Raw genomic sequence first — 72,089 nt, forward strand, 5'->3', positions numbered from 1 at the left:
TCCTGACAATGGGCGATGGCTTATATTTTGAGTGGGGAGTCTGTATAAACAATTTGCCTTGCTTCTTGCTCTGAAATTTGTACGTCTCCAAACTTTATACATTAATTGTAAGTGACTCTTTACCATCCTTTATTGCTCTCAACTCTAAAGACATAACTGTAACATGCTCGTATCTGAAGCTAGACACAAATACAACAAAATTATTAATGATGTAAGAGAGAGTTCATTTCATGTGAACTCCATCTAATGTTGGCCTCCGAATGCATGATAGAGCAACCCGTCCTCGTTAAAAATAACGTCGCTTTTCGCTGGTACACGCGTTTTAGCCAAAAATGGACGAAATTTGAAATGAAATCAGCTCACGAAAGTGATGTACTGTTTTGCTTTCTGTTTGAGTCCTCTGGCTTACTCGGTAAGAGTAGGAGAGGAAACTCTCAATTAACGGGTTTCATGATGTTTTGAAACTTTAGGAGAAATTTCTGCCCCTCGATGCGTAAATATTTAATTCAAATTGATCTGCTGCCAGAAGTCTTGGCTAAATACCCCCAGTTTGCTAACTGTAGGTAGTAACAAAGTGATTGTAACCTATCCACCGCTGCCCACTGGACGGGGGGCGGTGTGCAGGACAAACATATTAATTGTGACACTAACTCTCCACATATATGTCAGTTGCTTAATTTACAAAATGTACTTGTGGTCGATCTCGAGCTGCAGAACTGCCACTATTGCATTACTGAAATGTGAAGCAACTGAAGCCCTGCGCATCAAACAACATTCAACCAACAAGAGCAACTGCATTAAATGCAAAATCCACAGCGAATACAATGGTTAAAAAAAAAGCAGTTGAAGATTGGGACAAAGTAGTGAACATTATGCATCTATATCCGCCACCACGATGTTATTAAAACAAGACTAAAACTAGTGCAAAAAGAAGGAAACTCTACCTTCATTTAAAACTTTGACCCAAATGTCACAGTAAAAATTTTATCGTGAATAACCAAACTCAATTACAGGCTCACTATAGCTCGTATTACATGGGCATTTTAGTTCAGAGTAACTGAATCTAAAACAATAACACATCCCGTCCTCCAAACAAACGCGTTTGTTGGCGGACGCGGCTGTGTACAGCTATAATACTAATGTGTACATTACACTATAGGACGTGGCTATAGAGTAATGTCCACATTACACTATAAAAGCATAAGTAATCAATCATATAGTTTCTTAACATTCTTAGCCCAACCTATTTTTTAAATTAGCCACCAAAATCGCAGGTAGGTAGCTTAAAAATTTAGGAATGCCGGGCATTCAACAGTAGACCAATCATGCAGAACTGGGGCCCCTCGTCCAACACTCTCACCCATTCGTCCCGCATTCCCACACTCACCCCCTCATCCCCACACTCACCCCTTCGTCCCACACACCCACCTTACCCAGACTCTCTCGTCCCGTACACCCCCCTACTTTCACACCCACACACAATCACCCCCCGCCCCCGCAGATCTGGTAGCTAAGTGGACAGCACGCAGCCCGGGTTCGATTCCCGGAGCAGGCAGAAACAAATGGGCAAAGTTTCTTTCACCCCTGATCACCTAGATGTAAATACGTACCTGGGAGTTAGACAGCTGTTACGCGCTGCTTCCTGGCGATGTGTGGGGAAAAAAAATTAGTTAGTAGTTAGTAACAGTTGATTGATTGACAGTTGAGAGGCGGGTCCAGAGATCCCATCATAATGGTGGTACTCTTCAAATCACTTGTGTTGTCCCGTCTTGAGTACTGCTCAGTACTCACTTCCCCCTTCAGAGCAGGAGAGATGCACGCACAGACGAGATAAAGCACCTAAATTATTGGGATCGTCTCAAAGCTTTCCAAATGTACTCACTAGAAAGGAGACGAGAGAGATACCAAATAATATACACATGGAAAATACTGGAGGGACAGGTCCCAAATCTGCACAGTAAAATAACAACGTACTGGAGTGAACGACATGGAAGAAAATGCAGAATAGAACCAGTGAAGAGCAGAGGTGCCATGGGCACAATCAGAGAACACTGTATGAACATCAGAGGTCCACGGTTGTTCAACGTCCTACCAGCGAGCATCAGAAATATTACAGGAACAACCGTGGACATCTTCAAAAGGAAACTAGATTGTTTCCTTCAAGGAGTGCCGGACCAACTGGGCTGTGGTGGGTATTTGGGCCTACGGGCCGCTCCAAGCAACAGCCTGGTGGACCAAACTCTCACAAGTCAAGTCTGACCTCGGGCCGGGCTTGGGGAGTAGAACTCCCAGAACCCCATCAACCAGGTAACCCTTGCCTCGATCATATCCCCACTCCTTCACCCGTCACCCAGCAGGCTATCACCACCTTCGCTCCCAACATTATAGGATATAAAGACATTTAATCTATTTAAAATGAAATTGCGTAGATAATAAACAACTTAAGATTTCTTGTATGACTGATATAAAGTTCGTAAATGTAATATATTTCACTTTTAAGTTTAATTCATAAATTATACCTGTCTTTTTTTTTTTTAGCTTAAGTACACAGCATTTTGTGCATTGGTGCTGCCTAGATTGTTGTGCGTTCTATAAACTCATCCTATGAACAGTACACATAGGATTGCAGAGGCCACAAATAAGAGGTCTTAGGTCTTTTAATCAGACCTCAACATCTAGACCCCCATTAAAGGTGAATTGTCAGTGCGAGATCATTGTAGCAAAGTTGTATTCGAGCTGCGGCATCTGCCAGTCTGCTATTTTAATACTTGCCCCATACAAGTGTTTTGTTTGACGGTTCATTGTGATAAACAATGGATCTGTTAGTTCATATTTATCCTCTTACTTCAAATTCATTTACGAGTTCTCACCTGATGACACATTTTACAATTCTGTTTGAGAGCCCAAGATTGTGTTTAGCATTGTTTACAAGCCTGTCCAATGTATCAACTTCATGTTCTTGCAACTCGATGTGGAAAGGGATCCACAATTTGACTTGTGACCCCCCTTATTATCTGTACTTGTCTACAGAGACACGTACACACAATTTGATTATAAGCTATTCAAAGCTAGTAACGAGGAAAGGTTTGCAGAGATAATTAAGCTGTCTACTGCAGTGTTTTCGAAATTTCCGAGTGTTGCAAGACTAGCCAACAGTTCAGCTTGTAAGATGAAATGCCCAATTATTGTCTCATTACATTCCACTCAGCTGTGTTACCGTTGAACTGATGAATAGAAAAGTTGCCGTCCTTACAATAGCCCTGTTGAGAGATCCATCAATGTATATGGTGTTATATTGCTTTCAGTTTGTATATGTTCAAGGAAACTTAATTTAGCAGCAAGCAGAGTACAAGGATTGTGTATTTGGCTTTTTGGTGAGGTATGCAAGAAAGTAATTATATAAAAAAAAAAAAAAAGGCACCAAGTCGGGGATACTTTATAGCACGGTGCATATGTAGGCGTCGCATGTCAAAAGGTTTATCTGCCAGGGTGGTAGGAAGTTGTTTACTTTCACCTTTGCACACTTCAAACTAGACATTTTAATGACTGCTTGTCTTCTAATTTTTCATGTCACGTGTTCCACAGCATGTGTATTCTAATAATGTCGCTGCTACAATATTATTTTTACTAACATACAGAAGCTCATTTTACCATGATAGTTTCAAATACTCTATCTCGAAGGCCAGGTATATCTAGTTCTTTTCTGATATCGAGAACTTTGGTAGTTATTAGACAGCAAATATAATTCAGAGGGCTTCATTTTGCTATGATACAGGATTAAGGCTGATGCATGATAAGTCTAATCAAAGATTTAATAGACTAAATAAAAAATTTTTGCTTTTTAAATATTTACATTGTAGTAAGGGCTTTACCTCACCACAATTACAAGAGCCTTAAGTTTGTCCTTATATTACTGATGCCATTTTTTTAATGCAGTTAATGTATAAGGTTAAGATTTGTTTAAGGTTCTTTAACATCTCCAAATTTTACTACAGGTACAAGCTGTCAAGTTTGATGTCGTCTGCATAATATCCAGTGGGGGACTTTTGTTCATTGTTCTGTTCATTGGATATAAAAATAGCTTCTTCAGCTTTCTTGCCTTTGAGGAACAAAGATTAAAAGTAGGAATTGTAAATACCAGTATTGGTTAAAAAGCACAGAATCATGCTGTCATTATGGTCAGCATTACTGATAACATAAGACTGATTGGCATAAAGGATATATGTATCATTTCTGTCAAGTATTTACTAGAGTAGTCTAGTGGGTCCCCTGAAAATAATTATGTACTCAATACCCACTACATTATGAGTGTAAACAGGCATAGAATTCTGATCGAACTTCGTCTGTTGCATCACGATACTCCTGTAGTGCAGAGGTTACAAAGTCTTGCTACTACATGCACTTATCATTCATATGCACATAATAAATCTACACACACTTTGTTAGACTACTATCCTTTGACCTGACAATGGACCACATAAGCCACATTTAAATGTGCTTCAGACAATCCGAGCTACTGCTACCTGATCCCCCCTCCCTCCCCACTTAGTGGAAGCTAGACCACACCTGTATCAGTTCTGTCACTGTACCAGCTATGTTTACTTTTTAGTAATCTAAAGCATAACTTCCTATTACAACTTACTATTATCATATACATAACAAGCAAAATAAAAATATAAATGTTGAGTGAACTAAACATAAAGTTATTTACCTAAGTCATCAAGGCCACTTACACATTTTTATACTGTATTATAACTGCCATACAGTAAAACAAATATAGTTCTATGTATATTTATATTTATAATGTATTATGACAAAAAATATTAAACTGCAACATATGAATATAATATAATAAGGTTGCTAATAAATACCCACCCTGTATAAGTATCTGTCAAAACATCAAATTTCTGGCAAATTTCGTTAATAGGTCTGCAAATTGCAATTTGTTAAGTTCACAAAAATTTCAAGGGTTTAACATTCATGTTCAGTAATTGTAAAACCGAATAAGATGCTAGTCTCCTATTGTTATTTTGATGTTACAAGGCAAGGAAAGACTCGGCCATGTAAAATTACATTAACTAGAACAAAATCAATATATTTTTTTTTTACTTACTGTGTAACAATTATTATTTCTCAAACTAAATACAGTATTTACACAAACATCAAAAAATATTTTATTTCATTGACTATATATACTATGTATTGTGCATTAATAACTTGCACCAGGAGCTCTGGTTCCCTATGTAAACAGGGCTCAGTCCAGAGCTGAGAAAACAAAAAATGCCCATTAATAAATTTGGAAAGGGTTGGGTTAGGGAATCATTGAGTCACTGAAGCCTAATCAGGAAAAGGCAATTTCATTACATTAAATGCTGGTTTTCTGGAGGGTGTCAAATGATGGCTCCTAGTATTTGTACAAGGAAGTACAATGAAAAAAAAAATCCCAGAGAGCGAAGACTAAACCTTCAACAATGACAATTTTATGGATGAGAAACCCAGGAACAGAGACCAGGTAATGAGCTGCCAGAACCCTGTTACACTTCAAAAACAGGACTGAAATCTGTTGACATGGGGAGCCAGAGATCCTGGCAGTGGCTCTCTGTAATTAGCAAGTTCAACCTAACTGCTGGGTTGATAGTTTGCAGCCACTTGTGGCCTCGTTTCTTTCCAGTGAACCTTGCAATTATCTGTTTTGCTTCACTTGTTTTTTGGATGTTTCCATGAAGGTAATCATAACAATCCTCTGCTCTCTGCACATCTGTGAGCGGAGCCATGTTCTGGCTCTGGTCTCCAGTAGGCAATACAGATTCCCAAGGCTGATGTGACTTGTGTGGAGCTACCTCAGCCCGTTACCTATGGGGAGCCACTGTTTGGCCCTTTCAGAAACAATTCTTATTTTGTCATCATTTTATTATAGTAAATTAAATTAAATACAAATTACTTTACACAAAACTATAAACTATCAAATAACACTCAAATTTCTAGAAAAACACCCCTGCAACACTCAAAAGTTTAAGCTAATGAGGGCATCATATATAAAAAAAAAGACAATATGAAGGAATTAATATAGGTACATGCTGAAAAGAACATGTTTAATATCTTCATTATTTACACTTGTTCACTACCAAAGAAGAATCGTAGCAGTAGTGTACAATACTTTTTTCTCAGGGTTTCACCAGACTTGCATAAGAATTTCATCTAAATTCATTCCCAGCACTCTTCTTTCCCTTAGGACTGGACAGAGTAATAAGTGGCACGCGTCGCGGTGTCTTTGACACGCCAGACGACGTCTTAATTGGAGATTCATCCCTTATGGTCTTGGTTGGGCTCTGATTGTCCCCTTCAAACTTCTTCTTCACTTCCTCATCTATAGCCATTACTGCATCCTGAAATACACCGCTTATTATATTCTAGGTTTTACAGATGGTTCTAAACAGTCTTCCAGGCTTGGCAAAATCTTTGATAATTACTGTATGTTATGTTAATTTTATCCATGAAACACAAGAAAGAAAAATTAATCCTTAATTTGGAAACAGTTAGTTTTACCCATAAATCACAAGAAAAGAAAATTAATCATAAATCTGGAATGGGTTAGGTTGTGAAATTTACTATTTTTAAATAATGCAATGCTATGCAAAATAAACAAAATAAATTATAGGTTAGTAAGGACTATGACAAAAAAATTATATTACATGAAGGAAAGATGAGAGAAATCGTTTACTCGGCATCAAACACTATTCTTTTGTTGACTCCAGAGCCTTTAATAACCTATCCATGTTCCACACAGCAATTTGAATGGCCCATTAACTGTATAAATGATAAAGTTTCTAATTTGACACGTGTTTCTACTTATCTTAATATATCCTTCAATATACCAACGCATCCTCCGAAATGACAGTACGGTTTTAATACTAAGTGCTCAGAACACTACCCTGGGGTACACCCTCATACTGCCAAAAAGGGGCAGAGAGAGTGGTACCGAGCCTCACACGAAAGGAAGGACGAGAGGGAGATTCCCATGAAGGCCAAAAGAATGAAGTTGGGACAGAATATGATACCGCCAGGTAGTGTCATAAGCCTTTTCCGGGTCAAAAAGGACGGCAACAACAGAGGTCTTTGCAGCAAAAGCAGTACGAATATAGATCTCCAAGTTCACCAGGACATCCGTTGTGCTGCGGCACTTGCGAAAACCAAATTGAGAAGGGGAGAGGTGGTGATAGTATTCTAACAACCACATCAAACGAACGTTAACCATACGTTCAAAGAGCTTGCAGACACAACTCATGAGGGCAATAGGGCAGAAGTCCTTGGGGGATGACCCGAGAGACCCTGGTTTCCGAACGGGGAGAACAACAGCATCGAGCCAGTCCTCAGGGACTGACAACGACTCCCAGACCTGATTGTACAGACTCAGTAAATACCGAGACGTGCACGGAGGGAGATGAGACTGTAGGAATTGAAATTTGAAAATTGTAACAAATTTAAAATTGTAAACTAGCCAACATAAAACATATATATATATATATATATATATATACAAGCAGGCATCGCTGAGCAAGGATGAAGTGCCTGAAACATTTACAGTTAGGTACACAATGACGGACAGAATGTCAATGTTAATGTATTTTCTCTCATCTTCCTAAATATATTGATACAACTTATGAATAATTTATAGTTACTAAATTGGTTATTTTTGGTTGTATTTAAAACATTTCTATTATATTCAATGGATGTGTTCTGTAATATCAATGAATGCTTGGTACCTCAGTAATAACAGAAGGTTTTGTAGACTCTGAATTATGGCTGGTTGAGTTCTCATCAGTTTTGACAGACGGACCAGAGAGTGTTATCAGTGCAACTCTCTTACCAGGCTTAGAACTGAAAGTATACAAGTAAACCATTAGTACAACACTCTCACTAAACATTATGATAACATATAACTCACCTCTAAAGCCAAAGTGGCTAAGCCTAGAATAAAGCAAGGCTTATACTTTTTGTCTTTGTATACAGCATGTAATGTATATTTTAGCTGAATATTGAAATATGCTCCTCTCCAAGTTTGTCATTTGTTCAATGACGTGAAATGCCGTCATGTGAATATGTTTGAATTTTTCTCTTTTATGCACAATTGTTTAGTATGTGTGTGTGTGTGCCTTTTCAAACCACATTACAACATAATTGTGAAAGGAAATCTAAATATTTTCACACCTCCTTTAGAGCAGAAACAAACCACTCATTATCCCCCCCCTCCCTTTGAACAATAATCAGGGTCACCTAGGCATCCAATTACTGCTGTGCAAACAGAGGTGTTACCTATCACCAGGTGGCAGTTCAAGCTACATAACACTACCAGGGAGCTAGAAACCTCACTTAAAGTTCAGATCACCAAAGCAAACTTGAAAAGAAGGGACGTCACATGCGAATACGAAGGCAATCAAGTAGTTACTCCCACTGTTGCTCAACGAGCTACACACATACACACACAGGTACATGCATACAGGTACGGTTGAGAAGCGGGACCAAAGAGCCAAAGCTCAACCCCTGCAAGCACAATTAGGTGAGTACACTCACACACACACATAAGAGGCAATATAATAATTACAAAATACTACCAGGAATTGACAAAGAGGAATTCCTGAAACCAGCAACATCATCAACAAGGACAAAAATTCAAGCTAAGGAAACAAAGGTGTCGAAAAAACATTAAACAGTTTTCTTTTGCAAATAGTGGCAAATGATTGGAGCAAGCTAAGTGAGAAAGTGGTAGAGGCCAAAACTGTCAATAGTTTCAAAGCATTATACAACAAAGAGTGCTGGGAAGATGGGACACCATAAGCATAGCTCTCACCCTGTAACTACACTTAGCTAATTACACAACAGGCACAAACTGTAAGGCATCAAATGAATGAGGGCTGTTAAGAAACTCTTTTGTCTGGGTGCCAGATGAAAAATATGGCTCACAATGTGCAGCAACATTTACAGAAAGGACAATAAATCATCTCCCACTGACCCTAGTAAAGATGAAGAGCACCCAACGCAATTGTCTTGATCACTAAACAAAACCATATATATTAAGCAGCCAAGAAAGGGAGACCTAATCTGCCTCCTATGCTAACTAAAACAGGAAATCTGTCTGCAAACACATTAAGAGACTATGTGAATGTGAAGTGCATGAAGGACTACCATAGAAGCCAAAAGAAAGGCATTGCCTAAAGCCCAGTATCACAATGAGAGAACTAAGAGTGCAGCCAGACAGCTAAGCCCTAAGGAAGAATCATCATCCATTCTGTTGCCACCTCCCAGGTGTTGATGCAAATATACATCATTCCTTGCATTAAAGTCTTAGATGGGAATGCTGAAAACTGAAGACAACGTTACAACCTAAGCGTGGGTGAAAAGCTCAAGCAGTGGAATCAGAGGACCAAATGCAGAAAAATTTGAACAGGCAACAAGAAAACTGCAAAGTATCAACATTGTAAAATATAATTACAATCTTCTAATTGTTTTTCATTTATAATGTTTATTTCCCTATAAACGTTAAAATGTGCAAATAAGTATTTTATTATTAAATAAAATCAGCCAAGATTATTTGTAAAAGCTCTCATACTTAATCCAACAGGCTATCACATGAATTGATTTGATCAGGGCAAGTTGCAATGCTTGAATTATTTAGTCTGACATATATTGTCACTAAAAAATACATTAACAGTAATACTAATTAACATGCATATATACATACTGTACGATGACAAATGTGCAACACAAACCTTTCTCCAGCTCTTCTGACAACCATGGGTTTCTTTTTAGATTGGCAAGAGGGTGACTTTTCATTTTCAATCTCTACTGTTGTTGTTTCAGTAGATACTGATGCTGGCTTAGTCTCCTCTGAATTAGATGAACTTATGTCTACATTTTCCTTCACATTTTCTTTCATTTTTTCTTTGTATGGAATTCCTAGTTCATCCTTGGAAAACGATACTAGGGAACAATAACCATCTGTTGAGGAAACCACAAGAATGCGACCATCACAGGACCTGAAAGAAATATATGAACATTTGACTCTTGAATAAGTATAAGTATGTTGAACACGCCAGATAACACAAAGCATGAACGGTAATGTGATCAGTCAAGAGGAAAAAGCAACTACTGCATAGTGAGTAGCAAAGCACATGTCAGGTAGATAAGATTTCCTGATATAAATTTCTAAAAGGTCATTAAGTATAAAGGATTGAGCAATATCATTAAATATTAATTTTTTTTTCTTAACAGAGGGGTAGGGAGGGACAGGCAGCCTCTTTATAACATTTCTAATTTATCCATAACACACAACATAGCCCAAAACTAGCACCACTACTTCAAAGTTCTACTACTTTATTTTAAATATTAATTTTCCTTATACCTCCCCTCTATAGCCCTATACTTCTTAATAACACTTTACCATTCCAATGATGCTAAAATGTATGATCCATACTTTGAAAGTAAACGTTCTGATGAAGCTAAAATGAGTCATCCATCTCGCAATTCGTGAAAATATCTTTTGGGGTGGAGGGGGAGCAGTGTGGTCATTGCTTATCACCGGACCCTCCAGTGATCACCTCGGCCAACCACCCATCACTCAAGTCGACAAGTGCTGTGCATGTGAATATTTTTCACTATGCTTTGCAAATTACCTGCCGGAAAAGTATGAAAGTTATGTTTGTTTTCTTTTTACTGTAAAAGTGAAAGATTATGTGCACACACTTCCTCATTTTATCATTTTACTTTGAAAAATAAACGAGGAATGCTGAGAAATATATGAGGAATGTTGATATATTCATTAACATTCATATATTCAGCACTGCACATGGCACACACAGCATATTTTCAAAACACATTTAGTTTTGCATCTATACTCTAACAATCTTTCACAGACATTTTGGCACCAAAACTATAGTTATAACCCAAAATGTGAGAAAATGTAAAAAAAGATATTTGCATTGTTGGGCACGACTTTGACACATCCAGAACATTTACAGTTGGAAACACACTAACAGCGCGGAATGTTGAAGTGTCAATGCTAACTTTCTTAGAATAATATTAAAATAAGAGAACTCCAGTAAATTGGTGGATGGTAAATGGAAATTGGTAAATGGAACTAAAGTACTTGTAAATTTTATTTACCTCTGGTAAATAATGAATTTGTAATTCCTTAATGATGATTTCATTGAAAACAGGACAAGACGACATAAGAGGAAGTTTGAAAGGGAAAATGGATCACAGTAATATTAGGAAATACTGGGATGATGTATGGTATGTGAACAAGAGGAATGCACTAAACCTGTGACAGCTAGGGTACTTCCAAATTTTAAACAACTTGAACATTTAAAAAGCACCAGGTACAAACAGCATTGCCCAAAGAGCTAGCTTTCATTCCCCTTAGACACTGGCATGTAAGCAGTGGAGGATATGAATGGAATCAAAGGATCAACAGATACCAGCTACCCAATGCCCACTTGACCCTAAACAGGATTGGCCAGCCAGTGAGTCAACCGAACCACTCTGAACCTACCATCCTACCCATATCTCCATCAAAAAACCCTGTAGCTCCAGAAGCCACAGTCCATGAGTAGAACCAACTTTCAGATGAAGGGAAAAGGAAAATAAACAATTAATATCGACAAAATACATGCAAGATGTATGAAGCAACAATGAGTAGAAATTACGTCATTTTATAGTCACTGATAATTTGCCAAAATTAAATACCCTTATGCTCTCATTTATATGTTTACATTTTGTTTAGTAGAGGCTGACTTAAAAACAAGTGTGTGTGGGGGGAGGGGAGGGGGGAGGGTGGTTGACAACTCTCACTAAGGATACTACAATGTACTAAAATAGAAAATACTCGTCTCCAAAGACCTTGCTATCTGCAGATTCTGGTTACATCTACCATTTACTTAATTTTAGTTACTAACCACTAAAACATGCAACAAGTACTGTATTATTATTTACTATATTTAGAATTAAATCTCACCAGGTTACATCACTGAGACGAGTGTAGTGAATATTGGAGACCTTTGCAAAGGGAACTGGTTGCTGCGTGTCGTAGAGAAGAACAGCATTTTGAGTAGCAACGGCAAATATCATTCTATATGGCAAATTAAACAAATTTGAGTACTCTTGCCACTGTTCTCGAGGCTCATCCTGCAAGTTAAGGTTGTGTATCATTATTACATGCTCAGTGACATAGACTAACAAAATTCAAATAAATCTTTAGCTAATGTTTATTACCTTAGGAAATGTACAAAGCATAATAAATTTTGTAGAGAAGCATTATGAAGAATAACAAGCATGTATGAAGTAGAAGGAGTCTTGTTAAAAGTTAATTCTTATTTATTCAAGAAGTAAAGCATGTAAACAGCAGTGTAATGAGTGACCCGTTTTATTTAACTGCAGGAAAGCAATGTGGTTGCTTAATATCGCCATTGTTGTCCAATGTCCAGTAGTGACAGGACCACTGTGTCTTTTAACCCCGATGCAAGGATTGCTGATACCATGGTACAGTATAGGGGAAGGACTCTCATGTTTACCTTTCCCCAGATGCAAGGGTTGTTGACACCACAGTGTAGGGGAAAGACTCATGTTTACCTTGTATGTTTTTTTATATTCACTGCTTAGCAGTTTACATCAGTATACACACTAGAGTGCATGTTCAATAACTCAATGTACAGTACACCTAGTTACAATAATAGTTATTGAGTGCTGTATATACAGTAGAACTACAACGTAATATGTACACCTGTTGCACATGACACTAACTGGCACAGCTCAAATGAGTGTCTAGCAACCCACTTCTTTGATGAGATTGGCTAGGAATGTCATCCAGACATTCGGTTCAAACACAAGCAGGAAATACCATATCATCATTTGACACTAGCTGCAAACCCTTAGTATGTGATAACCTCATCACATAATAAGCAATTACAAAACAAAAGCAGAATTTTTTCATGGGGCTTTGGTTAACCATACTGTATTCATATAGAGCTATTATAATAGCTCATATAGCAATATAGCTTTCAGCAATATGATGTGTTAATATCTTACTTCATGTTATCATTGGTATAAAACTGAAAAAATAAATTATTTTTTTAATGAAAAGTTTTTATATGGTATAAAACCATATAAAGAATATAAGGCAATTTTTGTTACACACAAATCTAAAACGATTGCACTATGAATTAAAGCTTACGTTTTGTGCTTCTTCTTCTTGACGTGGTATAGGCTGCAACTCAAATAGAATGGGGCAGAATCTGACAGCTAACGTGTATTTGTCCTTTGTGGGAAGATAAAGCACTGGCCTGCCAAAGAGAACACAAAAATGTGATAAAGAGGATTAATTATAAAATAAAATATGGTATTGTAATGAAATTCACACTCTTGGGTGTGCCACCTTGTTTCATTTCATACTTTATGACCTGTAAGCAATCAACCCTTTTTGACACACAGTGGTCAGCCACTTGTGTGACCTGCATCTCCAGTACTGCTTCCACAAAGCTGTCAAATTTTTCTTGAAGACTTCCACTTTTGCTCTGGCAATTTTTTTCTATACTGTATTTCCTAGGAGGATATTGAACAACCATGAACCTCAGATGGTCATACAGTGTTTGCTGATTGTGCCTATGGCACCGCTATTCTGCATTTCCTTCCATATTGTTCACTCCAGTATGTTGTTATTTTACTTTGGAAATTTGGGACCTGGCCCTTCAGTATTTTCCTTTAATATATTATTCGATACCTCTCTCATTTTCTTTCTACAGAGTACATTTTGAGAGCTTTGGGAGGATCCCAATTTTTTAGGTGCTTATCAAGTCTATGCATACCATGTGTGTTCTCTGTATTCCCTCTATTTCAGCAATCTCTCCTGCTTTGTAGGTGAAGGAAAGTATTGAGCAGTACTCAAGGCGAGACATCACACGTGCTTTGAATAGTATGAGCATTGTGATGCAATCCCTGGATTTGAAGATTTAGGGATGTGGGTGTCACCTCTCATGTGCAAAAGGTGCGAGGGAGTGTTTATTCATTGTGTGAAAGCCACATGTTGGGGCTTAATGGGTGTACACTGACCGAAAAACCCCACCCATTTAGCATCAAAACAATACCTTGATGGATTGCAGTCTCAACACTCCATGTGTGATGTCAGAAACCACATTAAGATGTTTATATGTTTAAGATAGAAAAATACCAAGTTTGAATGGTTATGATAGAAAAAGCTCTTGTCTGTACAAAGTGTTAACTGGAAACCACCAAGAATAGTCAGTGAAGCCCCTAAAAAGAAACAGGGATAGAACTATTAAGTTGAGCTTTCTAAGATAACTTATAGGAATCACAATTAATTTTCCTCAAGTATCTCATTGTGTTAATGCTTAAGAACCACATGTTGATTTCTTATTGTGCAGCGTACACTAAATCGTATAAGACACCTGTCATACATTTGTGTTTTATAATTATGTATTGCACATGTTACTGTCCCCCCTTTTGACTACATGATTAGTAGAATGTTCAGTGCCATGGAAGTGTGCTGTAAGAAAACCTTTACTGGCTCCCTGCTCTATATGCAGGAGCAAGACAAAATTATAAGAAGTTCTAAGCCTTGTTCAGTTGAGGTGGTCACCCAGGATATATGACCTGTGCCCTGACCATGCCAATGAACTAAATAAGGGGCTAGCCCCAAAAAAGATAATTCTGTACAATAATTGTTGAAAATGAGCAAACTTTAGCAAAAGCTGGGTACGATTTCCAATGAATTACTTTGAAGAATCAGAAATACAGTGATTATGATGTAATTGACAAACATTCAAAATATTAATTGAATATCTTTACCTACCCTTGTACAAACATAAGGATATTGTTTCTAACAGAAATTACTAGCATTATCCTCTGGTATCAGGGTATGAATGCAAAAATCTGCGAACAGCAACTGAAATTAGTTTTGGATCATTGCTAAAGATCAATCCCTTCCTCTGATGATTTTTAAAATCTTCTAAAATCTACCAATAGGGTATGTCCTTGCACCACTGCAAGCTACACAAGTCTTAAAAAGTTCTGGGCAATACCAAAAATAATGGAAACGGCAAAGGTTGGGGATATCAAAATGTCACATCTTACTTGGAGAGAGAGTGGCGAGAGAAGACATATGTAACATTGGTTATTTTTCCATTATCATCTTCAACAATGCCACAAGGAGTCAGTAGTAACTCCCCATCTGGAGAAAAACTGAGTCGACGGCAGAAGGATTTCAGTGTGTCATCGTAGAATAATCTGGTAGGCTGTGGATAAAAGTAGTTTATTATTAATATTGAATTGCACCTAATTTAATAAGAAACAATACACTGATGGATAACAACTAAACATACTTCATAACCTGCACAATAAAATTACAACATACTGGAGTGAGAAATATGGTAAGAAGTGTAAAATCCAATAAAAAGTTGGGGTGGCTACTAAGTTGTATTTTCCATGAAAGTGACCAATCAGTTTAACCCCTCAACTGCGCCGGCCAACAAATGTCGTTTTGAGAGTTGACCATTTTTATTTTTAATTAGGCTATATTTTAATGCTTTTAATGTTTTCATTACTTTGTGTTTTGAAATGGAAATAGTTTAGTTTGGAAACATTTTGAATTTAACTTTACCTGAACATTTATGAAAACAATTAAAATATGTCCATAACAATTGCACTTTGAAGTTTTTGCCAAAAACAAGTGCGCAGTGCAGGGGTTAAAATACAATACAGTATATTAGTAGCAATTAAAGCACAGTGATATCAATGTTATTTGAGCATCAGCCTCAAGAGCTTAGCTGGATTTCTTGGGTTCATATACTTCTGGATAGGCAAAACATTTACATTTTTTATGCAGTGGCAAATTGAGAGAATGGGGTAACCAGAGATGCCTAAGGTACACCAGTGTGAGCACCAATGATACACACTGAACATTATTGGCACTTCATCATTGTCATCTGAACCACAACCTTTATCTCAATCATATAAGTCTATCCTAATTTCAAATCATACAGCTACCAACTTCTATTTTTAATGAGACCACTAACCTTACCTTTTCTGTTACATTGTCTTCAGCATCAACCATAGGTAAAGTCGTTTTGTGTATTCTGTGTACTATTTTCTTGGTGTTAACATTATATACTCTACAATACCTGAAAGAAAACAGAAACTGTTAAAATACTTCACACAAAATATGAAAAAAAAAGTCAAGTCAAGTGACCCAATTAGTATGTTCAGCACTATTATGAAATGGTGCTGAAAAACCTGCCAGGTTAGAAAAAGTGCAGTGCTCTCTTAGAACTGGGATTAACAAAATTTGTCCGAATAATGAACCTTAACATTAGGTCCTGTACCATGTAAATACAGTCCCATGGGGCACTGTGCTATTAGGATATAACATAAATTAGGATGACATAACTCGTCTTGCACAAGCAGGGCAACAATAACTATTTCATCCCATATCCAAGTACCATACACCACTGGAGCCTTTATCTAAATAGCTGCATCCTGAAGACCCATATTCAACATATCTTTTGTTACCATTCCATGGTTCCGAGAAACAACGACTCAGACTTGCCTTTGACCAGGTTAGGATTTGTTATTCAGATAATTATTAAACTGTCCCAAAGTGCTGTGCATTTGCTGTATGGTTTACATATTACACATTCACTATACAGAATATGGTAAGACAAGTTACCCCAGTCACACATTCTACTTGTCATTTTAAATTTAGCAAAATTTGTTAATAATTTATAAAATAAAAAACATTATTTACAAATAGTTAAATCAACTTACCTATCTGAACATAGAGTCGCAACGTACTGTCCTTGTGGGTCCCATGCAACACCTTGGACAAAGCCTTTGTGGTCACTTAATATTCCAATATTTTTACCTGAAATACACAAATAAAAATTTTAATTTTACATATAAAATAGTCATGATAAATGTGCATATTCCCAGTTCACTGAAGAAGCAATTGGAAACGAAAGTTTAAAAGAAGTTTTGATGTGTAAGGCTTGTGTAAGACAAAGCTGAAAAAAAGTGAGAATGAAGTCTATATTTTAAGAGAAGGAATAAGAAAATAAAAGGAGAAAAGAAGGAATGTCTGTTAATGAATATAATAGTAGCATGGAGCAATTGAGGCCAAGTGTGAAATTCAAATCTGAAACATCAATTTGACAATTGCTACAGTATATGTAGCAATTGAAAAGTGTAGCAAATGTGTGAAGACAGTACCAAGAATGAAACCTATTTTGATGGCAGTTTAGACAAATAGATTAAAATATTAACAAATTACAGAATAATTGTGATGGGTGATATTAATGGCGGAGGAGAAAGTTCTAAGAATGACACGATTAGTATAAATGGTTTCCAAAATAGTAAATAACAACATCTGTAAATTGAGATTCATGCAGTGAAAGTTATGTACTACTAATACATATACACTCCATGGAGGTTATGAAATGAGAGCAACGTTTCTGAACTCGAGACAGCACTTTGCAGTCTTGTCTGTCTCTGTCTCTATCTATCCCCATCTCTCTCTTTGTCACAAGTGGAGAAGGTAAAACAGTACTGTATATACTAACAAATACTGGCTGTCATTCTGAATACTGTATCTTTAACCCGACTTTTTGCTTTAAATATCGTAAATATTCTTTCTAGGTAAATGTTATCCATTCCTTGAAAGTGGAAAAAAAAAAGAATGGAAATGCCCTAGAAATGATAAATTGACAATAAAAATGTTGATGTTACCTTTTGCAACATGCCAAATAATAGCAGTGTTGTCTACAGATCCAGTAATAAGGAACTGTGAGCATTGTGACCAGCAGATGTCATAAACATCTTCTAAGTGACCTCTAAGCATTTTCACAACTGTCCAGTGTTCTTTATTCTCCTTTTCTACATCATCCACAAATATATCAGCATTGCTTGATGAATCTTGCTTCTTCCACAGGATGACAGCCGATTCTGTAATTGAAAAGAACTATGTTTTGATGTAGTTGTTTAAGGGAGGTATTCCATTACCACTTGCCAGGAATCTTCTCTCAATACAATGCTGTTTACATTCACAAATCTGGATCATGTAGAATCATACAAATATCCAAATTAGCCAAGTCTGTACGTATACTGTACTGTAATAAACTTTTAATCTTAAAAAATAAATAATTTGTAATTATAATAGTAGAAATGTCTACTTACCTTGGTGGAGTTAACAGCAGTCTTGATCACTGAAGAACTTTAATTGTGAACATTAACCTAATACTAATATTACTGAATGAACAAGTACTTGGCAATTATGCCTGCTGCTTCCTTCCACCAAAACCAAGTTACGTAAACAGTCGGCCCATTGCTACACGATACATGCAATTTTGGCTATTTTGCAGCAACACTTGTATTCTAAATATATTACCTTCTCTTCATATCTAAAACTAAAGGAACATGCCCAAAATTTTAAAATGTTTCTGTATACAATACATATAAAGTCTCGGCATGTTTTTTTTTCTAATTTGCAGTCGATTCTACTTAATATGTAAAATATATATGAAAGGTTTAAAAACTCTTGGAAAGCAGGAGTAATACTGATGGTATTTTGTCTCTGTGCAACATCCTTACCATCATCAGCTGAGGCCAAAATCTCTCCATCAGGTGAAAATCTTACAGCATTAACTGCACGATTATGTCTTGTAAGGTCACTCAGTGCGTCTACACTAACTCCCCCATTGTCCAACAGTTGCAATTGCCATATCTAAAATTTAAGCATATGAAATTAGTGCCAATCACTAGTTATCTATAGCAGCCCAACATATAAACAGGCCTACTTGTTGAAAGACAGTACAATGCTACCTTAAACATTCATACTAGTATGGACCCCTTTCTGATTTGTTGTTTTCCTGGATATCACACAAAAACATTTTTAGTGTAAATCATACTAAACATACTTCTACAAATTTAGTCACACATGAAACACTATATACAGTCATTATATAAAGCAAGGTTATTAAAAATAATCTATTTTGTGAGCCACTGAGCATTTCCATCTAATTTCATCACATTTTTTTTTAATTATTTAGTTGATACTGTATTATACATAAAAACAGCAACAATACAGTATTAATTTTAAGCCATATAATAAGTGATAGATTAAGCCCCATAAAGGAAGGTAATTATCAGAGGAAAGCACCAAGCCATTATGCCTATATGGCACTTGGAAGGGATAAAGATTTAGGATAGAACGAAGGAAAGGAATGGTGCATAACCAATTGAATGGTTATGCTTGAATTCAATCAAGTTTGTTAAGAACAGTTGGTGTCAGTGATATGCAATGATAAAACTTTTTATAATTGCTTTCAAAGCAATATCTCCCTATGAACAAGCAACCACAACTAGCAGACAACAAATTTCCACTTACAATCTGATTTCAAGTTATATCCTCAACATAATACTAATCACAAGTAATTCCATAGTGTCACTCATAACTATGTGTGAATCACAAGCACAGTTAACTGAAAATTGGGAGCCTATGCACAGTTTCTGATATGGTGATGACCAGTTGTAGCACTTTATCAATGCTATAATTAATTATAGCTTTATTAATGCTTCTTTCCTGTTGGTAGCTGGATGATGATGATGTTGACACAAAATGGCAGAATGTGTAAAAAGCAAGCATTTTTTTTATGTCATGGGTCACAGGCCTGGAAAGTCTCCCTGACCATGGAAACTGCTAGTTTCATGGCATATTATAATATTTTATGCTACTGAGGAACCAGCTCCTGAGAGCTGTCATCTAGAACATGTGAGGGTACAAGAACTGTTTATGGGAATCTGGCTCCTTTGCTTCACTTTGCTCACCTGACTCCACTACTGCTGTCTCAACATCTGCTACACTGAAACACGCGTGTTTCAGTGTTAGTGTGTGCAGTTCAGTCAGTCCTCATACAGTGTAAACAAACTTTCGACGCCTAAACGAACATGGACGCATTGGGTGCTCAAATTAGGAATGACTGCATTCCTACACAAAAGTTTGTATGTGCACTAGAAATATTGACAATAATTTGCACACAATTTTTGTATGCCAAGTTTAATCATTATGAGATTAACTTGTACATTAATTGCTGTAATAGCAATTAAACCTGATTGTTCAGGTATATATCATCTTGAGGTTATCGAGTTGATTTTTGGGCTTAGCGCCCCCACGGCCCGGTCCTCGACCAGGCCTCCTTTTTGTTACACACCCCCAGGAAGCAGCCCGTAGCAGCTGTCTAACTCCCAGTATAAGGGAGTTGGATCTCCCTAACTATTTACTGCTAGGTGAACAGTTGCATCAGGGTGAAAGAAACTTTGCCCATTTGTTTCCGCTTCCACCGGGGATCGAACCCGGAACCTCAGGACTACGAATCCGAAGCGCTGTCCACTCAGCTGTCATGCTAGGTAGGCGAGACTCGATAAGGTGCTGCAACGACACTTCTGCCACATCATACCTGAATGAATTGTAGCTCAAACCTGTTAAGTACAACATTTAAAGGATACTGTGTACCAATCTTGATATATCCTTTGACATAATCATATTTTTCTGTTATTATTCTTCAGTCTTTTATAGAACAGAAAAGCCACCCTTCCATATTTGCCTTTGTTCCTTTTACAGAAATATAAACACATTTCTACTTTTTAGCTCTAGCTAGTCTCTCCATCTTACTTCATATTACAGTATTTAATTATGCTCCCATTCCATTTTACTCAACATTTCAAGCGTTACTAGCACTGTTTCATAGGAAAGTGTGTGTAATGTAAACTACATAAAATAATGCAATAAATATGGCCAGCCTAAATTATTGTACTATACACTTAACCAGTTTTGTTCAATAATAGAGCATATGACATACTGTACAAGTTTGGGAATATTTTAAATATTAAAGCAGCGAGCATAGTTGTGAAAACACATACCACAACATGTGTATCAGTTCCAGCTGTGGCCAAACGGTAGATTCCATCTTGGGAGTTGGGCTGTATATCTATGGACAATACCGGATCTCTATTATGCCATGATATTTCTGGAATGGTACACTTCATGGCTATTTTCTGGAAAAAAATAAAAAATAAATCAGTAATTGTGTGTACATGTCTTATATCAGAGTACTTGTAGCTTAATATGCTAAGTTTTTATTGAATTAAAAGTTCATTATGATTTTATTTATTTTAAAACCTTTAGATCTTTTCTGTTCTTGGAACCCTTAGTGTCTTTCCCAAGCTAAAGGCATTGATTTCAAAAGGCCAAATAATAATAATTAATAAAAATTAATAATAATAATAATTAATAATAATAATGATGATAATAATTATTATTATTTTTAAGGATTTTAATAGCTTTACTGCTATTAGTATAATTTTTACACTTTAATGATTTAATGACAGCAACATTGTCACCAACACTTTAAATTGGCCTGGCATTGGTTTAGGTTCCCTTCCTTAACCTTAGTTTGTGATTCCCAAATCCACACCCAGAGTGTTTGGGTTCTTCCTCTGAGGAGTTCACTTTTGAGTTCCTCCTGTTCTAGGTAGTGTATGGGAATTAGTCACCTACTGGTAGCGAGACCTGCCGAGTCGAACTGTAGTTACTGTACCGTACAGTATACTAGTTTAATTATTTATGCTTGACTCAACCCATGTTAGCATTAGTGTTTTGTATCTTATCAGGTATGGCTGTAAGTAGCATTACATAATTTTGTATTTTTATGCATGTTTCAATGGCTTATTGCCTATCACTGGTGTGATTAATGTTTTTTTTTAGCTGTGTTAACTTTTGGAATAATCAAACAAATCTTTGACTTTAAAGGAAAATTGCCAATTTATAGCTAAACAAATCCCTGATGCATCCCCAATGTGGACTACTGTATCCATGTACAGAGACCTCAGATAAAAGTTTTTTCACCCATAGGGCAATAAACTCTTAAAATCACCTACTTGCCTAAGCTGTATATACTATGCAGTACTTTAAATTTCAAAATTCAGTTAGAAAAATGATCAAGAATAATGTGGAGACCTTTGACAAGCTGCTGGCTTCATGTCCTAGTCGAGCCCTCTGAAGATAGTGGCTCCTGTAAGTTCCATAAACTTAAGTATGACAAATCTGTTTGTATTACTGATAATAATATTTTATTTAAGCAAGAGAACATACATAAATACGGTACTTTTTCACCCATAGTCATAAACATGGAACTGCCTACCCACTGAAGTCACATATGCCAAAACACAGCTGAATTTTAAAATACAGCTCGACAAAATCATGAGGACAAATGCGGGACCTTCAACAAGCTGTCAACTTTCTGTCCTCGCCGAGGTCACTATAGAGATAGTGGCCCTCAGGCAAATTCAGGTAAAAAGATATACATGATCAGTGGAGGATTAATAGACAAGACAATCACAATACCTTGTGTCACTAATACACAGAGCATTTCAGGCATAACATAAACAAAAATTAAAACAAAATACTGTACAAGCTTAATGGGGTGATACTTAAAACTGAAATTCAGATATATATATTTGACCTCTAGAGAAAACCTTCCTGACCTATATTGGGATATGTTATATATAGGTCAAGAGGCCGCTGTGCTAGTTGTTCTGGGACTAAGGGTTCCCTAATGCAAGCCAACATAAGTGTTTGTTTGCAACAACTTGCATGACCTTCTGAGCTGTGGGCTTTGTACCCTCTCAACCTGCTCAACTACTTCATTATCTCACGCTACACTTGAAAAAAAATTATTAGATTTAATGAATCGTATTGCTAAGCTAAACATGAAATACTGTACGCCACACCTGGCCCAGTATGATACCCATGAAAGTATAGTTCAGTAAATACAAAACAAAATCACTCGCAAGTTACAATTAGAACATAACTACCCATTTAGACCTGTCAAATAACACAACAATATAAATAATCACATTAATAACATGACGACAACTTACAACTTGCTAACTTGGACAAGCTATATATGATGAACTAATAATACAAGCGAGAGCTGCACTTGTCACCTGAAATATAGAGGTGAGCTTTGTTTTCGTACTGGAGGATGTTCCCGCGCGGCGGCCACTGTTATCCTCCTCCCACCCGCCGGGCTCCTGGTTCTCTTCCACACTACTCTATCATTTATTTCAAACACTTACAACAAACTAACAGTAAGTGTCGGTAAGCTTCAATAAGTAAGGTTACAGTAAGTTTCATAGATTTTTTTGTAAAGCCACTAACACGCATAGCGCTTTGGGCTTCGTATCAACTCTTTGTCCAGCTGTGTCCAATAATAATAATAATAATAATTGATTTCTTAATTTACCTGAGAGCCACAATCTCTCTAGTGGCCTCGACGAGGACAGGAAGCCGGCGGCCTGCCAAAGTTCCCCTCTTCCCCTTTATCCTGATGATTTTATCGAGTTGCTTTATAAAATTCAGCACTGTTTTGTCATTCATTACTATGGCGAGTAGGCAGTATCCTTGGGTTTAAATAACCCTGTGGGTGAAAAAAGTATCTCCTCTCTTCTGTTCTGCACTGTTACTTGTAGAGCTTGAAACTTGTTTGTGTTACATCTGAAATTGTGCTTCTGTTCAAACATCTGACACCCATCTCTCAGATAACTTTACCATAACATCAGCTCAAAAATACCAGTCAAGTTAATTAACCATTTAATTGACACACTATGACACTACTTAAATACTACAAGTGCTCTTTCCTTGCTTTCACTGATGCAAATTGGTCTATGATATGGTCAAAGTCAGCTTTTTTGGTTCTTCTCTTTCTATACATAGCAGTCGAGCAAGATCACAGTCTGCCTTGACCCTTGGAGGCTCCAAAATAAGAAAGTGTTTAGTTTAACTTTATTTATATATACAATAATTTTACATTCTTGTAAAACCACTAGCACGCATGGCGTTTCTGGCAGGTCCTTAATCCTAATTTTCCCCGAATACGACTCGCCAAATCGTTTGACAACCAGGTACCCATTCACTGCATATTTTTGGATTGCCAGAAAGCCTTTGACATAGTAACACATTAGACACTAGTGCACAAGTTGAGATGCAGGTAGGAGTGAAAGGGAAGGTACTCCACTGGATAAGGGAGTAACTCAGCAACAGAAGACAGCGAGTCACTGTGAGGGGTGAGGTCTTGGAGGGGCAAGGCGTCACCAGTGGAGTCCCACAGGGATCAGTTGTTGGATCTATACTGTTTCTGATATATGTAAATGATCTCCCACGGGGAATAGTTTCGTTCCTCTCAATGTTTGTTAATGATTAAAAAATTATGAGGAGGATAGTATGAGGCTACAAGATAACCGAGACAAGCTGAAGGAATGGTCCAACAAATGACTACTAAAGTTCAATCCAAATAAATGTAAGGTAATGAAACTAGGTGGAAGAAACGTGACGTGAGTGTGGCCACAGGGATGCGCGGTGTATGGAGTGTGGCCACAGGGATGCGCGGTGTATGGAGTGTGGCCCAAGGCGTGAGTGTGGCCACAGCAGCTAGGGGAGCGAGCGGCCAGGCGCCACAGTTCAGGGGTTCACAGCTACATAGACTCGTGCGTTCCGCAGCTTCTCTCACTTCCATGCCGCCCAAGAGGAAACAGGTAGGCCTAAGATGCATACTACAAGGAGAACAGCTTGGTAGGTCTAAGTCATGGGTAAGCTTTGAGACGGACACTCCACAGGAAACTGGTAAGCTTGAGATGTACACTCAAAAGGAAACTGGTAAGCTTCGAGATGTACACTCAAAAGGAAACGGGTAAGCTTTGAGACGTTCACTTCAAGAGGAAATGGGTAAGCTTTGAGACGTTCACTTCAAGAGGAAACGGGTAAGCTTTGAGACGTTCACTTCAAGAGGAAATGGGTAAGCTTTGAGACGTTCACTTCAAGAGGAAACGGGTAAGCTTTGAGACGTTCACTTCAAGAGGAAATGGGTAAGCTTTGAGACGTTCACTTCAAGAGGAAACGGGTAAGCTTTGAGACGTTCACTTCAAGAGGAAACGGGTAAGCTTTGAGACGTTCACTTCAAGAGGAAACGGGTAAGCTTTGAGACGTTCACTTCAAGAGGAAACGGGTAAGCTTTGAGACGTTCACTCAAAAGGAAACGGGTAAGCTTTGAGACGTTCACTTCAAGAGGAAACGGGTAAGCTTTGAGACGTTCACTCAAAAGGAAACGGGTAAGCTTTGAGACGTTCACTTCATGAGGAAACGGGTAAGCTTTGAGACGTACACTCCAAGAGGAAATGGGTAAGCTTGAGACGTTCACTTCATGAGGAAACGGGTAAGCTTTGAGACGTACACTCCAAAAGGAAATGGGTAAGCTTAAGACGTTCACTTCATGAGGAAACGGGTAAGCTTTGAGACGTACACTCCAAGAGGAAATGGGTAAGCTTGAGACATACACTTCACGATAGGTAGGGTTTAGTTGGTTTGAGTTAGGTTGGTTTGGATTGCCCTATGTTGGGTTTGGTTAGTTTGGATTAGGGTAGGCTTGGTAGGTAGATTTTAAAATCAATTGGTGATCTGCCAGGAGGACAGAGTGACAAGCATCAAGAAATTGAAATACAGTATATGAATTTTTTCCATCTTATCGAAGATGTCTTTCTTGATCATCTACTGACCTTCCCCAGAATACAACCCACAATCCATGAACCATGGTCATTCTGGTCCAGCAGAATGACCATGGCAAAGGCAACACTTTACTATAAGGGCAATCAGGTAGAGTAAGTCATGCTGAAATCCAAGATTGGAAAATGGTCCCCAATTTATAGATTATTTTCCCCTCCATAAAATATACAATGGTTTAGTCTAACTAAAAGGTCAAACCATAGGTTACTCGCCTAACCTACTGCAGCAGATGCTCGGTAGTCCCAGGAAGCATCAATATTGCTGTATTTTAATTTCCCTATTCCACAGCAATATTTATGCTGGGGTGATTGCATGGCTTACCTTGTCATTTTGCAAGGTACAGTAGATCCACAAGTTGTACAAGTTATTAAAGACCAGTTCTCGTGAGCCATGGTAATACAGTTCGGTACTGAATTTGACAATTTAATTTAATTATAATAGGTTTTGTCTGGGACAGGAAGCTTGTGCATATATGTACTTTAGATTTGTAACAAGAACCTCCAAGGTTGAATTACTGTAACAGTACTTCCCTAGGATGCAACCTCACGATGTAACCCCCCAACTGTTGCCTAACTCCCGGATACCTATTTACTGCTATGTGAACATACATTAGGTGAAAGGAAATACTGTATGGCAAACCATTTTTGTCCCCACCCACGAATCGAACCTGGGATCCCTGATTTTGAGTCGAGAATGAAGTTATCATAATTTTGAACTTACTGTAGACTCTGAACTTACACAGTGGCTCCTTCCTTTATCTGTTTGTAATCATAAAACATGTAGCTGCATTATATCATATGTTAGGGTCAGTATTTATTTATTTATTTATATATACAAGAGTTCTTACATTCTTGTACAGCCACTAGCACGCATAGCGTTTCAGCAGGTCCTTAATCCTAATATTCCTCATTGCCAGAATACTCCTGGGATATAGACATATCTGGCAGCTCTCTCAAACCACAAATGTCGAGTACACAATGTGTCAACTTTGTGAAAGAGAAAACATGCACTCACTTGAACATTATATTGTAGAATGGCCCATATTGACTGACTTTCACCCTCCTGGGCTAAGGTATGCTGAACTCTGTAACTACTATATGAGTACTGAACACTTGATATATTGGACTTGTACCCTAGATTGACCATGTAATGTATCAATTATACAATATATAACCTGAGCTTGTAAAAGCATCTTAATTAATCACCTTCACTGGTTAAGTTCTTAATTGCACACTAGGTTTCTCTATCAGCTATCTCACCCTGTCAGAGTAAAAGAGACAAGTGTATGTGTGTGTATATATGTATGTATGTATATGTGTGTGTATGTATGTATATAAAGTATATGTGGAAGCTGATCAGAATTACATTTCACCTTTGTAAATGCACATTAATGACACTATGTAAAAGACACATCAAACACTTTATGTAGCATACATAAATCTGTGTATCTATGTATTTACGTATGTAGCTTAGCCTAACATTTTAAAAGCACTACAATCACCTTCTGTGCTTGATTGTTCAATAAATCCTTGATCTGTATGTTTGACAAATCTCACACCCTGTCCATGGAGAACAGAAGAAAATGTATATATACTGGTTAGCATTGTAAATGTGTGACCACGTCTCTGGTAGAAAATAATAATTAAAAAAAAAAATCCTCGGAATATGGCCCGCCAAATTGTTTAACAACCAGGTATCCATTTTACTGTTGGATAAACAGAGGCTACAATTAAGGATTGGCACCCAGTAAATCCTCCCCGGCCAGGATACAAACCCAGGACAAAGCGCTTGTTAAACACCAGGTGAGTGTCTTACCACTACACCATAGCGACTGCAGATAAGCTCGAGAAGTACACTCCAAGAGGAATTGGGTAAGCTTGAGATAGGTAAGCTACTTTGATAAGTAGAACGAGAATATTTTTTCAATATTTTAATGATGCCTAATTTCTCTTTCAGGAAAGTGTTGAGGATGGAGAAGAGAAGAAAGGCACCAAAATAGTAAAGAAGGAAGATTTTTCATCAGATGCAAAAACAGAAGAGGGCGAGAAATGGAATCTGAAGGTGGTCTCTTGGAATGTTGATGGCATTCGTGCTTGGCTAAAGGTATCTTATTACAATTTGTGGTTGTGTAAGAATAGCATTTGCAAGAGTTTTCTGGGCAAGGCTTCCGTGGCCTTGGTCCACCCAGGCCATTTTTTGAGCCATGGCCTGGGTCCACCCAGGATTACACATTTCTTTTGATAATATATTCACTGCAATGACAAGGAACATTTTAAATTTTCTTGTCACTTAGCTGGGGAAGAAAAAGATACTGGGGGGGGGGGGGGGGAGTTTCCAGGGCCATTGCACCCTGTGTCTCTTTGAGGGGGCCAGGTTCTGGCTTGTGGTCCCTGGTAGGCTGAACTCCTATGTCTACTCCAGGGAGCCTCTGGGGCTCGCCCAGAAACTGGCGTTTCATTACATTTAACGTTTTTTTTTTTTTTTTGTAACTGGATCATTGTACATATATTGATGTAAAAGGCAGTTAGACAGTAGAATTTGGTACTATTCACTTTATAGAGTGAATTAAAATAAAGCTAAAAAACAAACTTAAATATTCCTAAACCTAGTTATAGCACACATAAGTACTGTACTACAGTATATTTGTTCTCAGCGTGTATAAGGGCCTAGGAAGGTTAGGTTTACTTTGCAACATCAGTACAAAAACTTTTTCAATAGTACTGAATTCTACTTTCTAATTGCTTTTTATGTCAATATGCAGTATGTACAATGGTGCACATCATTACTATAACTACTATCTAAACAGGAGAATGGGCTGGAGAAATGCCAGGCAGAGAGAACCTGGGCTAATGCCCTTCATTGCCTGCGATACAAAAATATCCAATTACAGTATAATTGTATTGTTACCATTGTTTTAAATTGGTTCTGCATATACAGTACCTTTATTTCGTAGTTAATATAAATTTGCCTTGATTTTCAGAAAGATGGAATGTCAGTGTTTGAACTTGAGAAACCCGACATTGTGTGCCTTCAGGAGACCAAGTGTGCCGAGGCCAAACTACCAGATGTAGTCAAGAATATCAAGGGTTACAAGAGCTACTTCATGTCTTGTATGTTTCACTTTTTTAATATTTTTTATATTCTTTACCTCACTAAAATTCAATATTAAGCTATAAAAAATTATTTCATATTTGTAAACTTTTACTCTAGAACTGGAGGTAGAAGAGCTAGACTTGCAGACATCCTCTTGAAAAATTAGGGATATAAAACCTTGTTGTTAAATTTATGCGTAGAAGGTGCGATATTGTTTCATAAAACATCTTGAACATACCTAAACAAAGTACTGTACAGTAATACTGTATATAATTGTATGTTTTTGGCTAAAATCTCAATACCTTATCCAAAACCAGTAATACAGGCAGTCCTTTACTAATAAATGAGGTGCATACTGAGAAGGCATTTGTAAGTCTGTTGTTTGTAACGTGGAACAAGATTTCCCATAGGTGAAATGCTATAAATGGGAAATAAATGCAATGCTAAATACAGTACATGTATTTTGTGTTCTTAAACAACCAAAATCAACCTATGAAACCAATTTTTTTTTACAAAAAAACATTTCTTATTTACCTTGAATGATGGTATTGCTCTGCTTGTCTGTTTTTCTTTTCTTTGAAGAGTGGAGAAGTACACTTACTAGAAGAGGTGGTGGTAAAAGGTGGTGATGAATGGGCATTGATGCACAACCATCATGCTTTCTCATCTTATCAGCCATTATTGTGCAACTTGTAAAACATGTAATAGTGAAAAAAGGGCCATCTAATACATATAAATTTGTTTATTACAGACTTAAAAAGATATATTTATACTGTAATTTAATAATTGATTGTGTCAGGGGACAGAAAGCCAGAATGTATTCATACTCATTAGGCTTTTAACAAGGTCCATCCCCCTCCCCCCCCCCACCCCCACCTTCTCAAGGTCAAATTACTGACCCTGCCCAGGATGCAACCCCACAATAAGCTGACTAACTTCTGGGATCCTACTTACTGCCAAATAAAAAGGGGCATTAGGTGAAAGGAAATGTGCCCAACCATTTCTATCCTGCCCGGGATTTGAACCTGGAATTCTTGATGTGCGTCGAGAACGAACCTAACTGTACTACTCTTCGGTAAGGGTATATGAAAGCTAAATACCCATGATAATACCCATGATAAGAGTACAGTTATTAAAATTAAGAGTGCTCAAAACATTTTATATTCTTATCTATTTCAGCTAAAACAGAAGGGTATTCAGGTGTGGCACTCTTTTCCAAGATCGAGCCACTTAAAGTGACTTACGGCTTCAGTGACAAGACACATGATGATGAGGGACGCTGTATTACTGCAGAATATGACAAATTTTATTTAGTCACTACTTGTAAGTGTGTTAGAATTTCTTTATTGAATGGGGCACAACTGTTTGCTTTAGGAAATAATTGTCAATAATAAAAATTGGTTACTTATTAATTAAGCATGTTTTGCCCACTAGGAGAGGATGGGAAGGATAAAGGGAGAGTGAATGGGAGGAGGAGGGGGGGGGGTGCTTTAATGCAGCAAGTGCTCTTCACCAACTTTGACCCTGTTGGGTTGGTGCTTTCTGTGAAACACACTTGCAGTTCATGTTAATTTCATTGTCTTCATTGAGATACATAACTGTCCTTCCTACTTTTATTCTGCCCTGTATGAAAAGTATTTTATTATGAGTGTCTTTAGGAACTATATTGTATTTCTTAATATCTGTTGCCTTTTCCTGATCTGTTCTAGGAAGCCATTAACAAAGTAATATCCAGTTTTTCATTTGTCCAAATCAGAAGTTACTAACCTGCACTGAAATCTGAAGTTTTTGCTTTACGCTAAGTAATTATTATAATGTTTCTTGTTTCATCAGATGTTCCAAATGCAGGAAGAAAGCTTGTCACACTGGACAAAAGGTTGGACTGGAACACAAAATTTCACAAGTACCTACAAGACCTTGATGCAAAGAAGCCAGTCATCATGTGTGGCGACCTCAACGTGTCGCACAAGGAAATTGGTGAGTAGATACAGTCTTTTAATTACTCACAATTGCAAGATAAATTGTTAAGAAATTCTTAAGAGACTGAATTCAAGTTCATAGCAATATAGATTTATAATAATAATAATGATAATATTAACATGTATCATTAATCATTAGGTAATGGAGGAAATTGCTTCAGTAAAATTCATACAAAATTTGTAATTTAAAAGCTTTCAGTGAATGGTTTGTCATTACATGAAACAAATGTTTTGGTACATTGGATAAATTGAATGGTTAAATTTACTGATTAATATAAAACTTTTGCTAAACAGATTGATTTTTGTTTAGGTGTATCTTCCTCTTACTTTACATATAGATTTAGGTGGATCAAGTCACCTTTATTTTAGAATGAGTAAAGCAATCTTCAGATGTGTAAAATAAAAAAAATGCCTTGGTTTTTGTTTTATATTAAAGTGGAGTGCATTATAATATCACTGTACAGATTATGGAATCTATTGTGCTTTACATGTTATAATTAAAATTAAATTATGCTGATTTCTTTGCCTATATTATAATATATTATAATAGTTTTGTTTTGTTATAGATTTGGCAAATCCAAAGGGGAACAAGAAGAATGCTGGATTCACCAAGGAAGAAAGAGAGGGATTCACAGATCTTTTAGAAATGGGTTTTGTGGACTCATTCAGACATTTATACCCTGATGCAACTTCAAAATACACATTTTGGACCTACATGTTTAACTGCAGGGCCAAAAATGTTGGATGGTGAGTGACTAGTCTGAATTTATTAGTATTTACTACTCGTATCTGCAGAACCGAGCAATTATCTCTTGGACTCTCCTTTCTAACCAATTTTTTTTTCTCTATCATGTTTACTACATATATTTCACACGCACGCACACACACACACATTCCTAGGAATCAGCTCGTAGCAGCAGTCTAACTCCCAGGTACTGTACCTGTTTTACTGCTAGGTGAACAGGTACACCAGGAAGTAAGAAACTCTGCCCATTTGTTTCTGTCTCTGCCGGGGATCGAACCAGAGTATGAGCACTATGATCCCACAGCACTATCCACTCAGCCGCAAGGCCCCAGTGATTTCATTACCGTGATAGAGGGTTGTTTTATCAGTGGTGCGCACATCAATCAGGGTTGATTTTAGGGCTAGCAGAAGATTTAAAACTCCCACAAGTACATGGGACCCACATCTGCTTCCTCAAGTCTCCTGTAAACAGGCATCATCTTTGAAAAAATCACAGGTGAGTTTGAATCACATTACAAGTTTTTTCATCTTTGAAAAATACCTGCGAGTTAGGGCCTCAGTACTAAGACAGAAACCTTGTGTAGGGCATGCAGCAGCAGTTCATGCCCACACCATCACTTAATGACAATTTAAATATGTAACTGCAAGTATTTATTAATTATAGTGACATAAAAGACCCTGACAGTGATAAAGATTATGTACAAGGTTCAGTTATTATTAAATCCGATGCTGGTGACAATGTCCCCAAAGTGAGGTAGATAGCCATATCACACAGCCGGGGTTTGGTGCCTTTACGCATGTGGAATGGGACCTCACATTTCTTTAGAAAATGAATGTAATAAGATTAAAAATATAACTAAAAAAATTAATGTGTGTATTGTACTTACACAACTTAGTGCAAAATGTGTAGGGCTAAGCTGACCTTGGATTAATGGTGATGAGATTAATACACCCAGAAAAGCTGCTTAGTGGTTCATAACAGTGCATAAACATGTAGATACTGTAGTTATATATAACGTGTGTATACAGTGTGATAATAGCAAAAACATTGTTTTATAGTCCAAAGAATATAATATTGTGGGTATATTAGTAATATCAATGGTTTGCATGAGTTGCTATAAAAATTTATCGCATTACTCACTATTTCTTAGTATAACTGGCAAAAACCAGTGAAAAGCAAGTCAGTGACTGAAATAAATTAGTATAAATGTATCGTGGCAACTCCAACTGCCCGTCTGGCCTGAGTGGCCTCCACAAGACATCTCGTCCATGAATGCTCATGAATCAGTGACATCATCTCAAGATGTCCTCTCTCACCACTGCTAAAGTAAGCTACATACAATTTTTGTACTTTTCCATAATTGGAGAATGCATTTTAACAATATTAGAAATAAAAATAAGAAAAATTTTTTGTCACATGAAACAGGTTTGCAATGCAAGGATTAATGCAAAATCTCAAGGTACTGCATTTTATGTAAATGGGAGCTGTTCTCTCTTATTTAAATGAAAATAAAAGTGCTCTTTATGCATTCATTCATATAAAAATTTATTTTTATTTTCATTTAAATAAAAGAGAAAAGCTACCATTTACATATAATGCAGTACCTTGAGAGTTTGTATCAGTATCTTGCTTCATGCAGGAGGTTGGTCCCCGACCATCCAAGTGGTTGGCCACCATTCCTTTTTCCCCGTCCCATCACAAATCTTTATCCTGACCCCTTCCAAGTGCTAATATAGTTGTAATGGCTTGGCGCTTTCCCTTGATAATTCCCTCCCTCATATACAGTATTATCATTACCTCATTTTCCACATCAAGGATGATGCTGAATAGTCTTCCTGGCTTGATGCCATATTTTGATAATTACTAGTTTGATAATTACATAGTAAATACTAATGGAAACATTTGGGGAATAAATTCTTAATTTATTATGTCTTAATCCTAATTAAATTTGATTTTCAGGCGACTGGATTACTTTGTCCTCTCCAAACGCTTGGTCCCTCAGTTGTGTGACAGTCTCATCCGTGACTCACTTTATGGCTCAGATCACTGCCCTGTCACTCTGCTAATGCACATGTGATGAGCCTGTAAACAAACAATAACATTTGTGTTAGTTCATTTCCTTAAAAACAGCTGAAGTTGTGAAATGACAATAGAAAAAGTCATAAACTAATACAGTAATTGTCACCAGAGGTTGTCGTACCTGATGCGTTTGCATTGTTGATGTTGATCATTGTGTAAAAACTTCTGAAAGACATTTTGCAATTTTTTTTTGTCATTGCCAATGCAGAACTGTACAATTTTGCAGTATTATATGAATCAATAGAATATTGACTAGTGTCATTGATATATGTATTTACTGTAGTTTTATGTATATGAGCAGTGAAAATTCATTTTGTTTTGTGAAATGTGTAGAAAAGTAGCTGTACATACAGTACAATGTTTGGTTTATAAAAAACGTCATATGTAACAATGAGCACACATTAAGTTTAATACATTTCTTGATACAGTTTTTCATTTCTTTATTCATTTTGTTATTGAGTCTGTATATTATGGTGTATTGTGCTTCTTGCAGTCTTATTTTTTAAGTGCCATACACTTTAATTCACTCCTATTCTTTGATTGTTATTTGTAATCACACTTTAAGCAATTCTGTTTCTTCCATTTCTTTATTTGGATAAAATAGTTTTTCAACATGGCAATCCAATTATACTTTTAATAACTGTATTATCCACTCCATGATCTTATCTTCCAAAATACATTTTGTATTATTAATTGTGCAAGTACCGGTACACATCACATGTATAAATATGCCTCACATATGGCCTCTCATTATTTTTCATTTGTGAAGTGTTTTTAAATATTGCTTAGATCTCATTTGCAAATACAGTACATTTTATATTAATACTTAAATTGATTCATGGTATATGTTTTAACTTGAAACAGTGACTATTATGTCATTTACATATGCAGATATGAAGAACTTAAATGAAGATTGCTTAGTCTTAATAGGTAATAATAATAAAATGCCCTATAAGATTTTACAAAGGTTTGGTTGGGCATATCTCAGGATTTGTATGGGTGAGAATGCTCTGGAACACTTGAGATATGTTGCTCAGAGGCTCAAGAGCAGATTTTTGTATTGTTAACACTATCAATGTAATAAAAGTTGATATTGGACAATGTTTGCTGTCTTATTATCATTGTAAATTAATATTTTGCTGGTTGTGGTTGATGTTATTCTGTATACCTTCAAGAGGTTGGTCACAGAACTCCACATACCCTGTATTGGCTTGGTAATCATGCATGTGTCGTTTTGATGTATTGGCATCCTGAATGATATTTAGGAGATTTTCAGTATCCTGCACACTCATGGTGCTAAATAGTCTTCCCAGCTTGGTTCAGCCTTTCAATAATTACTTGGTAATCATACAAGTGATGTTCCTTCTACTACTAGTAGGTAGTAGAAGTACCTTCTACTTCTACCTTCTATGCAGCTACCAAGGACAGACTTCATTTTCCCTCCACAAATACAGTATGCCCAAATTTGATGTGCTGCACCAATGTTTACTACACACTTTTTTTTAGTAAGTACTGTCATTGGCATTATATCAGTGCATAATGTATGATTGTTTATACATATAGTATATTTTGGTAGCAGTCATTTTTGTAAATATATGTTGTTGAATATGACCGAGAGGGTCAACAATCAGCACTGGTCAGAACAAGCCAAATATGTCCAAGCATAATGGGCTTGCCAAAAGTCTCCCAGTCCAACCATCCCTAATAGAGTATCCTCATTCATCTTTGCCAACATACAAGGACAAAAAACAAGAACAAACAACAAAGTACAGTTCATAAATGGCCTCCTCGCAGAGTCAAATGCAGTATTTGGAGCTTTCACAGAAGCCCATGCAGGGGAATTCTTGGACAGTGAGATCTTTTTTTTTTTTTTTTTTTTTTTTTTTTTTTTTTTTGAGATATATACAAGAGTTGTTACATTCTTGTACAGCCACTAGTACGCGTAGCGTTTCGGGCAAGTCCTTAATCCTATGGTCCCTGGAATACGATCCCCTGCCGCGAAGAATCGTTTTTTCATCCAAGTACACATTTTACTGTTGCGTTAAACAGAGGCTACAGTTAAGGAATTGAGCCCAGTAAATCCTCCCCGGCCAGGATACGAACCCATGACATAGCGCTCGCGGAACGCCAGGCGAGTGTCTTACCACTACACCACGGAGACTGCAATCTGGATTCCAGGATATAACCTATACAAGTGTGGTACGAAAATTAGGTCACGTGAGGAGTAGGTCTGTATATTAGGGAAGACCTTGTATGCTCGGAGCTCCTTAACGTTACAAATGAGGTGGTAGAGGTACTGGGATTAAAAATAGAGAAAATAAACTTGGTAATTATTCTAATATACAAACCGCCAGATGCAATGGCAGAGGAATTCACAGAACAGATAAACAAAATAGAGAATAGCCTTGATAATTTGGAGAACCCGATACCTGATATCTTCCTAGGTGACTTCAACTTGCCTAGTCTCAGATGAAGAATAGCAAACAATAATATTATACCAGGAAATGTATCGGGACCTAACCAACCACAGATTAGAGAACTACTTAGATTCTGTGACAAATTTTCACTCAACCAGCAGATATCAGAGCCAACGAGATATGAAAATATTCTAGATCTGGTCCTTACGAACAACGGGGGAGGGGGGGGGGGGGGGGGGAAAGTACGCAACCATTTGGACGGTCGGGGATTGAACGCCGACCTTAAAGAAGCGTGACCATCGCTCTACCGTCCAGCCCAAGTTATTTATTAAGGAGTTCATGAGCTCCGAAAGACTACGAGGTTGACTATGTACCAATAATAATTTTGCAGCGTTTCGGAGCTCGTAAATTGCTTAATAATATAAACTATGCCGTCATGATCGAGGAAAGATGTACAGGTTTCGTAAGTGGATTCTTAAGTGCTTGATGAATTCTGGCATTGATATTCAGAAGGATCGTAAATCATGTTTTCCCATTGTTCCTTTGGGTCGTTTGACCCTCGATAAACCTCTTGGTGAATCTGATATCTTATTGTTTACTCTCTGTTTCTGTCTTTCTGTTATCTGTCTATACGTTCTCTTTTTATTTTTGCACTTTCCGATACCTTTGATGATACTTTCTTTTCCCCCTTTGATATCACTTTCCCTGGTTCACTGTCTCTAATGTTACTTTCTCTTGCTGTCTATCTTCAATCTCTCATTTTCTCTTATCTGTCTATCTTTAATCCAGCAGTATATTATTGCACTGCTTCATTGTTTCTTATGCGTCAATACACTGTATTCGTGTGACATCATTTTTTTATTATAAAATAATTACAAACAATACACTGATCATTTCAGAGTTATATGAACTATTATTACTCGATCAGATATATATTATATAAAATCTAGAATAAACTTCATACACTTAAAAAAAAAAGATATTTTAATTAAATGTAACCATAGACTACAGGGAACTAGTTTAGGAGATCTAATATATTTCTCATTTATTTTGATCAGACTTTAGTATACATTACACTTAAATTATGCACGAACATTAAGCGTTTTTCACTTATACCCATTTACTGGAATGTAATAAACATTTTGCAAAATAACAGGGTAGACTATTCGCTTTAATATATCGTATTTGAAGAGGAAAAGAATAAAAGCATACACATTTGACATGCATTTGTTGTTTTGCTTTCAGTAGATTAGTCAAATAATTAGCAACAGTGGACGTATAATTAGCCAGCGTACAGGCCTACGTCTACCAGACACAATCAACCTAAAAACGGGGAAGACCCCAAAAAAAAACGGACCATGTATGTCTACTCTGTTTATCGATCAAGTTCATGTTCGTTGTGTCCATGTACTCTCCAGCCAATGAAAATTATCTCTCGGGAAAACTCCGCCCAACAGAAAAATTGTGGCCAATCAAAACCTGCCATTCAGTAAACTCCACCCAAGAGAAAAATGTCAACCAATCCTGGCTCGTTATTTTTTCGCCCCGCCCACTTACGCTGCACTTGTGTTTTCCTGTAGCTGTTCCCATGAAAGTTAATATATTTGGTACAGTGCCCCTCGGATAACATACTACTTGTAAATGGTTTCTGGTTTAGATTATATTTACCTTTTCATATGAAAATTAAGGTAGCAAGGCAAAAAAAAAATATGTTATTATCACTTTAAAATGACTTAACGACTTCATTATTAATTTGCTATAACATGAACAATGTATTATGGTGTGGTTGATGGCACAGCTTACAGTGGACCCCTATACAAGGGCCAGACAGCCGTCCCTCACAACCAACATGAAAAAGGACTGTGTGAACGTTTGTCAGATGTCAATACGGCTTTACTGACTTCCCTCGGCGATGTACAAATGAGCTGACATCAGAGCAATCTTACCCAAGCAGCAACTGGAGGATATTACAATAAATCTGGTTCTTGTTTTGAAATACTTGATCATTTATTATAAATTTATATTAGTCAGATTTCCTATATTCAGGAGGTAAAGCTACTTATATTCTGGACGTTAGGCTTCATGTATTGTGGATATCAGGCTACCTATATTCAGGAAGTTAGGCTACCTGCATCCAGGAGGCTAGGCTACCTATATTCAGGAGGCTAGGAAGGGAGGAATTATCAGAAGAAAGTGCTAAGCCATTACGACTATATAACACTTGGAAGGGGTCAGGATAAGGATTTGGGATAGGACGGGGGAAGAGGAATGGTGCCCAACCACTTGGACGGTCGGGGATTGAACGCCGACCTGCATGAAGCGAGACTGTCGCTCTACCATCCAGCCCAAGATTCAGGAAGTTAGGCTACCTGTATTTAGGAAGTTTGGCTACTTGTATTCAGAAGGCTAGGCTAGCTATATCCAGGAGGTTAGGCTACCTGTATTCAGGAGGCTAGGCTACCTGTATTCAGGAGGCTAGATTACCTGTATTCAGGAGGCTAGGTTACCTGTATTAAGGAAGTTTGGCTACTTGTATTTCAAGAAGTTAGGCTACTTGTATTCAAGAAGTTAGGCTACTTGTATTCAAGAAGTTAGGCTACCTGTATTCAGGAGGCTAGCCTACCTGTATTTAGATGGTTAGGTTACGTATATTCTGAGAGTCGGGCTACATATATTCTGTAGGTCAGGTTTCACATTGTGGAAGTATAAGCAACCTGTATTTTGAAGGATAGGATACATACAAGGTAATCCATATAATCTGGAGATAAAGTTACCTATATTTAATTAATTAAGACAGGCTACCTATACACTTTAAAGTTAGGCTACCTGTATTCTGGAGATCAGGTTGCCTGTATTGTGGAGGATATGTAATCTTTCTATAAGTCAGACTTCTTGTAGATTCAATCCCCGCCCCCACTTAAACTTGTATTATCATTTGGCTGATTTTCCTTGTCATGATAAATATTGATATACACTATGGTACCTAACGAGGGTGAGCTTGAGATGAGGTAACTTAAGCTGCCTCATCTCTTTGTGCGTATTTATACCTCAATAAACTTATTTAAATTTTAATGGTACCTAGGCACGCTGATGTAAAGTTGCTGCTTCCAGTCATTTTACCTGTTACTTAATATTCGATCTTCTTTGTGGTTTCAACGCCGGATTTAGACTGTGAGATCCAGAGATATATGAGGCTTTAATGGGCCTGTTTGTCGAGTGGTAGCGGAGAACAAGGCTGCGTAACAACTGAACCTGGTAAGAATGCCGCCAAAACGCATAACAAATCCGTGCCAATTCGCGAGGAAAGACTGCGTTTTGAAAACTTTTGAAATATGCCTTTAGTTACTTAGTTTCAAGATATATATAATAGCAAAATACTGGCAATTCGTTCACAGTGATTCGAATGACTGAACGTATTTAATTCCTACGAGTAAAATACTCCCGTAAACGTGTAATTGTCAGAATATGAAACTGTAACTAATGACAAACATTTCTAAGATTTTAAGAGGCTCCTTTAGACTGAGAGGCTCTTAACTGGTGATGTTTGGCTTATGACTAAATCTGGTCCTCTGTCATTTAGGTCAAAGTGTGGGCCGTGCAGAGTGAGGGTGGAGATGCGTGGGTCCTGCAGTGAGGGTGGAGATGCGTGGGTCCTGCAGTGAGGGTGGAAATGCGTGGGTCCTGCAGTGAGGGTGGGTTTTTGGACCGTAATAGGGAAGCGGGGCTTGGGAAAGGGTGCGGAGAGGGACAGAGAACACTCGCTCGCTCATATATAAAGGGACCCCGGCCTTTACTATCCCTCACGTGTTCATAACGATCCTAGAGTTTCCTCTCTCTCTCTCTCTCTCTCTCTCTCTCTCTCTCTCTCTCTCTCTCTCTCTCTCTCTCTCTCTCTCTCTCTCTCTCTCTCTCTCTCTCTCTCCCTCTCTCTCTCTCTCTCTCTCTCTCTCTCTCTCTCTCTCTCTCTCTCTCTCTCTCTCTCTCTCTCTCTCTCTCTCTCTCTCTCTCTCCCTCTCTCTCTCTCTCTCTCTCTCTCCTCTCTCTCTCTCTCTCTCTCTCTCTCTCTCTCTCTCTCTCTCTCTCTCTCTCTCTCTCTCTCTCTCTCTCCCCTCTCTCTCTCCCCCCTCTCTCTCTCTCTCTCTCCCTCTCTCTCTCTCTCTCTCTCTCTCTCTCTCTCTCTCTCTCTCTCTCTCTCTCTCTCTCTCTCTCTCTCTCTCTCTCTCTCTCTCTCTCTCCCTCCCTCTCTCTCTCTCTCTCTCTCTCTCTCTCTCTCTCTCTCTCTCTCTCTCTCTCTCTCTCTCTCTCTCTCTCTCTCTCTCTCTCTCTCTCCCCTCTCTCTCTCTCTCTCTCTCTCTCTCTCTCTCTCTCTCTCTCTCTCTCTCTCTCTCTCTCTCTCTCTCTCTCTCTCTCTCTCTCTCTCTCTCTCTTCTCTCTCTCTCTCTCTCTCTCTCTCTCTCTCTCTCCCTCTCTCTCTCTCTCTCTCTCTCTCCCTCTCTCTCTCTCTCTCTCTCTCTCTCCCTCTCTCTCTCTCTCTCTCTCTCTCTCTCTCTCTCTCTCTCTCTCTCTCTCTCTCTCTCTCTCTCTCTCTCTCTCTCTCTCTCTCCCCCTCTCTCTCTCTCTCTCTCTCTCTCTCTCTCTCTCTCTCTCTCTCTCTCTCTCTCTCTCTCTCTCTCTCTCTCTCTCTCTCCTCCCCATATTGCACGGGATTCCTGAGTGGAGGGGGCGGAAAAGAAGGAAAAGCAACTATGAGGAGAAAGCGCCAAGCCATTACGACAATGTAATATTTGGAAGGAGTCAGGATAAAGATTTGGGATAGGACGGGGGAAAGGAATGGTGTCGAACCACTTGGATGGTCAGGGATTGAACGCCGACCTGCATGAAGCGAGTACAGTCCAACCAAAGTGACTGGACCATATTACATGGTAAGGTTCCTAATACCCACCACAATCCAGGCACGTTCTTCAGCATACTATGGAACCATAAATGGAAAATATCATGGTCTTCAGTACACTATGGAACCATACAAAGGGCTCTAGGAAACTAGGAAACACGCTAGGCATAACAAAAGACATAGATATAACAATGACCAGACTAAGGCTGGAACTCAACCAAACTAACAGCACACAGCGGTAAATGCTGGACAGACATAACTGAACATTGCATCCACTGCTGTGTTCCAGAGACTATTGAACATTACATCCACTACCAAGGTCCTTAGACTATTGAATATCCACTGACGTGTTCCTGAGACTATTGAACATCCACTGACGTGTTCCTGAGACTATTGAACATCCACTGACATGTTCCTGAAGCTATTGAACATTACATCCACTGCCGTGTTCCAGAGACTATTGAACATACCTCCAGTGCCATGTTCTAGACAACTGAACATTACCTCAACTACTGATAAACAAGAATTTATCACCCTCAAAGAGCCCTTCAACTTGGAGCACATATTAGGGGCAGGGTACCTCTCACTACATATAAAATACTAAATAATTCAAAGCATTGGCTATATATTTCCAGTTAACGAAAAAAATTGACCATAGCATAGGTGATATATGCTTATAACTTATATCACCCGGATAACCATACATCTGACATATATACACTTGGGCTGTGTTCAAGACTGACGTATACTTGCTAGTTGGTCAGTAAGGTGAGAGGTCCGGAGCTAATGCGGAAGATTAACGCGCGCAGTAAGCACCTGAGTGGTCTTAATAACCCTCCCGAATATTTGTAATTGTAATAAATTGACCATTTGATATTTTATATGTAGTGAGAAGTACCCTGCCCTTAATATGTGTTCTATGTTGAAGGGCTCTTTGAGGGTGATACATTCTTGTTTATCAGTAGTTGAGGTAATGTTCACTTGTCTAGAACATGGTAGTGGAGGTATGTTCAATAGTCTCAGGAACACGTCAGTGGATGTTCAATAGTCTAAGGACCTCGGTAGTGGATGTAATGTTCACTAGTCTCTGTAACACAGCAGTGGATGCAATGTTCAATGGTCATCACCAAATTAAATCTTTCATAGAAAACGTGAACCATGCAACAAAGAAACTGTAGCGGTCAGCTGACACCATCAACACATCCAGTCATCACCATCAAGCATCAACATAACGTCCAACGAGGGGGCACTCCGATCTCTTGGTCGTCGTCGCCCCTCAATTAACAACAACGTCCAACCATACACTTGCCGGGATGTTGTTGTTTTAGATTTAGCTACTCAGAACGAAGTGTCCATGTAGCACGGGCTATGGTGAGCCCGTAAGGCTGGGAGGTGGCGGGCCTTGATATACTCCTGGTGTTCCCACGGAGTGTGGTCTGGGTCCTGCCGTGCTGGAGGTCACTGGAACACATTGCTGAATTCTCCCCAATTGGGAGCCTCCGGGTTTAGAGCTTTTCCCCGACACAAACCGCCAAGCAACACTGATCTTGATCAACCATCAACATTGACGTCACCACTCGCGCAGTCATCGGCAAGAAAGCCTTCACACAAACTGCCCCTTTCTTAATCAACTAGGTAATTACACGCACCACATGGAAATTAAAGTTTGTCCATATTATTATTATTATTTTTATAATTAACTTTTGTATTTTAATAATATTTGTTCATCTGCGTATCTATATATTTTTGGAAGACACGAAGTCAGATGGTATAGCCTTAACAAGGAGGTAGGCGCACCAAAGGTAGCCTCATCAGCAGGTAGCCTCACTAGCAGGTAGCCTCATCAATAGTACAAATATGAAATATAAGAGCTTGAACTTCGCAAAAACAAAATTTTTACCTTTATTATTAGACAACTTCAAGAACATTATCGTGACCAATACTTTGTTCCCTTTCCCTTGTTACAGCTGTATGACCTGTCCTCAGGCTAGACTCGTTCAGGCGGCGGTTGATCCCAAAAGACGAACTGATAAATTTTAACGAAATGTGTATTCAAATTAGTTTTTTCTCAAATATAAATTGGTATTACAATATATTAGAATTCTATTTATAATTATACGTAGGCTAGGTTTTGTGTTTAAATACTTCTGACAATAATTTGTATTTGCAATGCATGGTTGAAGAATATACAGTACTATACAAAACAAAGATTCCTAAATTTGATAAGTTTGCAGCTAAGAGCAAATTATTTTTCATTTAAGTCCATAGCTTGATTAAATTTTACTCACACATGCTGGCTGTTTTACCTCCATATATCTGCTTCGAACACAAACTTATACACTTTCTCAAGGTCTTACTTTTGACATTCTTCATGTCTCATCCTCTTCGACTGGTTATTACAACATTCGAATCCCGATGGTCCAAGTAGTTAGGCACCGTTGATGATTGATTGATAAAGATTAAGCCACCCAAGAGGTAGCGCGGGCATGAATAGCCCGTAATGGGCACCGTTTCTTCCCCAGTTCTTATATATATCCCAGCTCATAGTCTGTTCTCATTTTCCAGCTCATAGTCTGTCCTCATTTTCCAGCTCATAGTCTGTCCTCATTTTCCAGCTCATAGTCTGTTCTCATTTTCCAGCTCATAGTCTGTTCTCATTTTCCAGCTCATAGTCTGTCCTCATATCCCAGCTCATAGTCTGTTCTCATTTTCCAGCTCATAGTCTGTCCTCATATCCCAACTCATAGTCTGTCCTCATATCCAGGCTCATAGTTTGTCCTCATATCCCAGCTCATAGTTTGTCCTCATATCCCAGCTCATAATCTGTCCTCATATACCAGCTCATAGTCTGTCCTCATATACCAGCTCATAGTCCGTCCTCATATCCCAGCTCATAGTCTGTCCTCATATCCCAGCTCATAGTCTGTCCTCATATCCCAGCTCATAGTCTGTCCTCATATCCCAGCTCATAGTCTGTCCTCATATACCAGCTCATAGTCTGTCCTTATATACCAACTCATAGTTTGTCCTCATATACCAGCTCATAGTCTGTCCTCATATACCAACTCATAGTCTGTCCTCATATACCAGCTCATAGTCTGTCCTCATATACCAGCTCATAATTTGTCCTCATATACCAGCTCATAGTTTGTCCTCATATACCAGCTCATAGTCTGTCCTCATATACCAGCTCATAGTTTGTCCTCATATACCAGCTCATAGTTTGTCCTCATATACCAGCTCATAGTTTGTCCTCATATACCAGCTCATAGTTTGTCCTCATATACCAGCTCATAGTCTGTCCTCATATACCAGCTCATAGTCTGTCCTCATATACCAGCTCATAGTCTGTTCTTATATACCAACTCATAGTCTATCCTCGTATCTCTTTCAGGTGCTGTATATTCATTGTGACCGTAGCCCTTGCTCATAATAATTACCCAATTACCTTCTCCGTTAAAACAGTCGTTTCTATAATATTTGGTAGACGTATTTTCACTATAACTTTCTAGGGAGTCATCCGAAGATGTTTCTCGCTATCTGGAGGTGTGCCTAAGATTTGGAGGTCTCCCCTAATTAGTGTGACTAGTGACTGAAATTGTGACTAGTAAGCAACGTTCATGGCTTCACAGTGTGTATCTCGCTGAAGGATACTCTGAAGCACATTATTGTGAATATTTACTTCAGTACTGCAAAAGAAGATTATGGTATTCACAACAACGTTGTTGGCACCTATTGGACAGTACTGTGGTACACAAGAGCCTAAGTAGCAACCAGGAGGCCCACAGAAAAACTGTATTACATAATATAGAACATATTACCACATTATCTGTTGACTAACATACGGTACAAATGTGTAAACTTGTTAAGTGTTTCATAATAGGTTATTTTTGCTCGCTTTAAGACTATCTCTTTAGCTCTGGACTTCCTTGTAATGGTAAACATAATAGTTTGCTTTTTATATTACGTGTGACATCATGTTTATTTCAAAGTATTGGACATGACATAACTGAGCGGTTTGTGGAGTTATAAGTTAACAAGTTACAACCACTATTGCCTCTCCTTCATAGCTGTACATCTGGCTCCAGTTTTATTGCAATACTATTATTCTTCCCCCCCCCTGCAAACATGATTTGATTAAGTTTGGATATAGGTTAAACACTAAGCAAATAATAGGTGAGGACGTTTTGTGTTTCTATGGGCACCTGCATAGGTTTCTGGTAACTTTTCCTTTATTATGCCTTCACATGAACTAGATACTTTCTATCGTTATCTTGCGGTATGTTTGTCTCCGCTCTCTGGAGGTGTACCGTCGCCCGCCCTCCCTCCCTCCGTCCCCGTCTCTCTCCTGTGTCCACAGGCTCGACCCCCTCCGCCCCTTCAAACTCCGCCCCCTCCAAGCTCCGCCTCTCCAAGCTCCGCCCCTCCACGCCATTGGGTAAACTCGGCGAGAAGCTCCGCCCCTCTGGGATGCTCGAGGTGGCGGCATCCTGTACACCGGGATTCCGGTTCACATATCATTCGTTCCTCGTCTTCAGAGGTGTTTGGGGTGATCGGTCTCCAGGGCATCAGAAACTGGCTAAACGGATTACATATTTCTTCAGATACACAAGGAGGCCTCTTGAACGGAGAGACTTGAAAGTGGGCGAAACAGTGAACATGTTATTCGATATGGCGACGCATAGTTCAAGACTTGGTTAGTGGTGTTTTTGCGTTGTGCTCAACCATCGAGTGGGAGTTCCCAGAGTCATCATGGTGCAAGAGACAGATGACATGGCCAGCCACCACTACACCACAGGTAAAGCCTTACATCTTATTCTCAGCTACAAATGTCAAACTACCTTGTCCTGTATCCCGCGAAGGTGATATCGTCAGCTACTTTGTTCCTGAGTTGATTGATTGTAGGTGCCGGCCATGTTCTCTCTCGTGCGGTGTGCACTGTGTTCAACATTGACTGCTGAGTATTTATTTACACATTATGTTTGTTTATTTATTTATTTGAATTTTAAGTGATGATATAAACGTAGAGTGGATTTGCGCGATTAATCAGAAGCCTATTACACATGCTGCTATTAAGCTTGGCAATGAGGAGAGCATTTGTACTTAGTCTATGTAGTGGCTTTGAACTAAGGAACAGCGTACGCGATTTATAAGAATACAAGTCCTTATCAATAACGGAAGCTGCAGAAGGACTATTGGCTCATATGTGGCAGCGCTTATTATATATATATATATATATATATATATATATATATATATATATATATATATATATATATATATATATATATATATATAATATATATATAATTTTATATATATATATATATATTATATATATAATATATATCCACCAAAACTCATATATATGTAACCTACGCTTGAAACAAACAGTGATCCAGCGTCATTATTATGTTACCCGGTAATTTGTTCCATAAATCAACAACCCTATTGTCAAGCCATATATTTAAACAGTGTTCAGAGCTTCATATTATGTACTACACAATCTCCCCGGCATGATGGTCTCTTTTATAACTACTTGCTTACTTTTTTTAATAGATTCACATAATTGCAAATATTTGCATGAAACTAACAAGAAATGGGATTACATTCGTGAGGTTAACCGGAGAGTCTGTCTTGGGGGCACGGAGCCCATATGCACTCCCATGACACTGGATCTGTCCAGCATCTCTCACATACCCCTGTCGTCCCCCTGTCCTAGAAGAAGGAAAACTGAGATACGATCAGTATATATAAGATACTGAGAGGAATAGTCAAAAGCGGATAAAAGCCACATCTTTAAATTCTATAGAAGGTAGAAGAGGATAATAGGTGGAACTTGGAAACGCAGAGGCGGCGAAGAAATGTGAGGAAAAATGCTCTGAATGCACTGAAGGACGAACTCGTCGAAGCCACCTCCATTCACAACGTTAAGGCCAGATTTAACAAAGAATTCAACCAAAAGTAAAGTGGAATTATAACGCAACGGGCACAACCAGACTAGGAGGTAGGACATAAAGAACTAGAGACCTCACCCGCAGTCACTGATATGTAAGCACAGTTCGATAAGCCCACTCACAGGACCAAACCCCCAATGTAACTCCTAAAATGCCACCTCCTAAAATGCCATGATTGTAAAAATGTTTTGGCAAGACCTCCTGCTATTCAACAGGGAAGGGGAAAGGAGTGACCCCCCATACCTATCAAACTAGACATCTTTTGATCGTAAACGCTCAAAGGGTGTTTTCCCGGTAACTATGCGAAACAATACAAACCATATAACTAATTTAAATGTAAACAAAAATAACCCCCGCTCACTTTAAATACACATATAAAACCAGATATAAAGAAATACAAAATTAAATTACCCCGGTTTGGTGCGTTCTTTTGATAATTACTTACCCCTTGGGAAACGCTTCCCTATAACGAAATGAATCTTGGGTTTCATCATCCACAAATACTGTGTCAGTTTACAACATTCACCTGTTTAGACAGTAGTACTCCAACGATCTAAGTATATAGGCAAGACAGCAACGTCTCTCTCTCTCTCTCTCTCTCTCTCTCTCTCTCTCTCTCTCTCTCTCTCTCTCTCTCTCTCTCTCTCTCTCTCTCTCTCTCTCTCTCTCTCTCTCTCTCTCTCTCTCTCTCTCTCTCTCTCTCTCTCTCTCTCTTGGCAATTAACAATGCGCAAACAACAGGGCTCTATCAAGGAACATGTAATCTCCACACACAACCAGATCATCATCTGAGACATCTTGACAAGCAACACTGAAATAATTGACAGATATAACGACAGCGGGAGATTGGACATCAGCGAGGCACTACATATTAAGAAGTGCAGACCTGCAATCAACAACCAGCTAACACATAATTACATACTACCCACTTCAAGACCCAGAGCCCAATGCAGCCACAGCATCCATTGACCCTACTAATACCCCCTAATATCCCATTTATTCATTGGTACCCCTTGATCCATTTATTCAGTGATACCCCTTAATCCATTTATTCAGTGATATCCCTTGATCCATTTATTCAGTGATACCCCTTGATCCATTTATTCATTGACACCCCTTCATCCATTTATTTATTGATATATTTAATACCCCCCCTTGTTATGGCATTCATCCTCCACCTCACCCAAAGAGTATATAATACTACGTTTAACACTGTACAATTGTCCTTGAAAATGTAAGGTATACCTTGCGAAATGCCTCCCGAGGCGTCAGACTATAGAAAGGTGTAAAAAATTAATTTTAGAGAGTAATTTTTCAACTTCCCTTAACAGTGAAGAAAAACGTAAGAAATATTGAGAAGATTCGTGTTTGAATCATTAATCTTACCCTTTCGGTCATATTCAAGAACATGTGTTTACAAGAAAGACTGCTACCAAAATATACTAATAGATTCTCTCTCTCTCTCTCTCTCTCTCTCTCTCTCTCTCTCTCTCTCTCTCTCTCTCTCTCTCTCTCTCTCTCTCTCTCTCTCTCTCTCTCTCTCTCTCTCTCTCTCTCTCTCTCTCTCTCTCCATCCACACCCTCACAGCGTCATCCATACCCCTCACAGCGTCATCCACATCCTCACAGCTTCATCCACATCCTCACAGCTTCATCCACACCCTCACAGCGTCATCCACACCCTCACAGCGTCATCCACACCCCCACCGCATCATCCACACCCCCACATCGTCATCTACACCCTCCACACCGTCATCACTATCATCAGTGACACACGGTGGGTGCTCTACATAATGTGTCATCAATTCATCAGTACCCATGGCGATATCCAGGCATCAATATCCTAGCCGAGCAATAACGGTGCCTTCATTTACATAATCGTGGGCCGGGATGATGATACACGCATAAATTATCATCGGGTTGGAAACATTACATTTTCTTTTTAAAATTATTTTCTAGAATTTCATTCTATCCCGAGTAGGCTCGGAATGGTATATTACCTGTATTTTGGGGGGGGGGGGAAGCACAAGGGAATTGATGTTTCGTTGGTGGGATATGGAGCTTGTAACTTAGTGAATGGTGCAGTTTTGTGAGTTAAGACTCAAGCGGTGTGAACCATTCTCATATCTCTTTCTCGCTGTAGCCTAGTAACCTGTTCTCTCGCCTTATACGTCGCATTTTTAAAGGAATTCACCAATATGGTAAAATGCGATTTATTAGGCATATTAAAGCACCGTAATATTTACAAATTTTTATGCACTGACGTCGATAGAATGAGCTGCTTGGGTTCGTGCGGTTTTGGTTAGACCAAACTGTATATATTTAGGAAATGGCAGATCGAATAAGCGATATCAACCTTTGTTCTTTGTGCCTTGAGCTAATTCGTTGTGTATGTTGGTGACATTGTTTACAACGTTGCCTTAGATGAGGCATCAGACCACAACTGCGTGGGAGGAGCCTTATAACACGACAACAGTTGTTTCTGTTATGATTATGTTATAGAATCACTTACGAAGAAAACTAATCTGAAATTTACATCTATAATAATAATAATAATAATGATAATGTAGAAACGTACTACAATGCCGTAGTGATTGAATGAAGGTGAAAGAAAGACCCAATACATGTGTAAGTGAATTAAAAACCAAATTTTCGAATGGAACCTACATCCTTTCTCGAGATACTGTGTACAAGGTACAGTATAGAGTACCATGACGAGGGATGTAGGTTACATCCGAAAATTTGTTTTTTTTAATACACTTACACATACATTGGGTCACCTTCACCTTCAATAATAATAATAATAATAAAAATAATAAAACTGATATTAATAATATCAATATAATTAAAAAATATTTTGCTCATTATTAAGGCCTATCATTATAACGACCCAGAATTAAACAATATTTCCAACAAGTCATTAATTTAATAAAAACAAAGTTATATATACAAGAAAGTTACAACTTTTACTGTTCCAGCTGTTACTACAGATTTTACTAACATATATTATTAAATATACTAGGTGGCTCATTATTGCAAATTATTATTATTATTATAATTATTTTATTATACATTTGGTTGGTTACTGTATTATACACCAGTACTAGTTGGTTATTGTATTATACAAAACTAAATGATTTAATATTATTTTTCAGCTAAGAAATTTAACTAATATTTGATTAATTTCTTACATAATACAAATAGCACAGTATTGATAGTAGAGATTAAGAAGTATAATATTCTGAATTAGAAAATACTGTACATTGTTAAAGTTGTCTGCAAGATAAGTGGTGTAAGATAACGAGATTGGTGGCTGAGGCGCCGCTATGTTATATTATCGCACTTATCGTCCAGGATAAGATCACACACCTCGAGGTATGGTGTTGATCGTCCTGGGAACTTACACACCACCAAAAAAGCGATGTTGATCGTCCTAGGAACTAACACCATAACAATAAGGCAGCAAACCGTAACAAATAATTATACACCACACACACACACACACACACACACACACTTCATAGCTTCAGCTTCTTGTACTTGTTCTTCAGATAGATTCTTCTTCTTGTTCTTCAGATAGCTTCAGAATCTTGTACACCACATATGTAAGACCAATCCTGGAGTATGCGGCCCCAGCATGGAGCCCGTACCTTGTCAAGCACAAGACGAAGCTGGAAAAAGTCCAAAGGTATGCTACTAGACTAGTCCCAGAACTAAGAGGCATGAGTTATGAGGAAAGGCTGCGGGAAATGCACCTTACGACACTGGAAGACAGAAGAGTAAGGGGGGACATGATCACAACCTACAAAATCCTCAGGGGAATCGACCGGGTAAACAAGGATGAACTATTCAACACTGGTGGGACGCGAACAAGGGGACACAGGTGGAAGCTGAGTACCCAAATGAGCCACAGAGACGTTAGAAAGAACTTTTTCAGTGTCAGAGTAGTTAGTAAATGGAATGCATTAGGAAGTGATGTGGTGGAGGCTGACTCCATACACAGTTTCAAATGTAGATATGATAGAGCCCAATAGGCTCAGGAATCTGTACACCAGTTGATTGACGGTTGAGAGGCGGGACCAAAAAGCCAGAGCTCAACCCCCGCAAGCACAATTAGGTGAGTACACATACACATACACACACACACACACACACACACACACACACACACACACACACACACACACACACACACACACACACACACACACACACACACACACACACACACACACATGATCACCACATTCAAGATTCTGAAGGGGATTGATAGGGTAGATAAAGACAGTCTATTTAACACAAGGGGAACACGCACAAGGGGACACAGGTGGAAACTGAGTGCCCAAATGAGCCACAGAGATATTAGAAAGAACTTTTTTAGTGTCAGAGTGGTTGACAAATGGAATGCATTAGGAAGTGATGTGGTGGAGGCTGACTCCATACACAGTTTCAAGTGTAGATATGACAGAGCCCGATAGGCTCAGGAATCTGTACACCTGTTGATTGACGGTTGAGAGGCGGGACCAAAGAGCCAGAGCTCAACCCCCGCAAACACAACTAGGTGAGTACAACTAGGTGAGTACACACACACACACACGAACTTCGAACCTACGCGCTGGGTATTGAGGGTTCAAACCTATGCACTGGGTGTTCCCAGATGCACCACCACCGGTGCAATTATAGGACCCACAGCCTCGGAGAAGAGAATAAAGGATATTCAGATAAGATCTTGTAGTCTCCCTGATCACTTGAGTATTTTCTTCTACCACCACTACTTTTTTTTATTTTATACAATATGATTTACTGTTTTTTTAATCTAGGGAGGGAGTACCACCTCTGGTTGGGAAAGGGGACCCTTAACCTCGGAGGAAATCACACATAACGTATTAGAGGGAATGTTTAGGTCCCCTTTTTATTAAAAATGTTATTTAAATTATTACTTAAAATTTACTTTTTTATTTATTTTATTACATTATTTACAGAAAACACACGCATATAGCAATCACTGTTCGAAGACCTCATCCAGCTCTTCTGCAGCATTTCCTCTCTGGTTCGTGATACTAAGGCGCTGTAAGGGGAAACTGTCCGCTCTTGAGTCTCTCGTTTGCCTAATGAATTCCTCACCCATCTTCTTTAGGAACTTAAGTGTACATCTACCCCAGACGTTTTAAAGCCTATCGGCACTAACCTGTAACAGTGTTCTCGGTCCCCTGCACTTATTAGTTTTCTGGGTCTCCCTGAAGGTGGCCGCCCCGCCTCCCTCAGCTGTACTGTGAGGTACAAAGTTATCAGCCAATGTAGACGCTCACGTGTAGTCTCACACGACCTGTTTACCATCCCTCCATGGTTGCAGGGTGAGATCCATCTGGGGGTTTATGACTGTTGTCAGGTCTGCACATTTGAGGTTCACTTAGCTGTAGCCAAACTTCTCAATGATGTAATTGACTGCTTCATGTCTAGCAATCTTTCCCTATAACTTACGACAGATGAGATATTGGCTGCCGTATTGGTCTACCGACGCATAACCTCAGATACACAGGTGTTAAGTGGAGACGGGCGGCAAGGCGCAGGTCAGCACCTACTTGGGGCTCGATTCCAGGCGGGTGCCCAAAGCAGAATTAAGGAAAGCTAACAGGAAGTTCCCAGCATAGGGTCTTTGCATAATAGCGAAGTGTGCCATTTTCTTTCCAGAAACTGCCTCCAGCATTGCTAAGGCGATGTTCTACACGGCATATGGTTAGCTGCCGCTACTGATACTGCCGTCGCCGCAAGTGATGCCGCCACCCCAACTAATCGGCCGCTGCTACTGATAATGCCGCCACTGGTACTGATACTGCCGCCGCCGCTACTGATACTGCCGCCGCCGCTACTGATACTGCCGCCGCCGCTACTGATACTGCCGTCGCCGCAAGTGATGCCGCCACCCCAACTAATCGGCCGCCGCTACTGATACTGCCGCCGCCGCTATTGATACTGCCGCCGCCGCTATTGATACTGCCGCTGCTGATACTGATACTGCTGCCGCCGCTACTGATATTGCCGCTGCTGGTACTGATACTGCCGCCGCCGCTACTGATACTGCCGCCGCCGCTGGTACTGATACTGCTGCCGCCGCTACTGATATTGCCGCTGCTGGTACTGATACTGCCGCCGCCGCTACTGATACTGCCGCTGCCTCTATTGATACTGACGCCGCCGCTACTGATACTGCCGCCGCTGGTACTGATACTGCCGCCGCCGTTACTGATACTGCCGCCGCCACTACTGATACTGCCGCCGCCGTTACTGATACTGCCGCCGCTGGTACTTATACTGCCGCCGCCGCTGCTACTGATACTGCCGCCGCCGCTGGTACTTATACTGCCGCCGCCGCCGCTACTGATATTGGAGCTGCCGATACTGATATTGCCACCACTGGTACTGATTCTGCTGCCGCTGGTACTGATACAGCCACTGCTGGTACTGTTAGTGTTGGTACTGCTGGTGTTAGTGTTGGTACCTAAGTTGTTATACGTGCTTTTATTTTATTTTTCATTATTGTCCATTATCATTCGTCCAGGCGTCGTTATCACTGCCGGAGTTTTATTGCAGAGGTTATCACTTATTGATGAGGTTATTGATCGCAGAGGTTATCGTCATTTACTGAATAGGTTATCTTTAACTTCTGACATTATTATTTACTGCAAAATTATCAATTGCAGAAATTAGCTGTTATTGCTGAGGTTGTCATTAGAGAAAACGCCTCAAGTGTCCTACTTTGTGTATGAGTTGTGAATTTCCACAAGAAAAGTGCCTAATGTTTCTCATTAAATTTAGCATTTATAAATCCAGGGCAACTGACTCTTTCCAACCTGGGTAAGTGTCCCCTTACGACCATAGTCAGGTGTCTTGTTTCGACCAGGACCAAGACACTTGATCTATAAAGTAAATTTTGCTGTAGTGAGTGTAACGAAAAAAAGTATTTTCGTGCGGCATATCATTAGTGCATAGCTCCTCTCCACATCAAAGTCACCACATAGTAGCGCCCATCAAGATGTCTGCGTCATGCTAACCACACGACGGTTCCAAATTGATTGGCTAATTAAAACTGAGATCGACGAGAGGCGGGACGCTGATGGCTGGCGATTCCGAGCTACGCTGATTTGCGCGCGAAAATGGTCTGTCGAACCGCATTAAACATCAGGTGGGAAATATGTCACAGGCTTTTAATTGTCTCTAGTTAGAGCCTGGATATGAACACGTAACAAGTGCACTATACTGAACGAGCGCTAATAATTTTCGCGCGATGATCCAACCAAATATGTCGGACGAATATTCATTGATAATTCATTATTTGGCTGCGTCTAAATTTTATATCGATGCTTTGGTGACATTAGGCCATCACAGTATTGCCAGCTTTGTATTTTGGTAATTTGTTTATATTTTTGGCGACTGATAAGTATTAATTTGTTGATGTATAACGAGTTCTCTCTCTTCACTACCCTTTCCCTCTCCCTCCTTCCCCTTTCACCTAAACCCCTCGTTGAGTCGCGTGTTTGAGTCACGTAGCTACTTGTTGGCATTAATTGTATATAACTGTCGAGGATCCCCCCTATCCTATAGCATGTACAAATCAGCATTTATTATCCATGCACTAGGCTAGGGGTGGGCAACCTTTCTAAGTGTGCGCGCCAAAATCGCCAAATCTTTGATGCCAGATTTTCTCGCGAGCCAACAACAGCAATTTTGGGGAACATTATTTCGTGTCTTTTAAGTATTGGGAAAATCTTCCAAGTAATAAAATATCTCACTAGCGCGGTAAAATCAAAGAATGTTTTAAGTGTGGTCATTGTAAGTCATGTAAGCTTGAATGTGTGTGAAATATAGGGACACAATTTGACGGCCGCTCTACCCTGTTGAGAGCGGTGGATATTTTGTATTAGCCTTTAAGGGTAATTCTCCATTCTATATACAGCCACACAATTTACAGTGGGAATTTTTAACATCAGCAAAAGAGCAAACAAATAAATCTGATTTTTTTTTTAATATCAGATCAACCCGCCGTAAATGTTCAACTTTTCCAAATACATTACAGCGCCCGGTCTCATACACGTTTTACTTGGCTAAAGCGCAATAAAATAAAATAAAATTAAAGACATTCCTTTATTAATTCTTGATCCCTTATGAGTAATACATACAAATTAGACAGCTGAGAAAGTTTCATCATAACCACTGGGTATATACCCACCAAGTCTTGTGGGTATATACCCAGGTGACAATAGGTTGGTGGGTAAGCCGGGCAGGAATGAGTACAAGTGTGGGTTACAGTGATGGTGTAGGAGGCAGGTTACAGTGATGGTGCAGGAGGGAGGCTACAGTGATGGTGCAGGAGGGAGGCTACAGTGATGGTTCAGGAGGGAAGCGACGTGCGGCCCCCTGGCCAGTCACACAACAACTGAGCCCCACAAAGCGTGTACGTCAGTATCCCCCCCAGAGACCCACGCCTGGGGAAATAATAGATTACATTTTCTTAATAGAAACCACACAGCATCACCAAATGCATTAGGTAAAAGAAATTGTAGAAAAATACTGGTGTTAGAAAAATATACTCATGTTAGATACGTACTCGTGTTAGAAGAGTGATTATGTTAGTAAAGTATTCATGCTAGAAGAGTACTCAAGTTGGGAAAGAACAGAAAAAATATGCCTTCCAGTTTGCGATAATTAACTTCAGATAATTCGAAGCATAATAAGTTATGTCACCAGAGTTTAATATGTGGCATGATTCGCGCGCTGTCTAATAATACTTGAACTAAAAAAATATAGAATAAATATTGCCTAATTATTTTACAAAATATGTTGAATAAATGTAAATATTCCTGGCTAATATTAAGGTAAGCTTGCTTTTTGTATAGTATATGTTGTGTGTGTGTGTGTACTCACCTATTTGTGCTTGCGGGGGTTGAGCTTTGGCTCTTTGGTCCCGCCTCTCAACTGTCAATCAACTGGTGTACAGATTCCTGAGCCTACTGGGCTCTATCATATCTACATTTAAAACTGTGTATGGAGTCAGCCTCCACCACATCACTGCCTAGTGCATTCCATCCGTTAACTACTCTGACACTGAAAAAGTTCCTTCTAACGTCTCTGTGGCTCATGTGGGTACTCAGTTTCCACCTGTGTCCCCTTGTTCGCGTCCCACCAGTGTTGAATAGTTTATCCTTGTTTACCCGGTCGATTCCTCTGAGGATTTTTTAGGTTGTGATCATGTCTCCCCTTACTCTTCTGTCTTCCAGTGTCGTAAGGTGCATTTCCCGCAGCCTTTCCTCGTAACTCATGCCTCTTAGTTCTGGGACTAGTCTAGTGGCATACCTTTGGACTTTTTCCAGCTTCGTCTTGTGCTTGACAAGGTACGGGCTCCATGCTGGGGCCGCATACTCCAGGATTGGTCTTACATATGTGGTGTACAAGATTCTGAATGATTCCTTACACAGGTTCCTGAACGCTGTTCTGATGTGTGTGTGTGTGTGTGTGTGTGTGTGTGTGTGTGTGTGTGTGTGTGTGTGTGTGCGTGTGCGTGCGCGTGCGTGCGTGCGTGCGTGCGTGCGTACTTCCGTTAAAAATGCTTGCAGGGTTGAGCTAGTGCTCTTAAGCCCCGCCTTTTCACCATAAGTAGGTTAATGAAGTGACTTTACACTCGTTTTGCTTATCATATTTTCTTTGCAAACCTTGTTTATCTACTTGGCTGTGTTCCTTTTTAATTTTTTTACGTTGTTATCATGTCTGCTCTGTGCCTTCTCTAGTTTGGTGAGGTCCATTAGCACACCAACGAGCTTCTTGTATCTGTCGACCTTTACTAGTTATATTTTATGTTTCTTTAGGCAGGGGTTCCATGCCGGTGCAGCAGACTTACTCTTATATGTGATGTAAATGGTGCTATGAAGACTCCCTTGTCCAAGCTCTTATAAAATATCCGGGCGTTGGCCGGTAGGCTTTCACTGCCGACTTTAGGCTGCTCAAGTATGTCTTTGGTGTTAGATGTGGGGTTAACATCTACTTTCAAATCTTTCTTTTGTTCTGAAGACGTGGGAAGTACTGTATTTGAGGGCTTTATTCTTGTCACCATAACCTTGCATTCGTCAGCGTTAAAGTCTAGTAGCCATTTCTCAGACCAATTTAGGTGACTTTCATTTAATTTCCGCTCGTCACCTCTCCATTCTGTGTGTGTGTGTGGGTGTGTTATGTGTAGTGCTGGGAGTGAAATAGGCTTATGGCTTATATGTAATACTGGGAGGGAAATATGCCTATGCCTTATGGGTAATATAATATAACATACTATATTAATAATATAATATGCTCGTGAGTTACACTAGTAATGTCTGGTGACTATTCCAACACATCCTCCAGTAATGATAGTACCTGTAGCAACTATTTGCTCAAACGTACAAAAAGGGACTGTTGGATGCCAAAATTCCACATTTTGTATTTTTGGATTAGCCTAAATAGCGTACTAAAAAAAAAAACGGCAGCGTAACGTTAGAATGTAACCTAACTTGTCCAGGGGCTAAATAAGCCATTCTAGGCCTAATATATCTGCTATCTTACGCCTTATTTAGTACATATATGTGCTATACTAGGGACTAGGAAAGTTTGGGTTTGTTTTTTTTTGCTTTCTTTCGCGACCTTTATCAAATTGTTAGTGGGAATATAACAGAAACTTTGTAAAGTGCAACACTGAGATTGATGCATGTTGGGGCAGCGAGTGTCGCTGAACACTATCAGTTCCCGAGAATGGGTTCCTGCGAATATTCCCTTGTGGTGTCCTGTTGTATTTTACAACTGTAGTGCAGCTGCTCTTGTGTAGTACAGCTGGTCTGGCCTGGTACAGCTGGTCTGAGGTAGTACAGCTGGTCTTGGGTAGTACTGTTGGTGTTAATCTAGCTCATAATTAACTTAAGTTAGCAGCTGAGGTGACCTAAGTTAGCAGTTAAGGTGACCTAAGTTAGGTGACCTCAGCTGCTAAGTTAGCAGTTAAGGTCACCAAAGTTAGCAGTTAAGGTGACCTAGGCGTAAGCACTCCCTCACACACACCCCAATATTTGTTGACCTAAGGATCCGTCGTCTCAGGGGTCCTCCTTATCTCTTATCAGCCACGGGGGCAATATGAGGCTAAGCTCGAGGCCCTCAGCCGGCCTTTGTCTCTTATCGCGGTGTATCGCTACCCTTGGAGAGTGTTATGTATGCCATGATAAGTATATATGTCAACTATACTAGGGACATACATGTTCCTTGATTAGGGCTAGGGAGTCCTCAGGATTAGTGTTTAATATGTGTGTGTGTGTGTGTGTGTGTGTGTGTGATTACCTAAGTGTAGTTACAGGATGAGAGCTACGCTCGTGGTGTCCCGTCTTCCCAGCACTCTTTGTCATATAACGCTTTGAAACTACTGACCGTCTTGGCCTCCACCACCTTCTATTTCTTCGGCATCTGTGTTTAACTAGTTTAAATCTATGACCTCTTGTTCTTAAAGTTCCAGGTCTCAGGAAATCTTCCCTATCGATTTTATCAATTCCTGTTACTATTTTGTATGTAGTGATCATATCACCTCTTTTTCTTCTGTCTTGTGTGTGTGTGTATGTGTGTGTGTGTGTGTGTGTGTGTGTGTGTGTGTGTGTGTGTGTGTGTGTGTGTGTGTGTGTGTGTGTGTGTGTGTGTCTGGGTGTACCTGGGTGTGCGGGCGTGCGTGTATAAATACAGGGGTTACCTCCTCTGGTCAGGAAGGGTACCATATCCTCAGTGACAAACACATACAGAGCATTAGAAGGCATTTTGAGTCCCCACTATGCAGTTTCCATGTTCTTTTGCCCTACCACCTTTCTCCCCTTCATTTTTATTTTATTTTGTTTTATTGGATATTTGTTAAATTGTTCAAGTCAGAAATTGATGACTATGATGAAAGCTTAAGGGTTGCGAATCTCTTGGAGCTCCTCAGTTTCGGGACAGGACCCGAGGACACAGGAGGCGTTTCCCCTCTGGATCATCATACTGAGGTGGTGAAACATGAAGCCCTTGAGTCACTGGTAGTGTCAGTGAGATTAGAACCTAATTCTTTGAGAAAGCTCAAGGCACCCTTGCCTCAGAGGCCTACGATCACAGATATTATGGGGATAAGTGTGTTCCGATGTTCCAATTGATGGTAGTTGTTTGATTTTATTGTTTTCCTTTGGTTTGCTGCACCACTCGCCTGATCAACACTTAAATGTGTACAGGTGTCAGCAAGGGTAAACACACAGGTGTAGCCTCACACTAGCTATCTACCGTTCTTCCAGGAATACATTGCGATGCCATCTGAACGAAGAGCAGGACTGTCAAGTTTTGGGCCAGAAGAGAACGAGGTTCTCTCTCTGCTGGACACTGGTCGACACCAAAAGATTCCACCATGAAAAAAGTTGGGAGGAAGAGCAAGAGGAGTAAGGGCCAAACAAGCAGAGGGACGGTTGTATCTCATTAACCGCTACATATTTGTCAAGAGGTAATATGTCAGGCAGAGCGGCCGCCCTCCCCAGGGGGACCAGCACCGTGCGGGCCTGCGGACCATCCCCGCCAGTCACTATACTTGTAGTAATATTCTACACACCTTTGATGTTATAGTGCTGGAAGGCCTCGATGGTATAGGGGGAGTCTCGGTATACTTGCCTCTTTATCACTAGAACTCTTGTCTAAAGACACACCTGCAATGCAGGCAGCTGTGCAATGCGTGCAACCGACGAAGACACACCTGCAGTGTGTGAAACAAGGGATTAAAGACGCAGCCAGTATTGCGAATAAGCAACGGGTCAGGTAAGAGGAGCGTTCCTTCACTGGGTGCTGGTATCCCAGGTGCTGGTGCTGGAGTCCCCCCTCCCAGCCCACCACAGCCTCACCACAGACTCAGTGCTCTATCCTCACCTCACAAGTCGCCGTTCACATGTTTAACACTAAACACTCAACAATGTCAGTTTAAACGAGGTCAAAAGAGCATAAGGAAACTGTATGTAGTGATACCAGACACCTAACACGGTAGATTATGTTGAAAACGGAGCGTAATTAGCAGTTTGGCCGGGCATACGCTCGGAAGTTATGGTCGGGAGGGCAGTCGCCTCGCCTGGCGGGAGACCAGCCTGGTGTCAGACCAGCCTGGTGTCAGACCAGCCTGGTGTCAGACCAGCCTGGTGTCAGACCAGCCTGGTCTCTGGACTTCCCGAAGTGGACAAAGTCCCACTGCCTAACTAGGCACTTACGCACCCTAGCAACCCACCTAACCAATCGAGGTCGACGCATAGGAAACGTAAATATTACGGTGCTTTAATGCCTACTATATTATATATATATATATATATATATATATATATATATATATATATATATATATATAAATATATACACACACACACATATACATTAGACCAGAGTCGGTGTGGTTGTGGACGGGGCGGGGGGTCACCTTTATATAGCTGCTCCCATGGCTCACTGCTGGGATTAACCAGTCTCTGAGTCCTGGTGCGTGCCCAGGATTATTCGGGATTACTCAAAGTAGGATTGATGGGGATTAATGATTGAGAGATCACCGGGGATGCGGGTGTGGGGGGGGGGCATAGGAAATGGGATTGTCTTTGATACAAACAATTTTGAGTGTCCATTGTTTGTGATAAGAAATTGTTAGGATCCATTTGAGCAGCGGTGTTGTTTGAGCGTGTTAAACACCAAACTTTTTTTTTTATATTTTACCAAACATCTGCCCGAAAACTAGCAGCGGGTAGAGGCTAGCAGCTGGTGGAGGCTAGCAGCTGGGGTAGCAGCAGGTGGAGGCTAGCAGCTGGTGGAGGCTAGCAGCTGGGGTAGCAGCAGGTGGAGGCTAACAGCTGGTGGAGGCTAGCAGCTGGGGTAGCAGCAGGTGGAGGCTAGCAGCTGGTGGAGGCTAGCAGCTGGGGTAGCAGCGGGTAGAGGCTAGTAGCTGGTGGAGGCTAGCAGCTGGAGTAGCAGCAGGTGGATGCTAGCAGCTGGAGTAGCAGCAGGTGGAGGCTAGCAGCTGGAGTAGCAGCAGGTGGAGGCTAGCAGCTGGAGTAGCAGCAGGTGGAGGCTAGCAGCAGGTGGAGGCTAGCAGCTGGTGGAGGCTAGCAGCTGGAGTAGCAGCAGGTGGAGGCTAGCAGCAGGTGGAGGCTAGCAGCTGGTGGAGGCTAGCAGCTGGAGTAGCAGCAGGTGGAGGCTAGCAGCAGGTGGAGGCTAGCAGCTGGTGGAGGCTAGCAGCTGGTGGAGGCTAGCAGCTGGAGTAGCAGCAGGTGGAGGCTAGCAGCAGGTGGAGGCTAGCAGCTGGTGGAGGCTAGCAGCTGGAGTAGCAGCAGGTGGAGGCTAGCAGCAGGTGGAGGCTAGCAGCTGGTGGAGGCTAGCAGCTGGAGTAGCAGCAGGTGGAGGCTAGCAGCTGGTGGAGGCTAGCAGCTGGAGTAGCAGCTGGTGGAGGCTAGCAGCTGGAGTAGCAGCAGGTGGAGGCTAGCAGCTGGTGGAGGCTAGCAGCTGGAGTAGCAGCAGGTGGATGCTAGCAGCTGGAGTAGCAGCAGGTGGATGCTAGCAGCTGGAGTAGCAGCAGGTGGATGCTAGCAGCTGGAGTAGCAGCAGGTGGATGCTAGCAGCTGGAGTAGCAGCAGGTGGAGGCTAGCAGCTGGAGTAGCAGCAGGTGGAGGCTAGCAGCTGGAGTAGCAGCAGGTGGAGGCTAGCAGCTGGTGGAGGCTAGCAGCTGGAGTAGCAGCAGGTGGATGCTAGCAGCTGGAGTAGCAGCAGGTGGATGCTAGCAGCTGGAGTAGCAGCAGGTGGATGCTAGCAGCTGGAGTAGCAGCAGGTGGAGGCTAGCAGCTGGAGTAGCAGCAGGTGGAGGCTAGCAGCTGGAGTAGCAGCAGGTGGAGGCTAGCAGCTGGAGTAGCAGCTGGTGGAGGCTAGCAGCTGGGGTAGCAGCAGGTGGATGCTAGCAGCTGGAGTAGCAGCAGGTGGAGGCTAGCAGCTGGAGTAGCAGCTGGTGGAGGCTAGCAGCTGGGGTAGCAGCAGGTGGATGCTAGCAGCTGGTCGCCATCGGTTAGATGGGCTGCTCAGGGTCCTACGTTGCTGGCTAGGCTAAACAGTTGTGTATTGCACGGAGTGGCAAATTGAACGATGGACGTTCAATTATTGTTATAAACAACCTCGTAGTGCTTCGGGGTGTGTGTCGTAAGCTGTTTAATATATGTAAAGTACGTCGCCCTGGTTGAGGAAAGATGTAGAGGTTTCGCAAGTAGTTGTGTACATGGTTGATTAGTCTTTGTTCGTCGAAGGACTGATGTTTGGTCAGTTGAGGCAGTGTTGGAACCTTCAGTCTTGAGGCACTGAATCCTACTACCTCATTATTATTATTATTATTATTATTATTATTAGAAATATTATTTATATTTTCATTATTAATATTATTTTAATTATTATTATTATTATTATTATTGTTATTATTATTATTATTATTATTATTATTATTATTATTATTATTATTGTTATTATTATTATTATTAGAAGTATTATTTATATTTTCATTATTAATATTATTTTAATTATTATTATTATTATTGTTATTATTGTTATTGTTATTATTATTATTATTATTATTATTATTATTATTATTATTATGCTTAATGTTCAATATTATACATTATGGGATCGTAATAAGGTGTATAAAACCACAAATAACATAGACATGTTAGCAACAGGTCTTGCCATATTGGTTCTTACCTAGTTGTGCTTGCCGGGGTTGAGATTTAGCTCTCTAGTCCCACCTCTGAACTGTCACTTAACTGGTGTACAGGTTGCTGCGTCTGTTGGACTCTGTCATATCTACATTTGACACTGTGTATGGAGTCAGCCTCCACCACATCACTGCCTAATGCATTCCATTTCTTAACTACTCTGCCACTGAAAATAAATTTTGCGGATATCTCCGTGGCTCATTTGGGTGCTCAGATATCTCCGTGGCTCATTTGGGTGCTCAGGTATCTCCGTGGCTCATTTGGGTGCTCAGATATCTCCGTGGCTCATTTGGGTGCTCAGATATCTCCGTGGCTCATTTGGGTGCTCAGATATCTCCGCGGCTCATTTGGGTGTTCAGATATCTCCGCGGCTCATTTGGGTGTTCAGATATCTCCGTGGCTCATTTGGGTGCGCAGTTTACACCTGTGTCCCCTTGTGTATCACTGTGTTAAATAGTCTACCTTCATCAACTCTGTCATTTCCCCCCCCCTCCCTTCCTGGGAATTTTGTATACAGCAATCGTGTCCTCCCTAACCTCACTGTCTTCTAGGGACATGAGGTTTCATTCCTGTTCCCTTCCCTCATACCTCATGCCTCTCAGTTCTAGGACCGGCCAGGTGGCCATACCTGTGACTTACAGTCAAGGCTCTGATGTAGGCCGACACAGGAACGAACACTTCAACACTGTAAGGGGACCCCCTGATGTTGTATACACCTATTTTGACCCGAGAACAAGTGTGAGAGAATTCGTGGAAATGACTACAGTATTGTATTGCTAGACCTACATTGTATGTAGGTAATTCGCTGGAGAAGGGCATCTCCCTTCTCACTTCCTCCTTGAGTGTGAGGAAGCCTCACTCTTCCTCACTACTGGCAGTGTTTACAAGCTCTCGAGAGCTCTCCACTGAACAGTATTCATCTCCAACCTACTCACATATTATTAAACAGATAAGATTGACTCACACTATCATTCATATGTATGGTACTGGCTCACACCCTGATCCGTATCTGTGACATTATCTCACACTCTGATACATATGTATGAAACTACTTCACTCTCTGATACATATGTATGACACTGCTTCACTCTCTGATATATATGTATGACACTGCTTCACTCTGATACATATGTATGACGCTGCTTCACTCTCTGATACATATGTATGACACTGCTTCACTCTCTGATACATATGTGTGACACTGCTTTACTCTCTGAACTCTCTGATACATATGGGTGGTATCTATCTCACACCCTGATACATATGTATGACCGGATCGAACCCTCATACATTGTATGTATATGAAGTATCCGTAAAGGAATACATTCAATACCAATTTAATTTTTATTTTCAAATCTTATTGAGACTTAAGACTATATAGCTCCTCCACGCCGACCTGCTTCTGTCCTGGAACTTGGTAGCAGAGCGGTCTTCGTTCTCGACTCTCACTCCAGGGACCTGAGTTCAATCCCCAGATGGGACAGAAATGGCTTGATCACGTTTACTTTCACCTCATTGTTCTGTTCACCTAGCAGTAAATAGGTACCCTTGAGTTATGCAACTGTTGTGGAGGGTTGCATCTTGAGACCTAGTGGGGGGGGGAGCTCGATAAGCCTAAGAACAGGCTTCTTGTCCCCGACAACGGTGATTATAACAGGACAATACTGTGTGTCTTGGATACGGTTTAATGGCCTTGTTTCAAGCGATACTTCTTGCAAGATATGTTGTTGTGTGCAATGACTTGAGTGCTATGGTCCAGACGCATCGTAATTACCTAAGTGTAGTTACAGGATGAGAGCTACGCTCGTGGTGTCCCGTCTTCCCAGCACTCTTTGTCGTATAACGCTTTGAAACTACTTAGACGCAACTCGTCTAAGAGTGTCGCTGAAGACGGTCACTCCAGAGATAACGAGGCGGAAGACACTCGAGTTTTAGAGGCTCTCAGGACACACTCCAAGTGCTTTAGCAAATCACGGCAGGTGTGGCGGTGAGCAGCGGGCGGCGGGTAATAGTTCTTAATACAACGGCCGACTGGTCTGGTGTTGGACTTAAGGCCTATCACTCTCCAGGGGATTATTAAGGCCACTGACCAGCCAGCAAGTCTGGTGTTGGACTTAAGGCCTATCACCCTCCAGGGGATTATTGGACTTAAGGCCTATCAACCTCCAGAGAATTATTAAGGCCACCACAATAGCTTACTCACCAGCCAGCAATGTTGGACTTAAGGCCTATCACCCTCCAGGGGATTATTAAGGCCACCAAAATAGCTTACTCACCAGCCAGCAATGTTGGACTTAAGGCCTATCACCCTCCAGGGGATTATTGGACTTAAGGCCTATCAACCTCCAGGGGATTATTAAGGCCACCACAATAGCTTACTGACCAGCTAGCAAGTCTGGTGTTGGACTTAAGACCTATCAACCTCCAGGTGATTATTAAGGCCACCACAATAGCTTACTCACCAGCCAGCAAGTCCGGTGTTGGACTTAAGGCCTATCAACCTCCAGAGGGTGAACACAGAGAGCGAGAAGAGGGAGAACACACTCCTCAATGCATGTACAAAAATCTATCCCTTAGAGCGGCGGCTGACAGACACGCGATAAACGTATAGATTGGACGGGGAAGCGAGCGTCTCAGAGAACAGTTGTGACGACAGCTCCCTACATTGATTCTGACATCTTATCTTTGCCAACACATGCTGATGACGGCTACCGAGTTACTGACGAGTCTCCATTCATTTTCCTCAAGTTTGTCAGTCTCCTGGCACCGAGGGCTCTGGAGTACAGTGTCCTAGATTGCTAGAGTACAATGTGGTCGAGTACAGTGTGGTAGAGTACAGTGGTAGAGGCTATAGGTGAACAGTGGTAACTTAGCCAGAGAAAGGGCAACTCAGAGGCGGCGTCCCAAAGGTTGTAGCGTTATCTGTATCTTATCTGTTATCTGGGAACTGTGTGGAGAGGCACTACCGCTCACCTGTTGACACTGATAAGCTGGCACTCAGTCTCAATAGCTGGCCCTCAAGTGTGGCTTGTGGCTGTGTGGGTAGTAACCCACTGATGTGGCTTGTGGCTGTGTGGGTAGTTACCCACTGGTGTGGCTTGTGGCTGTGTGGGTAGTAACCCACTGATGTGGCTTGTGGCTGTGTGGGTAGTAACCCACTGATGTGGCTTGTGGCTTGCAGCTCTGTGGTTAACCTGTATTGTAACCCTTTAAATTAGATGTCCTGAGAATATTTGGTTTAATGGTTGCCGTTTCTAGCCTCCCAAACACACGCATTGTATTCATTGGCTCTTAGTTAGTGGGTTTCTAACCCTGGGATGAAACCGATTGGCACTTGGCCAGTCGGTTTCTACCCCTGGGATTCATGGACACTTTGTCAATAGGAATTCGGAGGCACTTGGCCAATACAGGGACACTTCACAAAAGGTCTACTTGCTTCTAAAATTAATTTCTTTGCAATAGCCGCTGTTGAAGACTTTTTTTCATATTTCAGATCTGTTATACTGTATTTATGCTTCATTAAAGCGAAGAACATTCAATGTCACTATTTGGCTTTAGGGTAAGGAAATGTCTCGCTAGTGGATAGTTGTGCGACGCGAGTAATGGCGTGGCTATGTATTCATAAGAGACTATTTTGTTGAAGTATTGCATTAGAAATGATTACAGAGCAGCCTTCGTATCCTTGACAGTGTTCATCATGGTTGGTCTCCTCTCTCGGGCTCGCTGACGGCCCACCAATCCCTCGACTCGAACTCGACCAAACCCTCGACTCTCTCTAGCAGCTGGCCCACCAGTGTGTTCCTCAGTATGCTGTCATGGGGGACCACCTCCTCAACTCATATAAGTAAAGAGAAGGAATTACTTATTAGTGTGCCATTATAGCTGATAGATAAACAACGGCCTTGACATTGTGCGAGCGCATTTGTAGTAGATTAGTGGTCTCTTGACCTTTCATGAAATTGGAGACCTTAAAGAGTTTATCTTTTTTCGAAGTTTCAAGGTTTGGTTCTTTTTCAATTGCATTTTTCACCAGATTACATTAAGTTAATGTCAAAATGTTTAATCTAATATGGTAATATATAGGAACTTGTAAAAGGAGGATATTCACGATATGTATATGCATCTTATTGTGGTAGGGATCATATTAGTAATGTAGCTTACTTTCAATTTATTTATTATTTATTTATTTATTTATTTATTTATTTATTTATTTATTTATTTATTTATTTATTTATTTATTTATTTATTTATATACAAGAAGGTACATGGGGGGTTATCAGAGAACATAGAATTTAAGTTGAATTTACATTCTTGTAAAGCCACTAGCACCCATAGCGTTTCGGGCAATTTATATCAAACAATGTAATTGACTTGCTGAGGCTGACTGTGGCCAGACCCCATCATGTATCACCACAGGACGGGCGCGGCCTTCTTAATACAATAATTATGATACACAGGCACTTGGATAAGTTTCCAGTCAGGCAAGACCTGGGTAAGTGGCAGTGGTTTATTATGGAAGACATTGGCAGGTAATATAATTGGGATCGCTGGGTAGTTTCAGGCGTAGGTTACACGCATACCTATTGGTGTGTAAATATGTTAGACACATGTTTATATACATATGTCTAACATGTAAACTCATACATGTATTAGTTTGTGTGGATATAATCAGGAGCGGCCTCGTATGTGCCAATATAGGCTTCGTTGCTTTTATTCATATGTTCTTATTTTTTTTATAATGTTGGAGGTATACAAGACGTTCTTGGTGGTGCGTCGGGTGTGGTGGTGCGTCGGGTGTGGTGGTGCGTCGGGTGTGGTGGTGCGTCGGGTGTGGTGGTGCGTCGCGTGTGGTGGTGCGTCGGATGCGGTCATGAGGTATGCGAGGAACCAACAGAAGTTTTCAGTAGGTGTTTACAGTAGCACTCGCGCGGAGACCAAGGTTGTGAGATGAAAGGCCGGAAGAAACAATGGATGACATTGTAGTTACTGTAAAAGAGTTAAGAAAACATGTGGAGGAACTAGATGTGACAAAAATCAGTGAACCCAGACATGCTCTCACCATGGCTACTGAAGGAGCTGCAGAAGTACTTTGTCAAGCACTATCCAAAATACACACAGAAATCACAATAGCGTGATGGATCAATGAACAAATCCACAAGGGCCGTGACAAGGATTCGAACCTACGTCCGAGATCATCCCAGACGCTGCCTTAATCGACTGAGCTACGACATGGTCAAAAGAGTTGAAACCAGAAGTTCTACTGAATTTACTTGGATCCTGTAGCCTCTACGAGACATGAGGTGAAGGTAACTACAGGAACTGGAAAGAGAGAAATATTTGTGAGTGAAAATAATTCCAACACAAACACCGGAGGCACACATAAACAGGATAACATCGGCAACATATGCGACGCTGGCAAATAGAAGAACATTGATTAGAAACAGAAATCTTGACTTCTTCAAGGCAATCTACACAACAATTGTTAGACCCATACTGGACTATGCAGCACCAGCCAGGAACCCACACCGCGTGAAGCATAAAACCAAAATTGAAAATACAAATGTTTACAACAAGATTGATGCCAGAGGTAAGAGGGTTAAGCTGCGAGTATAGGCTAGTGAAACTATACCTCACAACCCTTACAACTAGGGAGCCGGTCGGCCGAGCGGACAGCACACTGGACTTGTTATCCTGTGGTCCCGGGTTCGATCCCGGGCACCGGGGAGAAACAATGGGCAGAGTTTCTTTCACCCTATGCCCCTGTTACCTAGCAGTAAAATAGGTACCTGAGTGTTAGTCAGCTGTCACGGGCTGCTTCCTGGGGGTGGAGGCCTGGTCGAGGACCGGACCGCGGGGACACTAAAAGCCCCGAAATCATCTCAAGATAACCTAACCTAACCCTAGAGGCTAGAAGGACTAGGGCAGGTCATCACAACATACAAGATAAGGAGATGAATAGATAAGGCGGACAAGGATAGCCTTATAACATTGAGAAGAAAGTAGGACAAGAGGACACAGGTGGAAGTTGGAAACGCAAATGAGTCTATAGAATATAAGGAAGTACTCGCACCCTGTACGGGTGGTCAACAAGTGGAATGTTCTGATACAAGTTGTGGAAGCCAGTTCTATCCACAGGTCAGATTCGTTACAGAATTTCAACGTCAGAAATGTTAAGTTGTAATGCAACGGATATAACACGGGAGGGGGGGGGGGGGGGTAGTAGGTTGGGCACCGAGAGGTACACCTCACTCCCTTGTAATCACTGTTAGGTAAGTACACTGTCACCACCGTCTCCACCATCACCACCACACATCACCATCACCACCACCACATCACAATCTCACCACCACCCCCACTAACTCACCACCATACCCTCACCACCACCACACTACCACCTCACCACCACCACCACCTCCCTCCCACCATTCCCTAGTCACCTTTAAGAGGATCGATAGAGATAAGCGTGGAGTGGGTCCCTTACCCCCATCCTCCTTAAGGCACTATGCATATCTCCTTCGACTGTCTATCAAGGACCTACCCGGAACTACCATACTGCCCATTACAAACTATCAATTGGGCTGTTTCTGGAAGATTGTTGATGGTCTCTTATGCTGTATAGGTCCTAAGCACCATCGGACAGAAAATAATATTGGAATTATGAAAAGATACTCTGAAACATACTAGATACACAAGGGAGTATATCGGCTAGATTCATCATACGTGGGATGAATTGGGATGAATCATTGGAACCCAAGCAAGTCATGGAATGTATCCTGGTCCAGGTATATATAAATGTCAGCATTAAGGTGCTATTATGTTTGACTAACACGTCGCAAATTTCAGCAGAGTCGTCAATTCCGTAATTTATAAGACATATTAAGTGAGAGGACAGGTTGTTTACACACACACACTCCATTCACCTGGACTGTTTACACACACACTCCATTCACATGGACTGTTTACACACACACTCCATTCACCTGGACTGTTTACACACACACACTCCATTCACCTGAACTGTTTACACACACACACACACTCCATTCACCTGGCTTGTTTACACACACACTCCATTCACCTGGACTGTTTACACACACACACTCCATTCACCTGGACTGTTTACACACACACTCCATTCACCTGGCTTGTTTACACACACACACTCCATTCACCTGGACTGTTTACACACACACACTCCATTCACCTGGACTGTTTACACACACACACACTCCATTCACCTGGACTGTTTACACACACACACACTCCATTCACCTGGACTGTTTACACACACACTCCATTCACCTGGACTGTTTACACACACACACTCCATTCACCTGGACTGTTTACACACACTCCATTCACCTGGACTGTTTACACACACACACACACTCCATTCACCTGGCCTGTTTACACACACACACTCCATTCACCTGGACTGTTTACACACACACACACACTCCATTCACCTGGCCTGTTTACACACACACCTGGAGCCGGATTCATCAAGCAGTTTACGCACGTCCTTACGAACCTGTACATCTTTTCTCAATATTTGGCGACTTTGTTTACATCATATATTACACTGTTTCTGAGTTCCGAAGCTCTAGGAGGCTCTTTATAACAATAACAACACTTGATTGTAAAGCTTCGATGCTCGTAAACTGTTTAATGAATGTAAACAAAGCCACGAAAGGTTGAGAAAAGATATGGAGGTTCGTGAGGACTTGCGTAACTGCTTGATGAATCAGGCTGAAGGTTCGTGAGTAGATGCGTAACTGCTTGATGAATCCGGCCCCCAGGTTCGTGAGTAGATGCGTAACTGCTTGATGAATCCGGCCCCCAGGTTCGTGAGTAGATGCGTAACTGCTTGATGAATCCGGCCCCCAGGTTCGTGAGTAGATGCGTAACTGCTTGATGAATCCGGCCCCCAGGTTCGTGAGTAGATGCGTAACTGCTTGATGAATCCGGCCCCCAGGTTCGTGAGTAGATGCGTAACTGCTTGATGAATCCGGCCCCAAGTTCGTGAGTAGATGCGTAACTGCCTGGTGAATCCGGCCCCCAGGTTCGTGAGTAGATGCGTAACTGCCTGATGAATACGGCCCCAGGTTCATGAGTAGATGCGTAACTGCTTAATGAATCCGGCCCCCAGGTTCGTGAGTAGATGAATCCGGCCCCCAGGTTCGTGAGTAGATGAATCCGGCCCCCAGGTTCGTGAGTAGATGAATCCGGCCCCCAGGTTCGTGAGTAAATCCGTAAATGCTTGATGAATCCCTGGCCCCAGGTTCGTGAGTAGATGCGTAACTGCTTGATGAATCCGGCCCCAGGTTCGTGAGTAGATGCGTAACTGCTTGATGAATCCGGCCCCCAGGTTCGTGAGTAGATGCGTAACTGCTTGATAAATCCGGCCCCAGGTTCGTGAGTAGATGCGTAACTGCTTGATGAATCCCTGGCCCCGTGTTTGTGAGGCCGGGCCGCCCTAGACCTGCCTCGCCTGTTATATTAAACCTTTGATGTAAAGCATTTAATGACGTCCCTTATTATATGTTTCATTATTGTTTTAGTTTAATAATAATGTTTGTAATATTACTCCAGGTGTAGTGCGTACGACTTTGGTGATATCAGGTGTCCAAGTGTGACCTTTATGATATCAGGTGTCTGTGTGTGACCTTTACGATATCAGGTGTCCAAGTGTGACCTTTATGATATCAGGTGTCCGAGTCAGACCTTTGTGATATCAGGTGTCCGAGTTAGACCTTTATGATATCAGGTGTCCGAGTCAGACCTTTGTGATATCAGGTGTCCAAGTGTGACCTTTGTGATATCAGGTGTGTATGTGAGATCTTTATGATATCAGGTGTCCAAGTGTGACCTTTATGATATCAGGTGTCCAAGTGTGACCTTTATGATATCAGGTGTCCGAGTTAGACCTTTATGATATCTCGTGTCCAAGTGTGACCTTTATGATATCACGTGTCTACTTTAGACCTTTACGATATCAGGTGTCCAAGTGTGACCTTTGTGAAAGACCTTTATGATATCAGGTGTCTATGTGAGACCTTTACGTTATCAGGTGTCTACGTGAGACCTTCACGATATCAAGTGTCTACATGATAACTTTACGATGCTTCCAATAACTTCATCATTTATACACACAATATATAATAAGAAAATGTTTTAGTTAAAACAATACACATGCAATAAATATACACTGTGTTTATTGTTAGTTTTGAATTAAATATGATTTTATGTATTTAAAAATTTGTGTACAAAAAATAATGTTACTTGAAACTTCGTATGAAAATGAATAAAAGGGTATAATAAAATGTATTTAAATAAGGTTGTAAATATATCAACACTCAATAGAACACGAAACAATGTATATAAATGGAATAAGTTTAGATTCGTGAAAGACCTGGGTAAATACTGGTTTGGAATCAGGGTTGTTGATCTATGGAACAAATTACCGGGAATGTAATAGA

The 72,089-nt window shown here is 40.2% G+C and overlaps 3 protein-coding genes across 6 annotated transcripts in view; 2 read left to right on the forward strand and 1 right to left on the reverse strand.

Annotated features, from left to right (window-relative positions):
* Window positions 1-4,779: 4,779 nt before the first annotated feature.
* Window positions 4,780-23,156, reverse strand: LOC123764314 (chromatin assembly factor 1, p105 subunit). 2 transcript variants are annotated; one of them, XM_045751913.2, is made up of 12 exons: window positions 22,996-23,132; window positions 20,977-21,111; window positions 18,649-18,781; window positions 17,788-18,003; window positions 16,831-16,927; window positions 16,088-16,187; window positions 15,142-15,302; window positions 13,226-13,334; window positions 12,011-12,180; window positions 9,768-10,034; window positions 7,764-7,878; window positions 4,780-6,386 (listed from the first exon to the last, which is right to left on the reverse strand). In XM_045751913.2, the coding sequence occupies exons 2-12, from the start codon at window positions 21,100-21,102 to the stop codon at window positions 6,195-6,197; spliced, it is 1,686 nt and encodes a 561-aa protein (XP_045607869.2). In that variant the 5' UTR covers window positions 21,103-21,111; window positions 22,996-23,132; the 3' UTR covers window positions 4,780-6,194. The 2 variants fall into 2 exon arrangements, with proteins under 2 accessions (XP_045607869.2, XP_045607870.2); XM_045751914.2 differs by having other exon boundaries at window positions 5,896-6,386; window positions 23,062-23,156.
* A 1,265-nt stretch (window positions 23,157-24,421) lies between these two features.
* On the forward strand, window positions 24,422-34,672 carry LOC138358269 (DNA repair nuclease APEX1-like). The gene is made up of 7 exons (XM_069316085.1): window positions 24,422-24,648; window positions 27,629-27,775; window positions 28,653-28,782; window positions 29,945-30,088; window positions 30,599-30,742; window positions 31,311-31,491; window positions 33,450-34,672. The coding sequence occupies exons 1-7, from the start codon at window positions 24,466-24,468 to the stop codon at window positions 33,565-33,567; spliced, it is 1,047 nt and encodes a 348-aa protein (XP_069172186.1). The 5' UTR covers window positions 24,422-24,465; the 3' UTR covers window positions 33,568-34,672.
* A 10,740-nt stretch (window positions 34,673-45,412) lies between these two features.
* LOC123764316 (LIM homeobox transcription factor 1 alpha) overlaps window positions 45,413-72,089 on the forward strand; it is a 63,323-nt gene continuing 36,646 nt past the window's right edge. For 2 of the 3 annotated variants that reach the window (XM_045751916.2, XM_045751918.2), the window contains exon 1: window positions 45,413-45,675. In XM_045751916.2, coding sequence (XP_045607872.1) covers window positions 45,630-45,675 — 46 coding nt within the window. In that variant the 5' untranslated portion in view covers window positions 45,413-45,629. Of the gene's footprint in view, window positions 45,676-66,299; window positions 66,455-72,089 lie in introns of all 3 variants that reach the window. The other variant, XM_045751917.2, reaches the window with a different exon arrangement.

This window comes from Procambarus clarkii, chromosome 82, assembly GCF_040958095.1.
Source record: "Procambarus clarkii isolate CNS0578487 chromosome 82, FALCON_Pclarkii_2.0, whole genome shotgun sequence".
Lineage (NCBI taxonomy): Eukaryota > Metazoa > Arthropoda > Malacostraca > Decapoda > Cambaridae > Procambarus > Procambarus clarkii.

What these genes read in the sequence shown, in the direction of transcription:
- LOC123764314 (XM_045751913.2), bottom strand. Translation starts at nt 21,102, where the DNA reads ATGAAGTGTACCATTCCAGAAATATCATGGCATAATAGAGATCCGGTA. An exon ending in AAGAAGAAGAAGCACAAAAC is followed by an intron (nt 12,181 to 13,225) that starts GTAAGCTTTAAT and finishes CTTAACTTGCAG; the next exon opens with GATGAGCCTCGAGAACAGTG. An exon ending in GTCAGAAGAGCTGGAGAAAG is followed by an intron (nt 7,879 to 9,767) that starts GTTTGTGTTGCA and finishes GTATACTTTCAG; the next exon opens with TTCTAAGCCTGGTAAGAGAG.
- LOC138358269 (XM_069316085.1), top strand. Translation starts at nt 24,466, where the DNA reads ATGCGCGGTGTATGGAGTGTGGCCACAGGGATGCGCGGTGTATGGAGT. An exon ending in ATTTTATTTAGTCACTACTT is followed by an intron (nt 30,089 to 30,598) that starts GTAAGTGTGTTA and finishes TTGTTTCATCAG; the next exon opens with ATGTTCCAAATGCAGGAAGA. An exon ending in CGTGTCGCACAAGGAAATTG is followed by an intron (nt 30,743 to 31,310) that starts GTGAGTAGATAC and finishes GTTTTGTTATAG; the next exon opens with ATTTGGCAAATCCAAAGGGG.